The sequence below is a fragment of the Benincasa hispida genome, chromosome 11 (genome assembly GCF_009727055.1).
Source record: "Benincasa hispida cultivar B227 chromosome 11, ASM972705v1, whole genome shotgun sequence".
Classification (NCBI taxonomy): Eukaryota; Viridiplantae; Streptophyta; class Magnoliopsida; order Cucurbitales; family Cucurbitaceae; genus Benincasa; species Benincasa hispida.
In genome coordinates, this window is record NC_052359.1 from 45068961 (window position 1) to 45141049 (window position 72089).

Sequence of the window (72089 nt, forward strand, 5' to 3'; positions counted from 1 at the left end):
AATTTGAATGCTTGGAATTTTTCTGTTTGCAGGTGGGGTGGATTAGATTTGGGAATATTTTTTGAGTTAGATAGGTTGAATTTTGTGGAGTTTCTTGTTTCCTCTAGGTTTCCACTCATAGAGTTATGAGTTTATTTATTGGGATTTCCAATAGGTCCTAGGAAAGACAAAGGAAAAAATATGGCTAGTTCAAGTCATAGGCACCAAGATCTAGAACCTGAGTTCGAACACCCTAGTTTCGTATCCCAAGGTGCTTTAGATAGGTTCCACCATGTTGTATATATTAAGAAACTAGTCCCCGAAAGGGTGTTATTTTTATAGCCAGACTTCTACCCCCACATCACTGCTAAGATACAACAGCGTAGTTGGAAATCTCTTGCCAACCGTCCTAGTGAGGTGGTTGTTCCTCTTGTCGGAGAGTTTTATGCCAACATTAATGAGGACAGAGATTTTTTGTTGGTGAGAGGCATTTGAGTGCCCTTCTCCTCTCTTTGCACCAACGAAGTCTACGGATTAATTGACTTCAACGATGAATATGGTAGGTTCTGCTCACAGCAGTTCCCAAAACAGGAGGTTATTGAAGCCCTTTATGGGCCTAGAGTTGAGTGGGTCCGTTCACGCGGTGTTGCAGTCCAGTTTAAAGGGACAGGGATGTCCGTCTCCGGTCAGATTTGGCATGCATTTGTTTGCTCCAGACTGATTTTGGTGCTACACCTAACCGATGTCACTAGGGATAAAGAAAAACTTTTGTACTGCCTCGTTCAGGATATGTCCGTCAATGTGGGTTGGGTCATTAGAGCCTCCATCTGCCGTTGTGAATATTGTTCTATCACGGGTAGCCTAGGGCATCCTAGCTTGATTATCGAGCTTTGCCAGAGGTCAAGGGGTAGAAATCCCTGCTGAGGAGGAGGGGGTGAGACATTGCGTACCCATTTGCAGGTCTTCAGTAGCTTCGTTTCGTGGTTATGGTGCAGAGGAGCATGATGACAAGAAGATTCTTGGCGAGGAGCTTCCCCATGTTGATTCCCAGAATTAGTACGATGTGTCGGTTGAGGAGGAGTCAGTTAGTGAGTGCACCCTAAGGATGGCTACTGAAGCTTTGAGGGTTAGCCAGGACACTACTTGTCATGCTAGGTGAATAGAGAGGACGGTTAACTTCATGTGTAAAAAAAACCGCCTTTACTATACCATCATTGGTTTCCAGTGCGATTTGCAGATGGAGCCGGATTCACCAGACTCTAACTGATGACTAGCCATTCCCTTATTGCCTTCGATTGCATTTTTCTTTCCCTTTCTTTATTTTCGTAGTTTTTAGTTTTTCTCTTTCTTTTAGTTTTTTTTTTTACTAACTTCTTCTTTGTTTATTGTTCTTTCTCTGTTTTCCCCTTTTTCCCCATCTTTTGTAGGTCTTTCCAAAGTCCTAAACAGAAAGAGGCAAAAATGAAGAGAGCGGTAACCCAACCATCACCTTGTGTGCGATAATACTATCAGGGGAGGTTTTTTGCTCCCTTGTACCTTTTATTTTAGAGCTTTATTTAGGGATACATCAGGGACAATGTATCATTTTAAGTTCAGGGTGGGGTACCTATTGGGTAGTATATTTTAGCTTGGGGTCCTTGAGTGTTGTGCTCGGACAATGTTGTGTGCTTAATTGTTTTGTCTGCTCTGTTGCTTGGTTGTTATGATGATAGTTTATGATGCACTCATCCTATGATAAAACTTGCATGAAATAATGTTAGGAGAGCATGATCATGATTTTTAGCCCATTTTTAAAAATTTTCCTCATCTCTCATGCATCTTTAAGTCATTTTCTTGCAAAATCAAAGTCTTACATGCTTAGAATTAGGTTATCTAGGTTGTATTTCTATTGTCACCCCCGAAAGGTCCACCTTTGACTTAGGAGTAACCTCCCTTATTTTAGAGCAAAACTAGACAATATAGATAAAAAATGGCCTAGTGTATGAATTAAAAAAAAAAAGTAGCAAATTAGTTCTTTGAAAAAAAAATATAAAAATGAGGAAATTGTCGACTTGCCTGAAAAAAAAAAAGTATGTGTGCATGGATAGAGGTGAAAAGAGCTACCTCCGTCGTGTCTAGTTAGGGCCTTGCAAGAAAAGAGTGAATAGGTTCCCGGCGGTCGAGTGTGAAAGCTAGCCCTCTAGGTAAAATAAATGCCTTTTAAAATTTGTTTGCGTGAGTTTAGGCATCCTTGTCTTAGTGTTGCCTTTTGTTTGCAAGTTTGGTATGTCCAAGGTTGATAACTGAGACATAGTAGAGGAAAAACAGATTGAGGACCTTATAAAACCTTCCCAGGTCATGTAAGCTTAACTAGCAAGATTCTAGGCTCACTCATGTATGAATAGATTTAGAATTATTCTTAAAAATGTGGTTCATTGATTGATTGTAATCAAATTTGATTGTTGTTTGCAAATTTCATCCTTTTTGAATATTGAGACTAGAGTAATAACTAAGTATGATTTTAGGGCAAGCATGATATTTTTGAATAAATTTTTGTTTAAATGTGTGTTTCTACCTTGCTTAGGACGAGTAAGAATTAATTTAGGGTGTTTGATAGCTCCCAAAAAGAGCTATAATTTTTAGCTTAATCTAGGCTCGTTAATGGATATTACTTGTTAATTATCCTATTTTGTAGGCATCGACTAACCAAGAGATAGATTTGACCATTTGATGAGAAGCATGGTTAATTTGAAGTAATTTGGAGGTAGTTTGAGTATTTGGACTTCAAAGGAGAGAAAATGGCCAAACTGCCCTTGTTTGGAGCGTCGCAACGCTTATACATGTATAAATCCAATGCTCACGCAACGCTGAGAGGTAGAACCTAAAGATACAGGGCAGCGTCGCAACGCTGCAAAGATTAACGGAACACCAAGCGCTCGCCTGTCGCAAGTGAGCGTCACAACAATGTTGCAACGCTGTGCCAATGCTCGAGGGTTGCTATCGACAAGAGTGTTGCAACGCTAGCCCTAATTTCTATATAATCTCTCCTTGATTTTAGGTTAAAAACTATGCTGATTTTTATGGAGGCCAAAGAAAGGCCTAGTTTTCTTTCTTCCTCTTTATATTTTCAGTGTCATTAGGTTAGATTTATGTTTTATTTTGGATTGTAAGCATGGATTGGGTTGTATCTCATGGATTTGTCTATGGATTTTTTAGGTAATTTCTATCTAATTTCTTGGATCAAGTATTCTATGTTAGTTTCTTGAGTTTTCTACTCTTTATTGACGATTGCATACTAAATTATGTTTTTTAATCTCTTTAAATTCTAAAAGCATGTTTGTGTTGTCGACTTTTCACTCGTGAGCGTATTAAGGTTATGACTCTTAGTTTGTCACAATCTTGCATGAATATCTAGTAAATTTATTTTTGCATAAGAATGTCTAGCTAAGGTCACCTAAGTGGCAATAGTTAATTACGCATTTGATGGCTATTCCTAGAATGTGCTAATTTCTAGGTTCAAAGATAAAATTGGTTAATTGAATGTGGCTTTCCTAACAATTAATCGACATAATTGAATCCTAAATCATAATGCATGTGCTTTTAGTTCTATATGACTACTATCAAACCCAATAGAATTTAGAAGCGTGTAGATTAGTTAAGGTATGGCATTTTCGACCTTAAAAATAATTAAGACGCTTTCTTGGTTAGATTCATGCTAGTTGTCCGCCACTGTAGATGCTAGATAGATCGAATCGAGCGAGTAGTTATGCATGCATAATTCAATTGCATTATTAATTGGCAGAAAATGATGATAGAAATTGCATTGAATATCTACTCGATCTGAGAATTAGATGAACCAATTCTTGTCTACATTTATCCCTTACAATTTGATTTCTCGCATTTAGTTTTCTTCTTAATCAAACGAAATCCCCGTTTTTATTGCTTTCACAGTTAAATTTAGCTTAATCAAATCAAATCTCCGTCTTTTACGTCCTCAGTTTCTCCCTCTCTCTCATTTACTCATCTACAGTAAAATAGGGAAAAAAACATAAAAAGGAGTTTGTTTCAAAATCCCAATATGAAGTGAGAAAAAAAAGAAGTAAAGAGGTGTTCAAATTCACATGCGTTCATCTCCAAATCTCTGCAAAGAAGAAGAAACATAAAAAGGGGTTTGTTCCATGGAATTAATGAGTACTGTGAAGAATATGAATGAGAGTTTAAAAGGAAACATTAAGAAGAAGGAAGAAATAGCCAATTAGTCGTTGGGTGTGTGAACAATCAAACATCGCATGGTCGGCATTGATGGTGGCGAAGGAGTAAGTGCTTTCAATCATCTCTTTGCATTCCGGCTTCCGGCTGGATTGTGGAAGATTCTTGAACATTGAAACATTATAAATGGATTTAATTATGGAGATTCCATTCATAGTTAGAGACTACAAATTGAATTAAAACTATCAAATTATATGATGTTTCATGTATAAGTTTACCATATCTGAACATTCAATTTGTAGTTTCTTCGATTTGAACGAGTTATATTTGATTTTAGTCAAATAACAATTCAATTGAGTTAAATTTGACAAATATTTTAATTTTGTATTATTTTATTATTTCGGAGAGTTACTAGTTGTTGGCCTATAAATAAAACTTGTTTCTTCATTTGTAGTATCTCATTATAAATGGAAGAGTTCTCTTCTTTCTTTATTTTGATCTTGAGTTGAGTCAAGAGAAAATATTCAAGAGTTCTGCTAGATTCGAGTAGTTTGAGATTATAATTCTACTAGAATTAGTCATTATATCATATTGAGATGATCGATGTAGTCTGCTTGTAATCGTCTAGAGCAAATAATTGTCTTCCGGACAAGTTTATCAAAAGCATGTTTCAACTACCTTTTGAATCTCCACAAGTTTTTAGGTTTTTTTTTTTAATTTATAAGCCTTTTATATCATCTAGTTTACTTTTGAGTTTAAAGATTATTACTATATACAATGTGTGTACTAAATCAATTTGTTAATGCATTCATTTCTTATATATCAATTTTTCCAACAAACTTTTCCAAAGAAAGTTTAAAAGAATGTATTTTCCTTAGTATATGGATAAAATTGATTTATCTATATTCCTCATTGCCTCTCTCCCTCACTTCTATAACTCTTAATTCTCTTTTCTTCATTCCTCAGTCTCTAAAACCTTTTTTTCATTCTCCTATGTTTTCCCTCTTCTTAAATATCAGAATTTTAATGAACAGAAGAAATATTCTCATTTGTTTAGCAAGTCTAAACATAAATGTAATAAATCTCAACACAATCAATTTCCTTGAACTTATTTTGAATTAGAAAATAACCAATTTGAAAATACCTTAAATATATACCCTCATTTTTTCATTGATACTGTCTAAATTTGGTAACACATATATTTTCTTTCTTTTCACTCCCATAGATTGTTCTCAAAATTATGATTCAAATTATTTACATGGGTCTCTTTTTTTTTATTAAATTTAAGTATATTAACTCACATTCAACTACTAACAACCTTATTAAAACATTTAAATTCTAAAGTCCCTTTGGAGTTACGTTGTTCTCCTTTTTTCTTGTTCTAGCAATATACCATGATTGAATGTGGTAGTTTTAGAGATTGAGAAATGGAAGAAGAGGAATAAAAAAGTATGAAGAAAAAACCTAGTATAGAAATGATAGAATGAGAGTAGAGATATTCATTTAACCAGTGAGGTGAGGCTCGTGGGGTTCCACCCCGAATGGGGTAGAGAATCCCCAATTAGATGGAGAATGGAGGAGGGAGCCTGGAGATTTTTCTCCCTGATGTCTAGATGGGGATGGAGACGGGAATTATATTATCTTTTAAAAATTGTCATCAAAACATATTCTCATGTTTGTTTGCATATTTGGGAGTGATCCTAAAAGAGTTTTTTTTTTCAATTTCAAAATCACTCTGAAAGTATTTTTGATAATTTAAAATTAATTTTAGTAGCATGAAAATTGTGTTTAAAAGGTAAAATAAGCCATTAATTGATTTTGAGTAATTAAAAATGTGTTTACGAGTGATTTTGAACACGATAAAATAATTTTAACAAAATCACTTTAAAACATGTATTTTCTGCATAAGCATTTCTTTTCTCATATCATCTCCTTCACAAAGACAACTCCTAGATTGGTTAAACCTAACAATAACCAAGAAATTTGAGTTTTTTCTCCCTTTTCTAGACTTTGGAAGTTTGATTCTTTCGTTCTCATAGTGAAGAAAAGTTAAAAGGATTGCAAGAAATTTTTCAACAAATTGATATTGAGTTTTGTTCAAGTTTTGGAGGCTTTGAAAAGCCTACTTTAGGTGGATTTATATTCTACTATATGTAATGCAGTCAGTAGTGTAATAGAGATATTTTACACATTTGATACACTACTGGTATGCTTCATTTTAAGCCTATCATTCATCTAGTAAACAGATGAAGTATATCAATAATAAAAAAAAAAAACTTTTAAAAACAAAAGCTAATATATCGAAAATAAGCTATTAGACATGAGTATATCAGAAATTTATCAACAATAGTCTTTTATATTTTTTTAGTAAATTAACTATATATTGTATAGTACATCAGTAGCCTATAAGACATCAACCAGCAAACAGATTATACCTTTTAGTAAATCAACAAGCTATCAGACATCAGTTAACAAATGTATTGAAATTTTAACTCTATCAATAAATTGTTGATAGTACAAGCACTATGTTAATTAGACTATACTCATTCTAGCAATATATCAACATACTATTGAAGTATCATTCAATGAAAATTTTAAATTTCATCAATAACTAATAACTTGTAGAAATACAAGTTATTGTATCCTTTTATTGAGAATAATGAGGGTAGATATGCAAATATGCATTGATTATGCTAGGAATTCATGCTAAATATTATATCTAGGCTGAAGTGCACTTAGAGTTTCCCGATGACCGCATTTCATGAGCTTTATTGCGCCAAAGTGTCTATTTTTTAGTTGATCGCAAGATTTATCGCATGCGCTGATCTTCCACCCGATGAACAAATAGTTGATCGCATGCTTCGGGATCTCTGAGCTTGTGCCAGTGGATCTTCTGCTGAAAAATTCAGAATGTTGACCATGATTACAGTGTTGATATCTCACCTATTGCATCAGAGATGGCAATTTATCAAAAGTGAGAATCCCAAAATTGTCAGCGCATGACTCTATAAATAGAGTTGACACCCACAAAGAAGAAGGCCAGAGAATTGGTGATTTTTCTGAGAGCTTCCATTTCCAAACTTCACCTCGATTTCTCATCGGAACAAGAGTCTGAGAGAGACTTCTCCACTCCACACTTCCATTCATTCACCAGCTGCCTTAACTTCCATCTATTGAAAGCAAGAAATTGTTGACAACTGCCCCTTCCCTTTATTCTTTACTACTACTTATAGTTGTATTGCATTTTGACTAAAAGATCATTTGTTTTGTAATCAACTATTCTATTTTCTATTAATTTATCTAATCATGTCTACTTTCATAATTTTCTCTATCTTTACTTTCACTTTGTCAAGGGTAAGAGGGAAGATTAATGCTATGAACTAAGTTAAACCTTTAATGGGTAATCCTGTTTGCTTAGTGTATGGTGATTTAAATGCTTGCTTATAATCACTTATTGAGTCAAACAATTATAATTAACTGCCTGAGAGGGTAAGTGATTGTGGAACTCACTAAGCAAAGTAAAATCTGTTTCTACAGATAGAAATAACCCTATGCTCAAATGCAATACCACTCATGCGTCATAAAAATATGACAAGTGTGGTTGGCCACCAAGAGGTGTGCTATGAATGGATGATGCGAGCCAAGATTAACCTTAAAAGTTAAACTTAGAGATGCAATATTGATCTCCCCTAAACCCTGCCTTCTCCATATATTTTTCACATGTTTAAGTTGTTAATCTCAAGTTCCTCAGAACCAATCTTGAAGTATTCTCTACTTGTTTAGTTTCTTTCATCGCATAGCTTGTTTAATTGCATGATATTTGACGCCTTCAAATTATTTCAATCTTTGTAGCATTCACACACTCCAAACAGTTATAGTACAAATCCTTGTGTTTGATCTCGACTCACACTGAGATACTTATAGGTTGTTTATACTTAGCAATTTATAAGAAAACTTGTGACTAGCTCGCATGATTTACTACAACAGGACGCATAAATAGTTTAACGCATAGATACTGTAGTGTAGTTTATATCAATCGCATCTAGAAGCACAACAATAATCTATCAAACATCAATCAACATTCATTTTCAAGAATATAAAATTTTGAAGAAGAAAATTAGTCAGCTACCATAGATCAACCAACATTCATTTTTTAGAATATTAAATTTGGAAGTACATCAATAAGTTATCAGACATCTATGAGCATTCACTTTCAAGAGAGGTTAACTTTGATAAATCAGCTCTAATTGATAAACCAACATTAAAGTAGATCAAGCATAATGATATATACTAAAAATCAACATAACTCAGAAAACTCAAATACACATATTGTATCTTGTTTCAATACTTAAATGTTGTGTGTTTTTAATTTGAGGGCATTTACGACTTTTCAATTTTAATGTTTGGGTTGGGCCTGTTCTCTTTCCAATTTTGCGAACTAGCTTTGAATTTTAGGTAGTTTTTAATTTGAGGGCAATTATGACTTTTTGGGCTGGACTTTTCTTTCTTTTTCTTTTTGCTACTTTTGCAAACTTAAAAAATCAAATTATTGATAACATTTTTAAAGTTACACCATTAAAAGCTCAAACATGTATTAGAATATAATAAAAATATTCAGAAACTAAACTTGTAATTTAATATAGTAAAATTTAGTAATTTATTTAAGAGACTAAATTGCAATGGGTAGCATTTTTAGAGATAATAATCAAGTGTATAACAAAATTTTAAAAAAATTACAAATATCTATGATAGACTTCTATCGTTGATAGACTCTAATAAACAATATGTATATTATATTATATTTACTAATACTTTAGATTTAATTATTATATTAGAAAAAAGTTGGGCATATTGGAACATTTGAGAGAGTCAAGGCCTCCAAATTTGTTGATCTAAATGAAAGTCACCATCACAAAATAGTGAGGAGGCATGATATTAGTGGGCAGTTTAGGTATAATGGTGATTTTGATGTGGACAACCATGTGACTTGCTTGCTTTTCTGATCCTCAAAGCTAATATTATAATAATTTAGACTTTTATTTTATTTTATTTTTTTAATCTAAAAGGACATTGGATTGGACTCATAGCCACATGTTCTTTCCTAAGAGGCCAAACAGGTGTTTATTGTTTTCTTTCACTACAAAAGCTTTGAAAGAATTTGAAACTTTTGGTGTAACCATTTTTCTTGTTTTTGAGGTGGTGTCATAACTTTTAATATATTAAAAGTTTTTAATAATTAACTGATTTCATTTCATGTAAAATTCAAATTTATACTGACTTTAATTTGAATAGGAGATTTATTAAACATGATATTACAATAAGTATAAGGACGTATTGGACATTCTTGAAAAGATTAGACATTAAAAACAAATTATCGAATTTTAAGTTTAATCAAACTTTCAAAATATATATATAGGGCCTAAGATTATCCCGGGATCGGGCACATTAGGCATTTTGTGAGGCTCCAAGGCCGAGCATACTGACCCAAGCCAACCCTTTTTTAGGCCCATTTTGATCCTAAATTGTCGATTTCGTCCCCAAATCATGTTATCTTCTTGACTTGTTGTTTCTAATTTAGTTAGATATCAATTATGCCTTTTAGTCTAAAATCACCCATAACATTAAATATAATTGCATACCCAAAATGTGAAACACATTCTTTAATTATTTTCTTAATTATTTTGTAGTTGTTAACAACATTATTATTTAGACACCATATTAGTTAACAATGTTATTCTAGGTAGACCCTATAATGGTCGACATTTACATCGTCAACCTCACAATGGTCGACAACTATGAAAAGGTTGTTTTAGAAATATGACTTGTTAGAGTCATCTCTAAACATAGTCAAACGATCAATTACTTGTTTATGGCGAAATTTAACATAACCCTAATACAATAGGTGAAAATGTTGTAGGATTGAATCCACGGAATAACTACTTGAGCCATTTTGAAGTCAAGACATTGATTATTTTTCTCGTACATCTATCATGGTACAATATAAAAATGGGTTGAAGCAACATTTTCTCTTTAAATAGTAAGACAAATGCTTGTGTTAAAATGGTATAATCAAATAATAAAATGGAGAAGCAGCAGAAAATTATGGGAGATGAATTTTTCTTAAAAAAAGGGTGTGTGACATACCTTTGTTCTACACTATAAATAAAGTTTTAGTGATGGAAGTCCTATGATACCAATAAAACAAATACACAATGATTTATAGGGTGATTTCTGGCTTTGTTTTGTGTTGATTAAAATAGTAAAGATAAAAATTTGTAGCAAAACAATAGAAGATCAAAAATTTAAATAAAACCTTATCCACTAATTATAACAAAAAGTAATATAAAAATATTTCAAAACTCAAAACTCACTAATTTCAACACCAATTGAACTTTACAAAAAATGAAGCATGACTAATAAAGAAATTGGTAATTGAACAAAGCTTATTAAAAGCTCACACATTTCAAATAAAAGGCATATGTTTTACTCACCCTTTATTTATTTTTATTTTAAGTTTCATTGATTTCGTTCAAAACGTATGTTTTATGTTCATTTAATTCTTCACATAACACCATTTTGAATAAAAATCTATGCTACTATAGAAATTGCAATACTTACCAATATTTAAAGAGATAAAATTATAATATCAAATGAAAATATTAAAAAGGTATTTGGCCCAAAAAATTGGAATTGAAAGAGTAGAGTTATGAAATCCACTCCTAGGTGTTCGTAAGCTCTACGATTTAAAATATATGAATTTTATATTTTATTACCCCGTACACTATAATGTTGCAAAAATGGCTAGGTCTTTTCCTCTGGGATTTGGCTTCGTTCTGGTTTAGCCTTGTGGCATGAATAAATTCATGAGATTTCTACATATAAGACCTTTACTATGGGTCCATATTGCAATAATATCTTTTATTCTCTATTTATTTAAAAAATAACTTAATGAATTGATTATTTACACAAATATTATGCTCCATTTACAATTATGACTTTCTCCATTTAAAAAAAAAAAAAAAGACACAAAAAAGGAAAAATAAGAGAAGAAAATCCTTTACGCTTTCCAACACCCTTTATGCGTTCCAACATCCCTCACACTTTCTAAGTTCCTTTTTATCCTTTCCACAATTTTTTGAGATAAGATATCTGAAGTTCATATGTAGGTAGAGTTTATATATCTGTGAAGTTTATATGTTTGTGTTTGGGGTACAAAGTTATTTGATCTTAGTTCATATGTCTGTGTTTGGGGTGCAGCATTGAGTTCATATGTCTGGGTATATGATGCAGTTTTTTAAACTCTAAATAATATGCTTTTATGATTACTATTTTTATTTTGAAATTTTTTTATTCAATAATTCTATCCATCTTTGTTTGAATAAAATATGGATTGCAATTTTTTTTCTTTTAATCTTTAAAACTTTTCTTTCTTTCTTTTTTTCTTGGGCAATGAACAACAATTAACCCATTACATTTCTTGTAGAAATATGGTTAAATAAAATGAGAAACTAAAATAAAATCAAAACTTTTGATTCTAGTTAAATTTTCTCCATGAATTTCATTATCATCTTCTTCTTTTTCTTCTTCTTTCTATTGTTACTCTATATTTTTACTATATCATGATTTTTTTTAATTAAATCTCCCCCATCATCGTAACAACCAATGGATTTCTTCAATGGTTTCACTTTCATTTCCTCTAAATTTGGAAGATTATTAGAGAACAAATATCTATTTGTTCTCGCTAGAAAATGTTCCAATAAATTTTTTTTCATTTTATGTTTTTTTTGTTATATGTGACATACTTTTCAACTTATACATACTTTTCATCTAAATATTCTTAACACTCATTTGATATTTGAATTCATTACGTATAAATATTGCACTTCATGTAGACAAAATAATATTTTTTATATAATCAACAACTCTACATCATACTTTTACAGTCATCAGTCTTATAATAGTCGGAAGTGGTTGTCGAAGTCGATTATCGAAGATGATTTTTGCTGGAGTTTGTAGTCGGAGGTAGTTGTCGGAGCTTAAAATTGGTCGCATGAAGGTGTACTGGAGTTGGTTGTCGAAGTTTATCATCAGAGGTGATTTTTGAATCCTAGAGTTGGTCGGGTGAAAGTAATCGTTGAAGTTAATCATCGAAGATGATTTTCGTTGGAGATTGCAGTCAGAGGTGACTGTCAGAGCTAGAAGTTAGTCGCATGAAGGTGGTATTAGAGTTGGTTGTCGGAGTTTGTCATCGAAGGTGGTTGTCGAAGTTGCTCGCTCAAAGGTGATCATTGAAGGTGATTTTCATCGGAGTTTGTAGTCGAAGGTGGTTGTTGGAACCTACGAAGGTGGTTGTCAGAGTTGGTCATCGGTGTTTAATATCAGAGCCAATTAGTCATCAGAGTTGGTAATGCGAATGTGGTCGTCGGAGTTGGGACACCAGAGGTGGTTGTCGGAGTTGGTAGCGCAAAGGTTATTGGAACTTGGAGTTGGTCGTCAAAGCTGTCGTCGGAGGTGGTTGTTGGAGTCCAGATTTTCAAAATTGTCATCGAAGGTGATTATCGGAGCCTGGAGTTGTTCTTCGGAGTTGTCATCGAAGGTGGTTGTCGGAGCCCAAAGTTAGTTTTCAGGGTATGATAGTGGGTGATGGGTGGGAGAGTTTGGGGTGAGTTGGGTGAGTTGGTAAAATATACCAACTCAACTCCACCAACATTTAAAGTTGGTGGGCCAAACAATGAGTTGGTATATTATACCAACTCAACTGAACTCATGTTGGTGAGCCAAACACCTCCTTTATACTTTCCAAAACACTTTCACTTTCCAAAATCATTTATCCTCAAATATTCATCCCTTCTTCTTCCGTCTCCAATTTCTATTCCTTCACAAATTATCTTCAAGCATCCATCTTCGTTCGCCACTGTTGTGTGAAGGATTGACTGTTGAGCATTCGTTCAAGTATCCATCTTCGTTCGAGCATTCGTTCGCCATGGATCTTCGTTCAAGCATTCGTTCCAACTTCGTCGACCGCCGTGCACCACCGACCTTCATCAAGTGTTTTCCTTTGGTCCAGATCTAAGCTCTGTCAAGCGTTCGTCAACCGTTCAAGCTCTGTTCCAATTTTATCAATCTTCGTGTTCATGTTATTCACGTTGTTCGAGAAAGCTCTGATTCTAGATTTGAGCACCGTCAAAGCAGATCTCCTTCCGTGTTCACATTTTTCATTTCTTATCAGATATGTTCACGGATCTATTCATGAACTCTGTTCTAGCACCGTTAAAGCAGATTTGAGAGCTCCGTTCCAGCGATGTGTGCACGAGGTTCGTTCAAAGTTTGTCAAAGGCTCGTCGAAGCCGTTGTTTTTTGTGGGTTGTTCCGTTCTGAACATAATTAGTTATATTATTTAGATTTAGGGAGGCATACACTTGCGGTATATAATCGAAAATCTCAAAGTTTATTTCAAATAATTCATATATATCTGGTCGATCTGATCAACGAATCTGAGGTACCAGATGGATGGACGATGAATGTACGTGTATTATTATGTTTTGTTTTTAATATAAAATATATATGGGGTTTATTGCGGATGCAGTATTGTCTACCGCTGTTGTTTAAATATAGTTATTCTGTGATATTCATCTATACATTGCATGCATACATACACACACACACATATATATACATACATATAACTTAGGTGTGACCTTTTCCGAAATCCTTCAAATTTTCCAAATGTATGATTTTTAAACCTAAAATCTCAAAATTTTGATATAGTCGCAAGGAATATATAGGTTTATTTATTTATTTTTTTAAATCCTTATATACATATGAGTTTACTTTCAATAATCTCTCTCTCTATATATAGTCGATCTAGTCAATTGATTTGAGGTTGCGATGGATGAACGAAGAGTCTCAATGTATTTAGACATTTTGTTTTCAATTTTAATTTTAAATATATATGGATTTATTGCGACTACAATATTGTCTATCTCTATTGTTGAAATATATGTTGTTGTTTAAATATAGTTAATACGTGATATTCGATTGTATATTGTAAATTCATATAATTTTTCCCTATGATCTTATCAAATATACTATCGAATATTTGTATTGTAGGGGGAAAGAAGATTATTGACACATTTCATAGCACCAACTTAAGAATTTGAACTCGACGAATTTGGTTTGTTTTTTAAATAATTTGATGATGTCATCTATCTTAGTTTAGGAACTAATTTGTAACATATAATATCTGATATATATCTCAAAATAACTAAATATACCTGTGTACATATGAAAAAGAATGTGTAATATATAACTCAATAGAAATGATGCTAAAATTAAAATATGAAGTATATATCATATAACAACATATTCGTACTTCTTCTAATTATATTCGAAATAACCTCAAATATATTTGAAATACCATTATATATATTTGGAATAAGTATATACACATAAGAATGAAAAGGCAAATATTTGAAACTATAATTCTACCATAAATGTAGTCTACCTAATTTTAGGATTTTACGATAGATGCAGTCAACTGAAATTAATAAATGTCATTTTGGAGGAAAAAAATCTCATTAATCACATTTTAGGTAATTTATTATTAAACAACAAAAAGTTAAAAAAAAAAAAAAAGCTCATTAACAGTAACAAAAAACTGAAAATATTAAAATAATTGAAAGAAGGGTAGATTTGTCCAAAATTATGTCTATAAGCCTTCAAATGAAATAATTCAAAATTTATGACATTAATGGAGTATATATGTCTATATGAAGACCTTATTTGTAGAAATCCCTAAATTCATTTCTTTTCCTTAAAAAAAAAAAAAAACCCCTTACACCATAAGCCTCACAACTTCACTTTTTGCCTCAAATATTATCTAAAGATTTCAAATTTTCATTCATGCGAGTTGAAACTCATAAGGAAAAAAATGCTAAATTATACAAATTATCCTTAAATTTTGTATTTTGTGTAAAAAATACTCATAAACTTTCAAAACGTTCAAAAATATCTTTAAACTTTAAAAAAATTAAAAAAAAATATCCTTATTGTTAGTTTTAGATGAAAACTGTTCATGTTTTGTTTAAAAAATATATTTGAATTTTCAAAAGTTTAGAAAATATCCTTAAACTTAAAAAAAAAAAACTTCAAAAATACATTTACTGTTATTATATGACCACAAATAGTTAATGCTCATTTAAAAAATATTCTTGAATTTTCAAAAGTTGCATTAATACTCTTCATCTCACAAAAAAAAAAAAAAAAAAAAAAAAAAACTCCTACCACTAGTATAGTGATCAATTTGTTTGAATTTTTTTTGGAGTTAAAAAATAATCAATTTTAAAACAAAATAGATAAATAGTCTCATTTTTCTCTCATCTTTTCAATTATTATACAAATTTTCTCACAACAAAATATAGGCCAAAGTTTCAAGTTAAAGCATAAAATCCCATAAAATATCATAAAATTCCAAAATCGAAATCTCCCCTTAAATCTTAGCAAAATGAATAGCCAAATACAAAAATGACGTGTCTGACTATTAACACACTAACCTACCATCTTGTTAAAAAGATATAAATCTTAAGGTCATTTTGGTATTTTTATTAGTATCTTTCTTTTCGCATTATAATCTATATACCTTAATTAGAAATAAATTTTGTATGAGATAAATAAAGATCAAACGGTTAGTTAAAAAAAAAAAAGGAAAAATAGATAAAAGAAACAAGTGTTAGGTCGCAAAATAGGGGAGGGAGAAGAAATGGGAGAGGGAAATAATGAGATGTAGATAATCGATTAGAGTATTTTTAGCTTTTTTCCTTTTTTTTTTTAAAAAAAATGTACAACTTTATGAAAGTTTCTGCAATAAAGATTAATGATTCGTGTTTATATATTAACCGTAAAAACATTTTTAATCTCCTCTTTAAATTTAAGAATATTTTTGAAACAAAATATTAATAATTTTCATCTCAACCCTAGGATAAGAATATTTCTAAATTCTTTTGAAAGGTTTAAGAATATTTTTAAAACATGTTGAAAATTGAAAGAATATTATTCTCACGGATTGTAAAGTTTGGCATTTTTTTTTTTATAATTTAGAAAAAAGGGGTAAATTAAATTCAAATATTTTTATATGTTATGAAAAGAAGGGGAATATTTGTTGCGAATAGGCAATGGCTTCCAAAGGCGACGGTGACCTCCTTAACTGAAAGGAAAGAAAAGGGTGGGTCCCGCAATCTGTCGAATAAATCCACTACGGCCATTTTGTGCCACGTGGAAAGTGAAGTCCGATAGTTAAAGCAACGCACGTGCTAACTCTTTCCAGCTCGGCTTACACGTGCGGGCACTTTTACCTATAAATAGATTAAAAACAAAAATATCAATTTCTAGAAATAAAACAAAAACAAAAACATCATTTTAGTTCTGGATTTCTTTAGTACAATTTTCATTTGGTTCAATATTTTTTCCTTAAATTCTGACTCTCATTTTAATTATCCACATATTCTAAAATATAGTAACTCTACCGTTGAGGTTTAAATTTTATTTCAATTTAATCATTAATTTCAAAATTTACATTTTTTAATTTTGATTTTTAACTAAATACTCAATTTGGTTAGTTTTGACATTGATGTTTATTGATTAATTTAAAATAATTATTAATTAGAAATTTAAAATTAATGATGAAAAAGTAGTGTAAATTAAATATGACATAATTATTTTAACTCTTATAAATTAATTATTATATATTAACCTTAGAAAATCAATTGAAACCTAACTCAAACTTCAAAAATAAATTTGTGTCATTCTGAAATTTAGGGTTAAATTAAAATTAAACTCAAAATTTAGAAACTAAAAGTATAGCATTATAAAACTTAGAGGCCATATAAAAATTAGACCTAAAACTTAAGGATTAAAAAGTATTTTTCCGTAGATTAAATTATAAATGTAGTCTTAAATTTTGAAATTTATGTCTATTTGGTTAGTAAATTTTAGAAGTGTCTGATAAGTTTTAAGACTTTCACTTTTATATCTATACATGAACTTCGAATTTTATATTTAATAGATATAAACTTGAGATTTGTTAGAACCAATTAACCTATTAAATATAGAATTAAACTTTACCTCTAATAAAACTAAGTTTTAAATTCTTTTATGCAATAAATTAATGAGTTTTAAAAATTTTGAACTTGTAGAAGATAATTGTACAATTAAATCAAATTTGGGTCCAAAATAAAATTTATCAAACTTTTTAAAACTTAAGTTTTTTTTTTTTTCCATTTACTTGTATCATCATCAACAAAAATTATTGAAACAACTATATTCGGCATGCGTACTCGCTCTCGACTCTTGTTATTCTCGTTTCTTGCTCTCGTTATTATAGAAAGATAAAAATGAGAGTGAAAACAGAGACAACAAAAGTATAAAAAATACACTTTAATAAAATTATGTCAGATTTTATTTGAATTTTCTAAAATAATTCACTGTAGGAAAAAAAAGGAAAAAATATATTTTTAATCTCTAAATTTTAAGAAATGTGCGTATTTGTTCTCTAAAATTTCAGAGGGATCATTTTAATCCCAAAATTTAATAAATAAGTGAAAAAAAAAGTCTCAATTAGAGTACTTAGACATTTTTTTAATATTATCTTTAATAATAATATATCATTTTGAAAATTAAAAAAAAGAAATGTTTTTCTCTCACCTCTCTCTTCCCTGGTCCTTCTTCCCTCTTCATCTCCAATGTATATATACCGTCGTTGTAGCTCAAGAGACAACAGAAGAAAGCCGATTAGCAGCAACAACGGATTGAGTCAAAGACAGCATAACGCTAGGCTTTACGTCGTCCAAATTTCAGGTGATCCTTCTCTCCTTCTAAATTAATCAAGTTTTCTTCTTTCAATGTTTGATTCAAATATGTAACGGATTTTTACTTTTGAATTCCACGATTCCTGTGAAAACCTACTCTTCTTTGTGAAATTTATTCAACTAACATGCTTGATGCATCAAATTCCCATTTGAATCACGATTCATCGAGCTGCTTAATGTTAAATTTCAGTTTGGCCGAAGCCTATGAGCTCACTGATATAATAATGTCCTCTCCTCTCTCTCACGACTTTATACAACCATACAGAGGAACAATGTCGAATAAGTTCTTTTATGCTATGGTTTACCTGTTAAAATATTGTATACCGAACCCATTTTGGTGTTTATTGTTAATTTTGAATTGGAATTGAAGTGGTCTGGAGGTAGTATCATGCATATAGTTAAAGCTTAATTGAAGGCAAGGAGTGAAACTAATGGGGTTTCACTTGTGTTTGCAGAAACATTGTTTATTAGGCGTTTGTGACATCTGTTATTGATTTATTGTCATGCCTGACCTTGTGCGTGAGAGGCTCTTCATTGGAAATATTGGTGATGCAGCAGAAGTTCTACAAAATGGTGGCTCAGAGATCACACATATGCTATCGGTTCTTAGTTCTGCGTCGATTTCATTTTTTTCTGAATGGCGCAGTGGATTGACAATCCCCACCAAAGAAATTAAGAAGGTATATGTAGGTGGGACGGGCTGTGATTCACCTTCTGAGAGTGACTATGTTGATGGGTCGAAGAGTTCTTTATCACCTGAGAAGCTCTTGTACTCGTTGGAATATGCTGGAAAGGATTTGAAGGTGGTGAGGATGGCAGTGCCACTGAGAGATATGGAAAATGAGGATCTGTTGGATTATTTGAACGTGTGCTACGATTTCATTGAGCGGGGTAGAAATGAGGGATCTGTTCTGGTGCATTGCTTTGCTGGAGTATCTAGAAGGTATGCCCAACTATCATGTTGTTTTGCTTTGGATATGTGATATGCTATTTCTGCTAGGTTATTGTGAGGGTACTGTGATTTTTCCATCGTTAATTATGAATAAACTCTGTTACTATTAGTTATTTTGTTCTACTGGATATGGATGTTATGATGGCTTCCATCATAAGGAGGTACTACAATCATATAAATAAAGTTTGTGCAGAACAAGTAAATTATCTCAAATTTTGTACACGAATTGTTAGAAAACTAGCTGAATGTGAGATATGGAACATTCTAAGATATCTGGCGCAGTTGCCTCCCACAATTTTGAGAACGAAAATTGATAAAACTACAAAATAGAAAGATATACAGCGGCTTTGGTCAAATATCATGAAGGGAAAAGATCTGTTTTCAGCTTTCTGGAGTTTGCCTTGGGGAACGGTAGAAGAATTAAAATGTGGGAACACAATTGGTGTGAGGACTGGGATGGAATCCTTGGCTATCAAATACCCAAATATTTATTCAATTACCTTGAAGAATGGGGCCTCCATTGCTGCTGATTGTTGGGACCGTGAGCAGCAAACTTGGGACTTGGGGATTAGAAGACATCTCTTTGATAGAGAATTAGAGAGTTTGGTTAATTTGATTGAGTTCCTAATTGGTTGGGTTGTGAGCAATGATCAAGATAGAATGAGATGAAAGATTGACTCATTTGGCTTGTATATTGCTAAATCCACCTTTTTGATGCTAACCAATAGGGAAACGACATTGTCCTACCCTTTGGTGAACGGAAATTCAAGATCCCAAAAAAAGTCAGTTTTTATTTGGTTGTTGGATTATAGGAATTTGAACACCCACATGAACTCCAAAGGAAACTTGGAAATTGGGTGAGGCCTCCTTCTGTGTGCTGTTTGTGTTTACATGAGGAAGAGAATCTTGATCACATATTTCTCCACTGCCATTTTGCGGCTAATGGGTGGAATATGTTATTTAAGGAGTTTGGGATTGCTTTTTTCCCTCCAAAGAAAATTGATGATTGGCTTTTGGAGGTGCTTGACAGTAGCTTCGTTGGTGGTAGGGGAAGAGTCCTTTGCTGTTGTGCAACACACTCTCTTCTTTGGGGCCTTTGAAAGGAAGGAACAACCAAGTGTTTAAAGATAAGCTTTCGGTGCAATACAATGTCTTTTGGTGGTGTATAAATCATACAAAATTCTTTTGTAACTTTTTTTTTAAACAGGTGGCAGACTTTTCTTTGATAGTTTTGACGGGGAGGTGCAACCTCTACCCCATGCCTTAGGCTGTACTTATTTCTCCTTTTGAATATGAGTTTCTGTTTCTTATTTTTTAAAAAAAAAGAATAGAGGAAAGAGGAACTGAGTGAGACACGCAAACATTGGATAAAAGATTGTGGGACAGATGATACTCTCAAAATGTTTTCACCCTATTGTTATTATCTTTCCATCTAGTAAAATTTTGTGGTTCATATCGAAAAGACATGAGGAGATATCCCAAAATTATGCTGGAGGTCACTAAAGGAATTCTCTTCAATTGGCCATGATGAAGAGAGACTAATCAACAAAAACTGTTTTCAAGGAAGTTGTAAGCATTCCCCTAATGTTTCATTAAAATATAAGGAGAAAAAAACAACACAAAACCGAGGAAACACAGAGAAATCCTCAAGTTCAATAGATCAATCCAAAGTTCAAGATAACAGAAAATAGCCAACTACCTAGCTTATTTTGAGAGGGCTGGTAACCTCTTCTACCAACTTAACTACCTTAAATTCCTAATAAGACTACTGCCCTCTCGTGTAGACATGTAACATATTCCCACCGCTGACCATCAGTGCCTTTACTACCCTTGCTTGCATATGTCTTCAATATAGGGGCCTCACAGGAGTTGGGTTTCACGCTTGCTTGTTAGAGGGTTATTACCGCTGTGTTGACTCTCTTGAGTTTCACCAGTAATTATGGCGTCTTTCATCTCATTAATCTCTCTTTCTGTTTCTCCTACCCTCTCTTCAAGTTTTTTTCTAGCCATGTTTCCTAACCTCTTCAAGATTGGATGTGCTCTAATACCACTTTGTAAGCATTTCTAGGAACAAGTCAACATATGTTCTTTTAAGAATATACTTACTGTTCGATTGAATTATAAGGAGAAAACAACACAAAACGGAGGATATCATGGAGCAATCTCCAAGTTCAGTTCGTCAACATGAACTTCAAGATAACAGAAAATAGCCCAAAGCCAGCTTATTTTGAGAGAGCTGATAACCTCTCTTGCCCATATCACTACCCACACCCTCAAAAACACATTCTTTCCCTACTGATACTACTGCCTACCCGTACAGACACTTCCCACTACTATTCATCAGTAGGTGAATTTCCTTTACTACCCTTTTTTGCACGTGTCTTCAATATAGAGGGCCTTTTAGAAGTCTGTACGAAGTAGCATGAAGAAATTCTTAATTCCATCTTTTGAAAAAATGTGCCTATTCTTCTCCAACCACAAACTGTAGAGAATGACTCTAAAGACATTGAACTATAGAGAACTAAATTTTAAAGGAGAAATGCTTAGAACTTGATACAATAGTTCATCATCTCCAAGGAAGCGCTAAAGATTTTTGAATGTGTTGAATTTCGTCAACCAACATGCCTGAGATTTGAGAATATTGGCAAAGGACAAAAGCATCCTGTGGTCTTTTCTTGATTATCTTTAATGACCTGGTACTCTGATACTAGAGTTTTCTTTACTAAAATGTAAAGGCTTCTAGGAACGAATCAACTTATGCTTTTGAAGCAGACAAGATTCTCCCCATTCAAGAGCAGCATACCAAATTCTTTGAAGTTAAAATCTAGGAATGATTAATGTACTTCATGCTCTAGCATAGATTAATCCAGCCCTATTTGATGATTTTTCAATTTTCTTATTATCAAGTATTTATATAATTTATTTTCATTTATTCGTTGCAGTGCTGCCATCATCACAGCATATCTTATGAGAAAGGAACAGCTATCTCTAGAAGGTGTGACTAAGCATCATTTGCTTGAACTACTATGAACCAGTGTATAAGTAGTTGCTTATGGTCCCAACCAATTGCTAGTTTTCTTTCTTGACTATCCGTTAATGCAGATGCCCTTGGTTCCTTACGACAAAGCAGTGAATTTGTCAGCCCCAATGATGGATTTATGGAGCAGGTGCTCTTGGAAATATTGTTAATTCATAAGATACTGAAAGGTCTTGTGCAAAATCATGGCAGTAGTTAAGCCATTCTAATTTGCTAATTACTAATCTATATCCTTTCCAGTTAAAACTGTTCGAGGAAATGGGTTTCAAGGTTGATTATGCCAGCCCTATATACAAGCGTTTTCGCCTGAAAGTATTGGGTATGTAGTGCTTGTTTTACTGCCCCCTGCTGAATTGTTTCAATCTAGTTCATTTGTTTGAATGCATACTGCTGTTATACAATTCATTTATTTTCCTTAAAAATCTTGGTTTTACACATTCTTTGTTTGATCTATTTTCTCTCTTCCCCTCCAGATTTAACATTCAATTTTATATTTTTTATTTATCTTGTAACGGACTTGGATAGAATCCTAGAATTTCTTGATGTTTGTATGTTGTAGGATTCTATAGTTCGTCCGTGATTAGTCCAGGGATATATATACACACACAGACACATTTATTTGGTTCGGATGTTATTTTAGATTCTGAGTTTTAGTTGTCTTGAGTCCAGCAACATATGACCGAGTCTATGAATTTAGGCCATAGAAAGAGCAATACCATTGCCGCTGGTGTTGCCACTCACAGATCTCAATATACCACAACCGCTATGGATCACAACAGCAAGGGACACCTGTTTTGGCGAAGATAGGGAGCCATGGATCACAGATTTTTGCCTGCGAAAAAATTGCATATTCAATGTCATATTCAATGTCTAACATTCATTTACAAATCACAAGAACTGTAAATAAAAATGAAATGATCCTTTACATGTCAAAGGACTTGCAAATAATTATGCATCGTCATCAACAGAGGAGTGTTGAGCCATCATAGTATTTAATCCTGGACCTGGCCAGGCCAGGTCAATGTCTCTCCTGATCCCGGAAGATTATATTATTCCTCTCCATCCAAATACTCCAAAAAACCGTGAAGATGCCAGCCCCTATCACGGAAAGGCGGGTGTTCAAGAATCTTCTCTACTATAGAGCTATAACCTTAGCTCCTAGTCGAACAAACATTGAAAAGCTGAAAGGAGTCTTAGATAGATTGAGCAAACTCAGACTCTCCAAATCGCTCATACGTCCCAATGTGGTCCCACCACAAATGAGGAATGTCTCAAATGTGATCTGGAGTGTTCACCCTTCTAAGCAAAATCTGTCACAAACAAACTTGACCTTCTTTGACAATTTCACCTTCCACAACAATGAAAAAGAACGGCGCTCATTTGACAGATTCACACAGGACACTGCAAAAAGAACCATAAGAAAAGGCTTCGGAAGGATGAGAACTTTAGAAATGAACATCCTTACCCATAGGCTTAACAAAGTAACATTTTAGTAGAAACTATAGGGATCAACGGAGGTGATGGCTCATCACTCCCTGAGGCATCCCATATCAGGGAGTGATGAGCCATCACCTCCATTGATCCTTGTAGTTTCTACTAAAATGTTACTTTGTTAATGATTTTTCCAATTAATATGAATAGGAATGTATGTTTGAGCGCACTTGTGTTAGGCTTTTGCTTTGAGAGGCTGACCTCCTTTTGTCTCATGCTTCTGGACCTCTAGTGGGTGATATTTTTCTTCCTCTTTCTGAATTTATTTTGATGACGTTTTATAGGTGCATTTCCTTGTTGCTTATTCCTTTGCATTATTGCCTTTCCATACTTTCAGGTGAGTCCTATAACCGTGGGGAAAAAATCAACATTTCTAAACTTGGAGCAGATCCAGGATTGTCCCGTGAAGTTGTTTCCGAGGTACAGTCATCCCAACAGGTAGATCGTTCCATTGCATGTGCATACCGCTGCAAGAAATGTCGAAGACTGGTTGCCTTGATGGAAAATGTGGTGGATCACATTCCTGGGGAAGGTGAGACGTCCTTTGACTGGTATAAGAGAAAAAGTGGAAACCCTTTTCACAAGTCAGAGGAACCTGAGTGTTCATCCATTTTTGTCGAGCCCCTTCGGTGGATGACAGGAGGTAAACCTTTTCTTTTGCAATCTCTTCCTTATCTTGTAATATCTGATAATTCAGACGTGCTCATTGAAAAGCTGGATCAAATTAACAGCCTTGTTGAAGCACACAATAGATTACTTGGACTGTTAGTTTGTTGAACCTTCAACATAGAATTTTAACGAAATCATCATCTGATATTTGTTTTTGGATAGACTGGTTTGTCGTGTTAAAAAAAAGGCTGTTAAGATCTAGGAAACACTCCACATGATGGTAGAGCCAATTTTCTAGGACCTCCAAGTATGAAAAACCCAATGCTGAATAAACTTCTATTATCCAGTTGAAGAAGGTGCATTGGAAGGAAAACTATCTTGTGCTCATTGCGAAGCTCGTCTTGGTTACTTTAATTGGTCAGGCATCCAATGTAGTTGTGGAAGTTGGATCACCCCAGCATTTCAACTTCATAAAAGCCGAGTCGACATCTCAACTGTCTAGTACTTTCTCGGGACAGAGGTTTCGTAATGCCAAACAAGGATGACTATAATCTCTCTGTTCTCATATGCGTAATGCAGATAGTAGATTGATACTATATGCCTCCTGCCATTAGGGAAAGAAACTACATACGGGTTTTGGCAATTCTGCTTCATGTATATTCTCTGCCACTCGCAATGAGATGGAAGATCAAATGGGGGAGATATCTTGTTCACTTTATTATGCCTCTCATGTGATTCCAAGTTTCTATGTCACTAGTTTGAGTTGATATTATTTTATGTATGAGTTTCAAACACATCCAGAGAAAGGGTTCAAATGTGCGTGTTGTCGACTTCTTGAGTAACATTTTTTTTCTTTTCTGTTTGTCATTTTAAACATATAGCATTCGATTGCCATCCAGGTTTTGTGATCTTATTCAGAAATGTTAGATTGTTGCGAGTTATTAATTTGCAGGCCCTGTAAGCATAACTTTCAGCCCTGAAGCTGGGCAATAATGTGTTCTTATTTATTTATTTATGATTGCTTCTTCACTTCAAACTAAACATGTAGAATGAGTATATTTTGTGGAACCATTCAATATTTTCATTTAAAGTCGCAAAGGTCTTATCTAGGAAGACTTGATTGAAGCATCAATTTTATGCTTCACTAACTTTTTACATTATTAGCTCCAAAAGTTTACGACTCCACTCTTTTTTTAGTTTATGAAATTGAAAGATAAGCATCAAGGTTATTGGAGATTTTGTGATGAGGAGTATTATAGGATAATTTGTATATTTTAGTTAATATTTAGTTTACTTGTTAATTTAGATTAATGTGTGTTTTAATTAGTATTTTAGAATTAATTAGTTAATTATCTGATTTCCTTGTAAGACTATAAATAGTCACTTTAAAGTTGTAAATGAGAGCTTTTGATCATCATTTGAATTAAAATATTGTTCTTTTGCACAGAGTTCTCTCAACCTAGGGGATGAACTTCTCTTGTTTGGCCATAGATTTGATCCAATACCTTCACCCCTTTTAGAAAAAAGGAACAACTCGTCCTCAAGTTCAAGGAAGCTTCTTTCTCTCGACTAATTGAGTGGAGTAGACCGACTGAAATCCTTTTAGCCAAATCGTTTGTGATGCATGCTTAGGTTTTAGTCGACACATGCTTAGATTTTCATGCATTAAGTTAGATTTTCCTACTGATTAATCGTCTTGACAATTTGCTTTTTTAAACAAGCAGGTCAAGTGCTTGCATGTTGGGATATTACTCTTGTTTTTCTATGATCACTTAAGCAATTGGTCATTTGAACGTTCAACACCCCATTTAATCTCCCCGACATTTGAAATCTATGCTTTCATTATTTTCATTTAATTCCCTTAAATTCCTTACAATAAAAACCCGTTCTTGTTACTGTGGGATTTGATGGATGATTTAGAGAGAGTAGTTTGATTTTGTGTAATCAACCCGTCCTACTTTTACTACAATTAGTTTTAGCTTGTCTCAATATAATTTGATCAAGGACTAGACAAGGACCCTTCGATCATTAAACCATTTATTCAATGTACCTCTAAGAAGTCACCTTCCACAAAAATCAAAACCATCTTTTCTTGTTTTGATAGTACATGTACATGCACTAAAATAACCTTAATTAATTTTCCTAGTGTCATTTATAATTAGCCAGTTATTTTTAATTAATCACTTGAAAATTAACTCAAAGTCTTAAAAGTGAACATTAGGTAATAAAAACTTAAAACTTTAGTATATATAAAATGAAGGGTAAATATGTAATTTTGTCAAACACTAAGGAGGAAATGAGAGAAGTAAATTGAAAAGTAATAATGGTTTGTTCTTTGTTGGCATAATTAAGAGAGAGGGTCAATGTGAACGTAGCTCAATTGACATAGTGCTCGTACTATCGATCTCGAGGTTAGAGGTTCGATTTCTCCACTACATTTTAATTACAATATCTTTGAAAAAAAAAAAATAGGGGGGGGTGTAAAATTCTAAGGGCATTTGGGGCCTCCTCTTTTAGTCTTCCATTCATTGTAGCAAGGACAAGTTTGCTTGTTGCCATAAGTCCCATAAGGCACACATAAGCATTTGGCACAGCACTTTTGACAAAAGAACATGCATGGCTTCTTGAATGCTGTCTTTAAGCATCTTTCTGTGCATCGAGGTCCACATTCTGCAACCTCCCTCAACTCAGTTCAAACTAATTAATCATAAACACCATTTAATAATCATTTAGTTTTTTAATATCAAATCCGTTTTTTCTTAACTATTTACTGTGGTTTATGTATTTTTTAAGTAAAAAAAAGGGTGAATTCTTAACTCAATTCCAAAAACAAAAAATGGGTTTGTAAAAACTATCTTTTTTGAGTTCTGCAAACAAGTTAAAACTTTAATCCCAGTTTAATAATCATTATTTGATCTTCATTTCGGCCTTCTCCCTATCCCTTCTAGATTTTTTTGTTTTGTATTTGCTTCTTTTGTGATCTTTCGAGATTTCCTCTGTACTAGATTGATTATTAATGAAATTTGGGGCAAAGATATGATAAAGGCATGTGTTATAAATATGTCAATCTAGTTGAGATATTCTAGTACACCTACTAATCCACAACTCCTATAATATCTTTCTCTAAAAAAAACACCCCTTCCACCTCTAAATTTTTTTTAATTTTATTATCTACTTTAATTTTTACTAGTATTTTTAAAAACCCAAGTCAAGTTTTGAAAACTAAAAAAAGTAGTTTTCAAAAATTTAAAATTTGGCAAAGTATTAAACTCTTTTACTTAAAAAAGATATAAACAAGAGGTTCGATTCCTTCAACCAATATATTGTAAAAAAAAAAAAATAAAATAAAAAGAAAAGAAAGAAAGAAACAAAAATACAAATCATTGTAAGAACTTAGAAGGAAAGTGACTTAATATTTAAAAATAAAAAATCAAATAGTTATCCAACAAAGCATTAGAGGTGGAAAGAAGGTTTATAAGCTTAGTTTTTTTAAAAAAACTAAATAATTAACCATCAAGATAGAATCAATTTACCATGAAAACATGAAAAAAAAATTCCTTTGATTGGTTTTTACCTTGAGGTTGAAGGCTGCCTTCAGTGACTCCATGCTGAAATTTTAAAAAGGGTAAAAAAAAAAAGAAAAGAAAAATTGCATACCTTAGTTTCCAAATTAAAAAAAATAAAGAAAATGACAGTAAACTGATGGCTTAAGCATTACCATGGGACTGGAAGAATAATTCCCACTGCTTTGGGGCTGTGGTGTTGGAGCCTCACTGATAGCCTAAAAACACCAACCAAAACCATTCATTTACATAAAAAATTTAGCTACAAGCCCAAAAAAACTTGGTAGTAAGAAACGTGGGTTTGGAGAAAATTACATGATTGTGTACTAAGAGAACACAATTGAGCAACATTACTAGAAACAACATCACCATTACTTGCTTCCTTGCCATTGCAAAACTACAATATAATATAGCTGCACAAGAGATAAGAGAAAAGAGAGTGAGAGAGAGAGATTGTATTGATGATTCATTGAGAGTGTTCATTATATGTGTATATATAGATATAGATATATGCACACATTGGATGGGAGAAAGGAAGGCCATAAAATATTGTGCGGTTCATAATTTTCAAAGGATCATCGTTTGTGTTATGCTTGTGAGTTGGAATGTGTACAAAATAAATTGTGTCATCTCTCTCTTTTTTTTAATTTTTTTTTAGAATAATCATGGTGGGGATGAGAAATCGAATGTCTGACTTCTTACATTTAGATGAGTGCAGCTCTGGATGCATCAAAGTATTTTTTTGTAGTCTTGTAGTATAAAAAATTTGTTAATAATTATAATGTGTTATTTGCAAACCCTATGGAATCTAGTTTTGGTTTTTGGTTTTTTATACTTGAGATATACAAAATATAAATGATTATCAAACGAGATCGGATTAAGAGGTGGGATTTCGTGTGAAAATGATGGGAGAGAATGACCCCACATTACTAATGCATGTGAACTCACATGTTTGTTTTTGGTGTTTTTAGTTCCCAACCCTAAGAAAAAAAAAAAGAGAAGAAAAATGATCCAAAGAGAAAGGGACAGAGAAAGGTGATATGCATGGGGGTTAAGGATTTGTTTTGAAATCTGCCCTTTCCAACAAAACTTAGGCAAAATAAGAGAATAGAGTTAAGAGAGGGAGTTTTTATTTATATTAATTGAGAGGGCATTTTGATGGATCTCGTGATCAGTTTTTGTCTCTTCCTTCAATCTATTTATCTTCTATGTTTTGGCAATATTTCCCAAAGCAAATAGCCGCACACCTCAACCACTCAAAACCCTACACAATGTCACTTCATATAACCCTTTACAAAATTATTTTTTATATTTAGGGGCGTTTGTGGCTTCAATTCCCAAACTTTCTCATATCAATTGTTGAATGAAAAAGGTTATCGAAGCTTCATGCATAAAGACATCAAATATAGGGGAGCCTAAATCTAACAACTCTGTTGAAGGAGAAGTGTCGAGTTTAGAGGGAACCTAAATAGTTCATTAGAAGAAAGCTATTAGTCTATCAAGATAGCTTGTCTATCAAATAAGTATTTCCTTGTTATCACTTACCTATTCTAATGAAACCTTTTCATTTATGCACAAGTGCCTCTCAGACGTAGGTGTGGTCACATCGAATTGGGTTACCAACTCTTTATGTCCATTGTCTCTAATCTCTCTTTTTCCTTAATCTTGTTTTTAGACATGCTTATGACTTTATGTTCGACTTGTGAGTAGAGGCTATTGCATCACTCTTTTTTATACAATATATAGTAAAATGTGTTGAACCTAATGGTGGCTGAAGGGTTAATAATGAATGAATGTTGTCTCTCTGATGAATCATATGTACTACGAAAAAAAAGATGTCTATTGCAATAGTTTTTTTTTTGCAACTGTTTGGTAAATATTACCAGGATTTATGAAACTACAACAGTTTCTTTCTAGCAACACATTACCAAATTATTGCTATTTCTACTTATTGTGACAATTTGTTTACAACATTTTTTAAATTGATATATATATTCAATTACATTTGGTCACGAACGACATATGTACAAACTATAACAAATATGTCTCTTGCAACACTTAAGTTGCAACATTTATGGTAAGTCTTGCAATAATAGAATTGATTACAATAGTTACTTCGAAGTGTTGATTCATTGCTTCCAAGATAGCTTAGTCGGTTCGACCTCACGCTGGTATATACACTTGGATGGTTCACAAGTGCATAAGTGGAAGGATCTCATTGATTCATTCCTAAAGCAATACAAATATAAGATTGATATGGCACTAGACCGTTTAGACCTCCAAAAATGGAGAAGAGTGTTGAAATATTTAAAGAGTATGCGCAACGATGGAGAGGCACAAGTATAACCCCCCTTTGACCAATAGAGAATTGACAGCTATGTTCATAAATACCCTTCGAACCTCGTACTATGACAGGATGATTGGGAGTCCCTCGACCAACTTCGACATCATAACAATTGGAGAAAATATCGGGTTTGGGGTGAAAACGGATGAATTACTGATTTTGCTTCAGAATAAAAAAAAATGACGACCCCAAAAAAGAAAAAAGGAGAGGTGCATGAGTTGAGCTCGACCTAAAGAACAACAACACATAAATCCTCACCAATTGCTGGATAAGCAAATTATTCTTCTAGCCATGGGAATGGAGGATAGAATCAGTTTGTTCAATCAAATTAGAGAAATACAAAGAATAATTGGAAGCAAACTTGCTTTGATCCTATACTCATATCATATACTGAACTCTTGCCACAATTATTAAAGATGAAGGAACTCGTATGAGAAGAACCTTGAGCGAAAATGGATCGACCAAATTCCATTAATTATCGAATATAAAGTTTACAGTAAACATACAACAGATATGCATTTAAAATCAAATTACATAATGCTTTTACAAGAAAAGGGTTCAAGATACAATACCTTTGAAGAACCTTTTTCTTCACGAATTCTCCTTCGAACAGAATCAACAACTTCTTGAAGACCTTTTTCAAGATTTTCTCGAACCAAAATCCGGGCACAACCACAAAGGAGTCCTTGGTATTCTCGGGGTGAAAACCCAAGAGTGGTGGACTCTGACTATTTTGGTTTGAGGGAAAGTTTTGGGTGGAGGAGGTGGATTGAGAAAACTCTCAAGAACACAAAACATAAAATGCTTCTGTAAGTTTCTCAATCGTCCAACAACATCAACCTACGTAAAGTGGAAGGGAAAGAAAAACTATTTTTCTTTTTAATCCTCTTGCCATAAAAAACATAACCACCCACTAAAATAGGTGGAGAGAAAAGATGGGGAAAAGAGTTATAACTCCCTTCTTTATTATTAAAATAATAATAATATATTATAAATAAATATGATAACTAACTTATCATATTATATTTATATTAAATTATATATTATATCAAATATAACATATAACCTATAGTTTTAATATTGTATCACACACAATATAAATTGTAGTTTTTTTTTATGGCATTTAATATAAATCTCATTTATATTAAATTTAACAACTATGAATCATATTCATAGAAAATATATTCAAATATTTATTTCCTCCCATTAAGCTATAATGTATCAAATACATTATGACAATTATATCATATACAATCGAAACAATTTAATTATATCATATATAATTAAATCTCTCTATTAATTTGAACAATTCAAATTAACCAAAAAACTGCTTTTCAACTAAATTCTTTTGAACTACCAAAGGGACCTCATGAACCTGTAGCTTGAAACTCCAAAGGTACATGAATAATTAATTAAACTCTTTAATTACATTATTCACCACTCGTTAATTGTCGGATACTCCATTAAAGACCGACAGCTGCACTCTTCGCACAACAAATATATTTTCGTGTCCATTGGATATAACCAATCAATAGTATGATGACCTTTCACAAATTGTTCGTAGTACAGTTGGGCCAAATTACCGTTTTGCCCCTATAGTTACATCTAACTCCTTAAGTACCATTAATCCTTCTAATGAACAATAGATCATAGTCCCAATATGACTAAACCCCTATCGGGCCAGAAAAGGGTGTGGTGCCACATTGTTCAAGACCTAGAATCAACCCTTAAGGGAGCAATTTATCTACTTACCTTTGCTTCAGAGAAGGAGTGAATTCCATCTTGTGTAGCTATGTTCTCAACTCCCCAATCAGACGAATCCCCAAAATGGAAGGCTTGTTAAGTCGGAGATTTGACCACTCACACCCATACAAATTAAAGGGCCGCCCTCATAGGCAGGAGTTCACAACTCACTCAGGATTCATGTCATGTTACCTATGGTCATCTTGGTGAAATGTAAGTCTCTATTATGAATGGTGTTATATAATGAGACCAAACATTTCGTGGTCTGGTCTTAAACAATCTCCTTTATATAGAATATCCTCGCTCGCATGTCTAATACATGAATGATCAGGATCATATCATTTGTAGCACTTTACAACAATTGTAACACTTACGAAGCATACCATATTCGTAGTGTCACAGAATAAGGTACCCAACCTTATCCATCTACTATAGACCATTCAGGTTATCACTTAAACATGATCCACCCATATGTCTGCACATACATGTTTAAGTTACAATGATAACCTTGGATGTTAGTTTATTGGTTCGTAGTTAATGCAACTAAAATATCACATATTTTTTAGACAAAGTGAATAAAATATCATATATTTTATTAATCATATAAAGAGTTTGTTCATACAATGTTTACAAACTATAGGACCCTACTGTTGGGATTAGTGTCCTAATTCTCCCAGAGTCTTGTAGTTTGTAAACTGTACACATTGTTATGAATAAAATAAGAGTTATTTTATTTGGCATTTACTCATATCCAATAAACAAAGCTCCATGGTTATTGTATGTAAACTTAAGCATGTATATGAGATATATAAGTGAATCATGCCTTAAGTGATAACCTAAAAATGTATATAGTATAAGGATTAAGGAGGAATATCTGATCTTGATGATACTACGGATACAACCTGCTTTATAGAGGTTTACAAGTATTGTGAACTACTACAGATAGTAGATCTTGACCATTCATGTGGAGACATGTGAACAGGGGTGTCCTATACAAAGAATTTGTATAAGACTGGACCACGAGATGACTAGTCTCTTTATATAACGTTGTTGATACTTGAGACTTACATCTCACCTAAACGACCATAGGTGACATGACTTCAATCCTGAGTGTTTTGGGAACTTCTGCCTTTGATTAGTATGGGTGAGAGTGGCCAAATTGCCAACTCAACGTGCTTACTTTATTTCGCTTTAAGGAGCGGGGCTTCTGGGGATTTATCTGATTTGGGAGCTGGAAACTCAGTTACACAAGATGAAATTCACTCCTTCCCCGAAGCAAGGGTAAGTAGATAGATTGCTCCTTTAAGGGCTGATTCTGGATCTTGAACATAGTGGCCAGAGCTTCTCTTTGGAAGAGAGGACTCAGTCATAGTAGAACTATGACTTATGTTCATTAGAAGGATCAATGGTACTTAAGGAGTTAGATGTAACTACAGGGGCATAACGGTTATTGGCCCAACTGTACTTACGAGTGATCTGTGAAAAGTTATTGCATTGTTGATTAGTTGATATGGACACAAAATATATCTGTAGTAAGAAGAGTGCAACTGTTGGTCTTTAGTGGAGTTCCTGGCAGTTAACGGATGGTGGATCCCGTGACTAAAGAGTTTATTTAGCTATTCACATACCATTGATGTTTCAAGCTACAGGTTCATAAGGTCCCCTTGGTAGCTCAATGGATTCAAGTTGAGAATCAGTTCTTGGTGTTGATATGAAATGTTCAAATTGACAAGAGGAAATTCGATTATATATGATATGACCGGTGTGATGTATGAGATGCATCAAGTGGAGGATTAATGTAAATATGATATCCATTAAGTGCCATAAAATAGAAAAAGAACTATAATTTATATGTTTCATGAGATGAAATATTAAAACTATAGGTTATAAATATAATATGGTAAGTTGGTTATCACATATATATTTATAATAATATTAATTATTGGATAATTATATATTTTTCTCTAATAACTAATTGAGTGTGAGATTATTGGTGGTTTCATGGTAACCGTGAGATAAAAGAAAAAATGTTTTCCTAAATTAGTAAGATTTTGAGATTTGCAAGAGCTGCTATTCTCGAAAAAACTCAAGAAGTTGCTGTCAAGTGACTTGGATTCACTAAGCGATAGTTGAAGAGAGACTAAACGATTGTGGAGTGACACTACACGATTGTTCACTCAGCTGTTCGTAGCTAAACGATCGTGGAACATTTGCTGTACGATCGCGAAGCATTTGCTAAATGATTGGGCATTCTTCTATACGATAGATTTTTGTCATCTCCCATTTGCTCAATCGTTTACACGATTGTTATTCCTCCGGTCTCCCATTGTGGTGGTGTCTTACTCAACTCGACTTAAGTTGAGGTTTTGGAGGCCGTTTGTTGGGTTCGTGATCTGAGAGATTGTTCAGCTCGTGTTCGCTATGATCGTGTTATATTGCGGTCACTGTGTTTGAGCATTCATGTGTTGCAGTTTTGGAGATTGAAGGAGCATTCGTGATCGAGGGAGTTTGAAGATGAGTCTTCAAAGGTATGTATAATATTTCCTTTGATCTTTGTGAAGCATGCTGTAATTTCGTATTATGTATGACCTGTAAGTTTCCTTTTCTTGACTGTATTTGTGTTTGTTCAATTTCGAATGAAATTTGGAACGATCATTTCGTTGCTCATGGAAATCCTTATGTCTGATTTCCTTCACCTACGAGATTTAGGGTATCAACCCCAATAATCTCCCACTTGACCTAAAGTTAGTAGGGTGTACAATATAATAAAATACAAAGTACACAAACAATAAACTAGAGCATAACATGCCCAGTACGATATCTCCCACTTACCCTAGTCCAGACGTGGTCTGTCCCATAGACCCATACTCTGCAGGTGACCTTCAAACACTGTAGCCGTAAGGGCCTTCATAAACGGATCAACAACGTTGTGCTCTGAAGCTATCTTTATGACAATCACGTCTCCTCGATGCACAATCTCTCAGATGAGATGATACTTCCGCTCTATGTGCTTGTCATGACTCATAGACTCTCGGAAATTAGCCATAACACACTATTATCACAATAAAGTGTGATGGGCTTTGACATGTCTGGAACAACTTCCAGATCAGTTAAGAATTTTTTGAGCAAAAAATCAGAGTTCGTGTATCCCGTAAGGATCAAATTCTTAGAACCATACACAAGCATGTAGTCCCTCATTCTCCATAGATACTTGAAGATGTTCTTAACGGCTGTCTAGTGATCTAATCTTAGATTAGATTGATATCTACTGACTATCCTCACTGTATAGCAGATGTTAGGTCTAGTACATAACATCACATACATCAAACTGCCTACGGTAGATACATAGGGGACCCGTCTCATCTTCTCAACCTCTTGAGATGTCTTAGGACACTGTTCCTTAAACAAGGTAACTCTGTGCCCAAAAGGTAATAAACCCCTCTTGAAGTTCTGCATCGAATATTTGACAAGCATCTTATCAATATACGACGTCTAAGACAGTGCTAGCATTTTGTTCTTTCAATCTCGAAAGATTTGAATACCTAGAATAATCTGAGCCTTTCCCAAATCTTTCATTTGGAATTGGGTCACTAGCCAGTTCACCATTGTGCCTCAAGAGCCTTTACAACCACCATATCCCAAGTGATATGACCCAAAGTGTGAGATGTGAATATCATACTGGGGTAGTGGGACACTCTATTGAGAATTGTTATCCTTTGAAAGCTAAAGTGCAAAGTTTAGTCAAGGCTGGCTGGTTGAAATTTAAGAAGACAGAGGAAGAGCCAGATGTCAACCAAAACACGCTCCTAAATCATGAAAATCCTATCATAAATGCTGTTGATACATCTTTGGAATGCTGTAAAGATAATGTTCATGATTTGGCCACATTGATGAAGACTCTTTTCCCAATTCTTCGTGATTTGGCCAAGAGTTGACAGTAATGGCGCCAATGGAATAGAATGCATTGGTAAGAAGGAATGTTTGCTTCACCCTGAGATAGATGGAAATTCTATAGAGAATTGCATTGAGTTCCAGAGAGAAATATAGAAATTGATGGGTGCAAAAATTTTGATGGTAAGTTAAGCGGACATGTAGAAAATTGAGGTTGATATGATTTTTGGTGTTTCATCTTTGGAAAAAACTGCAAAAAAAGCATCATCTATGCAAGAACCATTAATCATTCATTATAAGGAGAAGTCGAGTATAACTCTTTGGATCCAGATATCAAAGGCAATGATCGTTGAAGTATGATGTCCTTTTTCTTACAAGGACAATTGAGCTGTACCATGGAGGTATGAATGCCAATTCATTACAAATAGTAATAATTATGCAGCAGTTGGAGAATGACTCGTAGTGAGAGATGTTATACACCAGATAGTCTAAAAAATGGCTCAAAATAAGATGAGGCTCATCAATGTAAGGGTAAAGCTGTTGAGACGATGAATGAGGATGATCTAAATGATTTGAGCAAAGTTTTTGCAGAAAAAGCCACACTAGCTAGGAAGAAGACAAATCTCGAGCCCGTCCCTGAAAAAGAAGTGCGCGAGTTTCTGAAGTTGATTAAACAAAGTGAGTACAAAGTAATAGAGTGGTTACATCATAATCCAACTCGTATATCAATTTCTTCATTATTCATGCACTCTGAATCATACTGCAAGGTTCTGCTTGATATCTTGAATCAAACGCAGGTGGGTCATGATATTTCGGTGAATGCACTTAGTGAAATTGTGGAGAATATAACTGCTACAAATTGTATCTCCTTTACAGATGAAGAGATCCCCCAGAAGGTATGGGGCACACGTAAGCTTTGAACATATCGGTGAAATGTAAGGATCACCATGTAGCCAGTGTCCTTATTGATAATGGATCATCCTTGAATATAATGTCGAGACCACTTTGATGACACTCCAGGTAGACCCCTCCTACTTTAAGCCAAGTTCCATGGTGGTTAGAGCCTTTGACAGTGCTCGTAGGGAGGTGATTGAAGATATAGAAATCACACTAAAAATTGGATCCACAACTTTCAATGTGTCGTTTTAGGTTATGGATGTTAACTCTTCTTATAGTTGTTTGCTCGAACGATTGTGGATCCATTTAGCAGGGATAGTCTCATCTTCATTTCATCAAAGGGTGAAGTTCGTGTGGAGGGTGGTCATAGGCCATTGTTTATGGAGAGGAAGACATGTTTGTCACAAAGACATCAGTACTTCCATATGTCAAAGCAGCAGAAGAAGCTTTTGAATGCTTGTACAGGTCATTTGAAGTTGCGAATGCTACTATATTTTCGATGGAAGGTTTGGATATTGGTCATTATATGACAACATTCATAATGGTTGCAAAGACAATGATAAGGAGTGGTTATTAGATATATAGAGGTTTGAGAAAGAACAATTAAGGAAACCCAGAAGTGATCTCTCTTCTTAAGGCCAAGAAAAGGTTTGAATTGAGGTATAAACCAACAACTTCTGAATGGAAGAAGGTTCGAACGGAGATGAAGAAAAATGTTGGAGTTAATGTCCTAAATCGAGTGTATCTTGTAGTTTGTAAAGACAAATTATATATCTAATAAAATAAGAAGTATTTTATTAATGTTTAGATTGCATTAGATCAATCAAATAAACAAAGATCCAAGGTTATTTTATGAAACTCAAACATGTATATGGAGACATACATGTAGATCACGTTTAAGTGATAACTTAAACGTTCTGTAGTAGATGGATAAGACTGAGTACCTTATCCTGGTGACACTACGAATACGGTCTGCTTTGTAGATGTTATAACTGTTGTAAAGTGCTACAAATGATCTGATCCTGATCGTTCATGTAGAGAAAAACAAGCGGAGATATTTTATATAAAGAGTTTGTATAAGATCGGACCATGAAATGAATAGTCTATCTATATAACATCGTTGCTAAAAGAGTATTACATTTTACTAGGATGACCATAGGTGACTTGACCTTAATTCTAAGTGAGTTGTGAACTTCTATCTATGAGGGCAATCCTTTGATTTGTATGGGTGAGAATGGCCTTGTTAACCGACTCAACAAGCCAACCATTTTGGGGATTTATCCGAGTAGGGAGCTGGGAACACAAGTACACAAGATGGAATTCACTCCTTTCTCGATCTTAGGGAAAGTAGATAAATTGCTTCCTTAATAGCTGATTCCAGGTCTTGAACATTGAGACCTTAACCTCTCACTAGCCTGAGAGGTATTAGTTTATAGTTGGACTATAAACTGTTTGTTCATTAGAGGGATTAATGGTATTTAAGGAGTTAGATGTAACTATAAGAGTAAGACGGTATTTTGGCCCAACTATGTTATGAGCAATCTGTGAAGGGTCGATTCACTATTGATTGGTTATATTCATGGACACAAAAATAAATCTACAATGCGAAGAATGTAGCTATCGGTCTTTAGTGGAGTGATCGGTAGTTAATGAAAATTGATTACTTTAATTAAAAAGTTTAGTTAATTAATCTTATATCATTGGAGCTTCTAATCTATAGGTCCATAAGGTCCGTTTGCTAGCTCACTAAAGAATATATAAGAGGAATGATTTTAATTGTTTAAATCAATTACATATTAACGAGATTAATATAATATGATTAATTATAGATGTGATCTATAATTAAGAGAGAAAAATATTTGAATAATATTCAAATGTTAAAGAGATGTATATATATAAATATGTGATAATTAGATTTTGATTAATTCTATATTAAATATGATTTAATATAGTCGTTTAATTGATTAATTGATTTTTGAGAAGTAGAGATAAATAAACACGTGATGTTTATTAATTAATTAATTAATTATATATATTAAATTGGATTTAATATATATGGTTATTTAGTTATTGGAATAATTAATTAAATAAAATTTATTTAATTAAATTAGAACTAGAGTAAGAATAGGAAAGGAGAAGGAGGTCATCCATCCTCTATATAAATAGGTCTTCATGGGTCATGTTTGTGACACAGTTGAATTGAGAATTTTGAATCCTAATCTCCTACTACTTCTCTCAAAATCTCTTTTTTTTTCCTCTACTACTTCTTCTTCCTCTTCCAAGTCTTGGAGACCACACATCTAATTCTTGAGATCCTAGATCATTGAAGAGACGTTTTGGAGAAGTCGTGGAGGGAATTGTGAAGAATTTGGGAATCTACAAAGGTAAGGTTTAACTTTTTTCTCTTTTCTTCTCTTAAATACATGCTAATCTTGACTGTTTATCCATTATGTTATTATTTTTATATCGTGTTTATGTAAAATCGAAAACAAAATTGTAAGGCGATCACACGCTTTCACTTGAGATTTGATCCCTTTAGTAAGGAACTTCCTTAACCAAACAACTTTTTTAACAGTTTCACAAGTAGCTATGTATTTAGCTTCCACAGTGGAATCTATGATACATCCTTACTTGATGTTTTGTTAGACCATAGGTATAGTTTAATACCTTATAGGCATGATCAAATACATTATAGTTTAAACTATAGGCATAGTTTAATACATTAATAGCCCATAATTTTGTTTGTATAAGACTTTTATCAAATACCTTATAGGCATTTGTTGGGCTTAAACCTAAAACTTCAAAGCCCAAGTGAACATCTTGATTGGTCCAAAATTTTCCACGTAGCTATTTCTCAAGCTCACACGTTGATCACACGTTACTCTCATCTTCCAATGATCACCATTTTTCTAGACATGGTAAAGTACTCCCATTTTACCAAAACGCCACCCCAATTTGAAAATTTCAGTATACTAACATTTTAATTAATCCGTCGATTAATCAAGGCAGTAGAAAACGATGGCTTCTGCATTGACGGGCAACGGCGTGGCGGCTTTCATGTTGGCATTTTGGGAAGAACAAAAATAAGCACGCCAAATGGAACAAGATTTGTGACAAATTTTCTGCCTGTTGCGACCATGGTGCCAATATGCTCATTGCTTCCTTCGTTGGCCTCTACCTTCTTTCTCATCAATGTCATGTTCATTATCAATTTGCTACACAAGCCTAGTAGTTCATTTGCGTCGCCATGATCCTTGTTCGATGAATTTCCCATTCTTGATCACCGCAATAATGTTCGCCTTCTGAATCGTCGATAATCAGTGAGCTACGATTATGCAAGTTCTGCCAACCATCATCTTCTCCGGGGCTTCCAACACCAAGTTCTCTGATACGCTGTCCAGTGAGCTTGTTGCCTCTTCTAGCAGTAGGATTGATGGGTTCTTCGATCAAGATTGCTTGAGCTAGTGCGATTCTTTGCTTTTGCCCTCCTGATAGTTGAGCTCCTCTCTCTCCACAGTATGTATCGTATTCATCTTAATTTTAATTGAAGGTAATTTTGGAATAAAGAAAATTAAAATCAGGTTCCCTTCCTATAATAAGTAACGTGATTTCAGTTTCCACTGTATTGCCATATTTCTAAAATTTGAAACATTGATAACATGGTTGCTAAATCATATATTTAATTTGATACCTAATGCAGTTTCTCTTTTTTAATTGTATTATAAAGGAAAGAATACTATTTTTTTTTAAATAGATAATATTATTATACAACAATAAGAGGATCTTACCGTCCGAAATCAAGGCACCACAACAAACAAAGCAACGATAAAGATCGAGCTCTTAATAGAACCAGAGATCAAAAGTCATAGTAAAAGAAAACAAAATAACCGTCCAGAGAAACAGTCACAAATCAAAACAAACCCCACAAACCAAGGACAAGACTCAAAGAAAACAAAAGATCGAACACAATAAGGAAGAAATAACATTAATAAAAATTAGAGAAGACCAAGAAGATCAACCTGCCAGAAAATAGCACGAGCACGAACCATAGAGACAATAAGATGGAATAAAGAAGACGTCGTCCTTGGACAACCTCCATGCAGTCGACGATTCCTCTCCTACTTGATATAATTAATAGAAGCACACTAGAAGACTCGAAACAACTTACTACGTACCCTTTTACCCACCTCCACTCGACAAACCCAACTTAGCTCGACATCCCACCCAGCCACCCGATGAGACGACCCCGACAGACACAACATACCCAACCATACCTTTCTCCTAAACCACACTCGAAGAATAAATGATCCTGAGAATCCCAACCCCCTATACACAAGAGACACGCACCATCAGACGAAACATCCCACCTCTTAACCCAATCCTAAGTACCTAACCTATCCCTCACAGCCAGCCAGACACAAAAAGAGTGTCGAGGAATACCACCCCCAGACCACAGAAGTTGCGCCTAAGACACCCTAGGGTGACGATGACGCAAACTCTCCCACCCATTCACAATAAAAAACCGACCATTAGCACTCGACACGCACACCCAATAATCCTCATCACTCACCCTAGGCCCTGTTGCCTGAATCAAACCCTAAATCTCATGCAACTCCCGTGAAACAGAAGGTCACCTCCAGCCCCCCTCTCCATCTAGAAAATCCGATGACCGTGCCTCCCTACTACTCGCTACATCAAACACCACCCTAGGACCATACGTATCCAAAATCGCGCCCCCAGGCAACCACAAATCCCACCATACAAAACATCTCCTCCCATCACCCACCTAAAAATGAACCAATTGCTTGAATTTATCCCGACAATGAAAGATAACCCTCAAGCATTAGGATCTCCCAGCCTCACATTGAATCGCCCACAAAGATCGCCCCCTCAAAACATACTCATCCATCCATGCCATCCACAAAGAGCCAGACTTAACCAACAGAAGCCAAAGAAGCTTCATAATAGCCGTTTGGTTCCACGACACCACATGCTTAATGCCCAACCCCTCTCACCCTTTGGTAAGAAAACCTCATCCTAAGCAACCCACGCACCACCACGACCTTGAACCCTGCCTCTCCACAAATAAGCCCACTGAAGACTATCAACCTCATTAGAGACACAAGTAGACAAAACAAAGATGCTGGACCAGAACACCTGAAAGAATTGAAGGACAGACTTCATTAATTGCAACTTCCCAGCAAACGAAAGCGAACGGGCCATCCAACTCCTAATACGAGTAGTCATCCTCTGGATCAATAGAGCATAATCCACAGCCTTAAGACGACTAGCCAACAATGGTAATCCCAGATACCTGATAGGTAGAGAACCAATAGCAAATCCCATAAAGGTAGTAAGCTCCTCATCCTCAACAGAATCCACTCCCGCAACAAGCATAGAGCTCTTCCTCATATTTGCAACTAACCCAGATAACTCCGCAAAATCCGCCATAACCTTTCCCACAAAATCCAAAGAACCCTGATCAGCCTCACAAAAAATCATGAGATCATCAGCAAAAGCCAAATGAATCAGACCAACATGCTCACAACTGTTATGGAACCTAAACCACACAGAAGGCTTATTCAGCAACTGATAACGGGTAGAAATGCACATTATTACAGTGCTAAGTTATAAAACAATGCAGGTTTGCGTTGATAAAAATATACAAGATTGCGTCCAAAAGCATTAAGTTCACAATATTGTGGTCGCATGCGTCAATCGCACTAAAATAGTTAACTTATGTATTTTTGTGCAGAATATGCGTTGACACAAGGCAGAAAATGAGATCCAAAGAAATCAATGGCCGAGCGCATCAAGAAATTGTGTTAACGCAAGGCGCATCAAAAGATTGCATCACCGCAAGGCTATGCGGTGATTTGCGCTCGCAAATATCTGCTCAAAAAGGTTGCCGCATAGAGCCGGCGCAACTTGGTGGGCGCATCCGGATGAAAAGCGTAATAAATCACGATGTGACAGAAAGCTGATGACGGTCGATTCCGAATTAAGTTAACAAGCCTTTAACGAATTACTGTAGCAAGTACACTCAACTTTTCGGTGACAAATATTCGGCGTATTAGAAAGAGAATTAATGCCATCCCATCAGTGCAATCATAAGAGAGAAGAAGCCTTTCACCCGAAGCTCTATAAATACCAGAGGCCACCTTCAGTGAAGAAGTTCGGCTAGTTCGACAGTTCGTCTAGTTAGAGAGTTCGACAGTTAGATAATTTTCTCTTAGATAGAATGTAACAACCCAAATTTGTACGCATACACTACAGGAAATTAAATGTCAAATGTTAAGCAGGACGAAATTTTATTTAAAGGGGTGGTAAATGTAATACCCTAACCCTATTAAGAATGAAAAATATATAAACTTAATAGGAAAGTCGGGTGGAAATTTAGAATTGGAAAAAAATAAGAAATTTATTAATTATCCAAAAATAATGAATAAGGGGGCAGAATCAGAGAGGATTAATTAGAAGTTGGACACTAGCTAATTCAGGAGACAAAGGGCAGTAGATAACTTTTTGTTTGGGCACTGCTCAATGGAAGAATTGGAGGTGAATTAATTGCCCATATACTCTTAAAATTTGAAAGAGTTAAAAAGGGGAAGTGGAATCCACAAGCAGTGAAGGCAACCACGCGTGAAAACTAGCGAGAGTAGAGAGAGCGAGATTGGAGAGAGCGAGAGTAAAGAGAGCGAGATTCTTAACGAGACAATGGGAGAGAGCGGGAGCGGGAGCGAGCGCGGAAGCGAGAGCGAGCGCAGGAGCGAGAGCGAGAGCGAGAGCGAGAGTCACGAGAGCCAAACCAGCGAGAAAGCTGGAGAGAGCGAGATTCTGAGAACAAAGAGAGCGAGATTTGGATAGAAGCGTAGATTATGCGTTGAATTTGGCCACGATCTTATAAATTATACATGGAGAACCCTAAAATTGAATACAAACAAAGGTTGAAGACGTAAGAGCAAACGTTAGCCAAAATTAAGTGTCTTATTAAGAGAAATTCTTAAACCTAAGTAATTTTAAAGAAGACATTTGTAGGATGAGTTGTCACACTGAGAAGAGCTGAAAACCACTATAAATAGGACCCTTTGCCTGAAGATTTAACCCATTCTCAAACAAATCTCAGTAACAAAGAATCGTGTGAAAGAGTAAGTGTGAGTGAGGAAGTTCTTGAGGTTAGAAGAGATAAAGCTCGGGTGAGGTGCTGCCCAAATTTCCTTCTAGTTTAAGAGGGAAAGCTCTACTGATCAAACCATAAGGAATAATAAAGAATAATTAGGATCGTAGTCAAGGTAAGTAGTCATCTCACTAGTGTTTCATGGTAGTGTACCTTTAATATGTTGCATAATTATGTTATTGTTATGTTGCATTACATGTTTAAAATACGTTTATCGACAAGAGACCCCATGCATTATGTTTGTTCATAAGATTAAATTTTAATTAGATAAAGGTTATGCTTTTAGGGCTAGCAGGGCATGTATGGTTGCACCCCTTTAGACCCAATTCTATGTCAAGATTATTCTAGGGCTAGTAGGGTATGTATGGTTGCACCCCTCTAGACCCAATTCTATGTCACGATTATGCTAGGGACTAACAGGGTATGTATGGTTGCACCCCTCCAGTCCAATCTTACGTTTATGTTAATGGTTGATGTTGGATGCGACTCTGGCCCTACTGACTACATAACCCGCTAATCATCAGATGGGCTAGTTTCCGCCTAAGTCCTCATCTTTCTATCAAGACGGAGAAATTTACGTTAGAAGCATAACCGACCACCACATGTTATTATATCAGTCAAGGTAAGTAGTCATCTCACCAGTGTTTTATGGTAGTGTACCTTTAATATGTTGCATAATTATGTTATTGTTATGTTGCATTACATGTTTAAAATACGTTTATTGACAAGGGACCCCATGCATTATGTTTGTTCATAAGATTAAATTTTAATTAGATAAAGGTTATGCTTCTAGGGCTAGCAGGGCATGTATGGTTGCACCCCTCTAGACCCAATTNTTTGTTCATAAGATTAAATTTTAATTAGATAAAGGTTATGCTTCTAGGGCTAGCAGGGCATGTATGGTTGCACCCCTCTAGACCCAATTCTATGTCAAGATTATTCTAGGGCTAGCAGGGCATGTATGGTTGCACCCCTCTAGACCCAATTCTATGTCACGATTATGTTAGGGACTAACAGGGTATGTATGGTTGCACCCCTCTAGTCCAATCTTACATTTATGTTAATGGTTGATATTGGATGCGACTCTGGCCCTACTGACTGCATAACCCGCTAATCATCAGATGTGCTAGTTTCCGCCTAAGTTCTCATCTTCCTATCAAGGCGGAGAAATTTACGTTAGAAGCATAACCGACCACCACATGTTATTATATGTTTTCGTTCCCGATCATATGTTTTTCAAAACATGTTGCATGTGATTGTGCATTTGGTCACTACCCTATGTGAGAACTACTTACTGGGTATATTATATACTCATCCTATTTTTACAGACTTTGTAGGTAAGGACACAACGTAGGTGGCAGAACTGGATGTCGCTCAAATAGCCAACCATCAAACTCACTATTATAGGCATATGCATTTTTGTATGACTATGCTAGTGTTTTATGGATCCTGGCGTTTTGTAAAATAAACTTTTTTTTATAGTTTTCTATCTAATTAATAAAATCTTAGATATGTTCTTTTGAGATTTTTACCAAAACTCATCTCATAATAGAAAAGTCTAAATATGTATGTCGTAGCGATCAGACCATAGTATGCAAGAATCCGATCGTTGCAAGTTGGTATCAGAGCATTTGAGCCAATTAGGCTCTACTAATTAGAAGAGTCGTGGTGTTTGATGGTTCAGCTTGTTAAGTGATGCCCATAGTTATGCCAAATACGCTGGTAAGTAGAATTTTCAAACGAGTAATTTAGTAAACATAAGGTATGAGTTAAAAAAAAAAAATTAAAATTAGATTACTTCCTTATTATGAAAATAAAATGTGTGTACCAGATGCCACCACAAAGGGCTCCAACATGACGAGGCAGACCTCGAAGTGAATCCACAAGGGATCAAAATGAAGGACATGGGCAGACACCTTACGTGTTACTTACACTAGAGGCGCTACAAATACTAATACAAAATATGAGTAATGGAAACACAACCTCGTCCACCACACCAACAACCAACGATACAAATGACTCGAAGATCATTCGAGAATTCAGGAAGTTCAATCCTTCAACATTTGATGGATCATATGTGGATCCAATTATAGTAGAGAATTGGATAACAGAAGTAGAAACTATTTTCTGCCATATGAACATCCCAGAAGAATGGAAAGTAAATTGTGCCACCTTCATGTTAAGAGGCGATACAAAGTTCTGGTGGGAATCCACGCAAAGAACAATCAAAGGTACAGTCTCATGACAGCAATTCAATCAGGTTTTTTACAACAAGTATTTCCCTTTGACAGTGAGATGTCAAAAAGAAGTGGAATTTCTTAATCTTCGTCAAGAGAACATGTCAGTGGCAGAGTATGAACGAAAATTTGATCGCTTGTCCCACTTTGTCCCTCGACTAGTTGACATAAAAGAGAAGAAATTGGAAAGGTTTATTTGGGGATTAAGAGAAGGCATTCGAGGCATTGTTACTGCTTTCCGACACAAAGAGTATGCCCTTGCCCTCAAGTCGGCCTTACTCATGGAAGTAGATCTTGCTGCCAAAACCTCAACTTCTGAACGAGGATTCATGCCAAATCAAAAGAGGAAATTCGCCCAACAGGGCTTCCAACGTTCACAACAGCAAGCAAAAATTTCCCAAAGCACTCAGGGCGTACAGTCACAACAGAAGAGTCAAACATTCACATATCCTAAGTACAGAAATTGTGGAAAACACCATCAGGGGTAATGTCTTCGGAACTTAGGGGTGTGTTTCAACTGCGGCCAGACAGGTCACTATGCAAAGGCTTGCCGAAAGCTCATCAACCAAGTATCAATTGCCCAGACCACCCAGCCTACTAGTAATAAGGTTACCCAGCAACAGAAAGGACGGGTGTTTGCTGTTACACGTCAAGAGGCAAAGGATCAAGATGCAGTTTTTACAGGTACATTACCGATCCTTGGGTATTATGCCTTCACTTTATTTGATTCGGGCTCTATTCATTCATTCATCTCTACAACATTTGCACAACATGCTCAATTAACATCAAAGCCCTTAGGCTACATTCTATCCGTAGCTACTCCTGCCGAAGTATCTATGTTGGCCCACTCAGTAGTAGAAAACTGTGAATTGTCAGTATCAAGACATAAACTAGGGGTGACCCTTATCATCCTAGACATAAGTGATTTCGACATAATACTAGGTATGGACTGGTTAGCAGTAAACTATGCAAGCATAGATTGCCATAATAAAGAGGTCATATTCATCTTTCCAACAGGAACCAAGTTTAAGTTTAAGAGTTCTAATGCACAATCAGACCCAAGAATAATTTCAGCCTTAAAAACTAAACATTTGCTCAACCATGGGGCTTGGGCATATTTAGCAAGTGTAGTGGATTTACGAGACCAAAAGGATGAAATTAAGGCCATTCCTGTAATAAGGGAATTTGAAGATGTATTCCCAGAAGAGTTACCAGGTTTACCGCCTAGTCGAGAAATAGAATTTTGTATAGATCTAATTCCCGGAGCTGAATCAATATCTAAAGCACCATATAGAATAGCACCTGCGGAATTAAAAGAACTCAAACTACAATTACAAGAATTGTTAGATAAGGGATTTATACGCCCTAGCGTGTCTCCATGGGGAGCACCTGTCTTATTTGTTAAGAAAAAGGATGGATCCATGTGTTTATATATAGATTATCGAGAGTTGAATAAGTTGAAAATAAAGAATAAGTACCCACTCCCACGCATTGATGACCTATTTGACCAATTACAAGGAGCCTCAATATTCTTCAAAATAGACTTACGATCTGGTTATCATCAACTACGAATCAAGGAGTCTGATATACTCAAGACTGCTTTCCGAACAAGATATGAGCATTATGAATTCGTTGTGATGCCTTTTGGATTAACAAATGCCTCAGCAGCCTTCATGGACTTGATGAATAGAATTTTTAAGGACTATCTTGATAACTTCGTGATCGTATTTATAGATGATATTTTAGTCTATTCCAAGTCTGAGGTAGAACATGAAAAACATCTTAGGGACGTCTTTTCCATACTAAGGAATGAAAAGTTATATGCCAAATTCTCCAAGTGTGAGTTTTGGACGCTACAAGTCGCCTACCTAGGGCATATTGTAAAGTAAGAAGGAATCTCAATAGATCCTGGTAAGATGGAAATAGTTAGCAAGTGGCCTCGCCTAACAACAGTCAGCGAAGTGCGAAGCTTCCTTGGATTAACAGGATATTATTGATGATTTGTGAAGAATTTCTCAAGTATAACATTACCCTTAACTAACCTCACCGAGAAGAATAATCCTTTTGTTTGGAACCAAGCATGTGAGCAAAGCTTCCAGGAACTAAAAGAAAAGTTGACCACAACCCCTATTCTCACTATACCTGACGGATCAGGGAGTTTAACTGTGTATAGTGACACATTGAAGAAGGGGTTCTGTTTGTGTATTGATGCAACACGGAAAGGTAATAGCATATGCTTCAAGACAACTAAAACCTTATGAACAAAATTATCCCGTTCATGACTTGGAGTTAGCTGCCGTAGTCTTTGCTTTAAAGATATGGAGACATTACTTATAGGGGGAAAGATCCAAATTTATAAAGATTATAAAAGCCTTAAGTACTTCTTTACCCAGAAAGAGTTAAATATGAGACAACGAAGATGGTTAGAATTAGTCAAAGACTATGACTGTGAGATCCTCTATCATCAAGGAAAAGCTAACATTGTTGCTGATGCTCTTAGTAGAAAGTCAGCTCATACAGCAGCCCTAAGTACCATTTACAACCACATAATGGATGACCTTGAAAGAGCTGAGATCTCACTAATACCCGAAACCTTCACAACTCGAATAGCACAGTTAATTGCAAGACCTGCATTAAGGCAAACTTAGCCCCCTTTATTGGACCCTTTGAAATATTAGAACGTATTGGCCAAGTAGCTTATCGATTAGCATTACCACCCACCCTTTCTACAATACATAATGTATTTCATGTATCGATGCTTCGGAAATACGTATTTTACCCATCACATGTAGTAAATTATGAACCTTTACAAATAAGTGAAAACTTGGAATATGAAGAGACTCCAGTTTGCATCCTAGCAAGAGAAAAAAAGTCGCTTCGTAATCGGGAAATAAGTTTAGTGAAGGTTCTCTGGAGAAATCAGAAAGTAAAAGAAGCTACATGGGAACGAGAAGAAGAGTTGAAAGTCAAATACCCTTATCTGTTTAAGAACCAAGAAACTTTCAAGGACGAAAGTTCTTAAGGGGGGAAGATTGTAACAACCCAAATTTGTACGCATACACTACAGAAAATTAAATGTCAAATGTTAAGCAGGACGAAATTTTATTTAAAGGGGTGGTAATTGTAATACCCTAACCCTATTAAGAATGAAAAATATATAAACTTAATAGAAAAGTCGGGATGGAAATTTAGAATTGGAAAAAAATAAGAAATTTATTAATTATCCAAAAATAATGAATAAGGGGGCAGAATCAGGGAGGATTGATTAGAAGTTGGACTTTAGCTAATTCAGGAGACAAAGGGCAGTAGATAACTTTTTGTTTGGGCACTGCTCAATGGAAGAATTGGAGGTGAATTAATTGCCTATATACACTTAAAATTTGAAAGAGTTAAAAAGGGGAAGTGGAATCCACAAGCAGTGAAGGCAAACACACGTGAAAACTAGCGAGAGTGAAGAGAGCGAGATTGGAGAGAAAATTGGAGAGAGCAAGAGTAAAGAGAGCGAGATTCTCAGCAAGAAAATGGGAGAGAGCGGGTGCAGGAGCGAGAGCGAGACCAGTCTAAGCATGTATAATAGAAAAGTCTAAGCATGCATGTCGTAGCGGTCAGACCATAGTATGTAAGGATTCAGTCGTTGCATAGAAGTAGCCTTGTTCATAGTTTTTTTTTTCTTTTACTTAGAAGGCGGAGCGAGAGAAGGGAAGAGACGCCGAAAGATCGCTCTGGTCAGCTCGAGAAGACGTGGAAAAGCAAAGAGAGGGCCGATTCTTGCGAGAGCGAGATTATCTTTTGAGCAGAGTAGAGAAGAATGTAAAAGCCTTGGGAAGCAAGAGATTGCTACCAGACTCTTTATTCTTATTCCGCATTGTTATTTTGTATTTCAATTACATATCTATAAAATGGAACTTGCTTATCTACATCTGTTCACTCTCTTAAAAGCATGCATGAGTAGCTAAATCTATCGAATGGGTTGAAGAAGAACTTAGCTAACATGACCTAGGATTTTCATTGCATGCGATCATCTTGTCTTATGTTGTGCCCGACACCCCTTTAGAGCTACTCGAGAGAGAGTCTAAAGAAAGAACCTAAGACTTGAGAGAGCTAGGTTAGAATCTAGACTCGAGAGAACAAGATTAGATCTGCATAAGCAAGAGATAGAGACTTAGAGATAAGCTCTGTTTGCCAACATGCATCGCATGCACCCTAGAGATAGGTTATGGTATATTATGCGATTGCCTTGTATGTGTGTGTGCAATTTGTCATTGCATAGACAAGAAGAGGCAATGTGTAGGCCCTATAGACTTATCGCATATTTGCATGTGTTCTAAAACTAGAAGTCGTAGCATTTGCGTTGAGAGATGATTTTGCTATTGTATGTGTGTAGCATGATCGCATAACCTGAGTGCAATCCTAGGAAGTGTTAGCTGAACCCCTTCTCAACCCGTTCCCCGCATATTCATCGCATCTTCTGTAGTGTTAACTCTTTTCTTAACTCTGTTGCATCCACTTTTCTTTTACCACAAACAACAACCCAACAACTCTTTGATTTATTGGTTACTGCAAAGTCATCTTAATAATTATCACCACATATTGTTCTCCTTAGTCTCTGAGTTCGACCCTGGACTTATCAGGAAACTCAGCAGGATTTATACTTGAGTTTTGCTGAGAAAACTTGTTGCACAATGCATTTTCTATCACCGCGATTTTATTTCATTTTATCATCGCATAAAATAACGCATCAAGTTTTTGGCGCCGTTGCCGGGGACTTCAGAAATTTAGTGTGCTAACGGTAATTTTTCTGATTTCTTTACAGCTTTCAATCTTTGGCGAATTACGACCCAGAGATTGAAAGAACGTTCCGACGAAGATTGAGAGATAGTCGCCAACAACAAGAGAAAGATAATATGACGAAATAACTTGGAAATGGAGCACTAAACGAAAACAATGTCATGGCGAATCCCATCCTATTGGCGAATGACCGCAATAGGCCCATTCGGGACTATGCGTTGCCCAACCTCTACGATTTCTCCCCAGGAATCATGAGGCCCGCACTTGATGGATCGAGATTCGAAATGAAACCGGTGATGCTGCAGATGATCCAGACTGCTGAACAGTTTGGAAGAAGGCGTGGCGAAGATCCGCAACACTTTTGTGTTCCCGAATATCTCCACCGAGGAAGTTCGACTAACTTTGTTTCCATTTTCTTTGTGTGATCAGACACGAAAATGGGCACACTTTCTCGAACCAGGGGAGATTACTTTTTGGGAACAAGTAGTAGAGAAGTTTATGAAGAAATATTTCCGACCAACTGAGAATGCCAGGAGAAGGAAATTAATAAGCAATTTTGAACAGGACATGGACGAATCCCTCAGCGATGGTTGGGTGAGGTTTAAGCTGGTAAGAGACTGCCCGTACAACGAATTACTAGATTGCTTATAAATGGAGATTTTTTTATCACGGATTAAACCCTGCTCCGCAGACCGCTACCAATGTGACAGCCGCTGGAGGTCTGCTAGATAAAATGTATGATGAGGCTAAGAACATCCTTGATCGCATCTCTAAAAATCACGAAGACTGGAGAGAGAGAGCAATCAAAGATTGAGAATAAAGGATATTGACGCAAACAATGGTGCTATCGCATCACTTCAGAGTCAGATGACTGCGATGATGAACTTGATACAGGGAATCACAATTAATAGCCCAAAAAACGCATAGTGGGCAAGTGAACGCACAACCAGACTACCGCAAGGTGTGCTATTTGCGGTGAAGGACATGCGATAGAGGAATGTCTGCAAAACTGACAGTTCATCTACTTTGTGAAGAATAACCCATTTTCTAACACGTACAACCTTGGGTGGAGAAACCACCCCAACTTTGCTGGAAAAATCAGCAGCAAAATTTCCAATAAGTAACGCAAAAAGAAGGGCCACCCAAAATTTTCCTGCGAAGTAATGATCAGACGAGTAATCAAGCCAGCAGTTCGCAGACGCCACAATCTTCTTCTTTGAAAAGTTTGTTGGAGCAATATATTGAAAAAAACGAAACTGTGCTTCAAAACCAAGCGACGTCTATCCGCAACCTGGAACTACAGATGGGCCAGATTGGGAGCGAACTTAAGAACAGACCGTACGGGGCCCTGCCAAGTTCAACGAAACTCCCACGCAACCCAGGGGGTACGGGTAAAGAGCAATGTCAAGTCGTGACATTGCGAAGTGGCAAGACTGTGGTAGGGGAAAAGAAAGAGCCAAGCAGGACTGCTCCAATTGCACTGAAACCAGAGATTGCGGTGACTGGAGAAGAAGAAGGAGAAAAAGAAGCGATAAAGCCAGAGATAAAATGTTCCAGTTTCTGTTTACAGGAAATCAGTCACCGCATGCGTTCATGGCTCAAAGATAAAGTGAACAACGCATCTACGTCACATTGCGTCCATCAATCAAGAACGAAGAAACGATCAACGCAATGACGGCGTATGCGACAATCGATCAAGAGCTCTAGTGATCAACGCAATTTCAACCGCATGCGGTAATAAAAAATAACACCGCATACGGCGATCGACTGAAGATGTAAAGAGTAACGCATTTGCGGAGGACTCTGACAAGTGTACAGCTTTCAGTTGTGCATTTCTGACGGGTTGATTGCGTAACAGAAGGAATTTTCCATTCTGCAATTTCAGGAACTACCATAACTATACAGTGAGGACACAAATTCAAATAGCCAAGGCCTTGCCTATAAATAGCTCCTTCAAATTCGCTGAAAAGATATACACATACAGATACAGATACTGATATACATGTATACATAGAGGCGTGCATATACTAATTCTGAGAGAGAGAGACTGGTCTGAAGCGATTGTCCAGAGTAGATCTGGGAGAACCACGAGACAAGGTCGAGAGATGAGTATCCGAGCAGAGAATTATTCCGATCCCCGTAGCTGAAGCTCTATGCGAAGGTAAATTCTACCGGGAAAGCATGCATGAGAGAGAAACTTTCATCTCCACTACTTCCACACGCCGGCAAGCACAACCTCCGTTTAGGATTTGTGTTAAGACGTTGACACTCTTTCTGTATTCGTTTTAATCTCTATTCCATCATTTGTATTAATCTTCTTTACTTTTTCTTCACAACATGTATCAAATGCTTAATCTTAGAATTAAATGTTATGATAATTTTCATGGTCATTTCTTTGTCTCTTTCTGTACATCCATAATCCATTTTCTCTATGATGTGTTCTTAATCCCCTAGGTAAATGGCAAGAATTAAGTGAGTAAGTTAATTGGTGTTAAGGAAATAATTAAGTTTAGCTAAAGCATGGTCGACAACATCTTCACCTGTGAGAGCAGAAGTGAAGATGTTATTACGCTTATCGAGAGAAGGTGGAAGAATGCGTTAACTAAAGCAAGAAGTATTTCTAGAGATGGGAAACCTTGCGTTCATCACATTCATCCCTATTTTACCATAGAGATATGGGAACGCGGCCAATCACTGAGAGGTGTACGCCAAGGGAAAGCGGAACCTTAGTTGCATCTTTAACACAATTGATAAACTTGCGTTGTTTTTACTATTTACTCTTCCTCTTTCTGCTTCATTCATAAAGACTTGCCATCGCATACATCGAATCTTTGTACAACTTCACAGTCAGTTCTCGACCTCAGTATTGTGTATCATGTATCTTGTATCGTGTATCATATTAGTTTATGATTTATTTTATTAACGCAATTTTTACTTTCACCGCAATTTACATTTCTGTATAAATCAACATTCTTTATTCATCATTAAAAACTGGTCGCATATATCACAATAGTAGCGCATTAACGAAAACAATCTCTGTGTTCGACCTCGGATTATTCTGAGAAACTTGCGTTGGAATTATACTTAGTTTCAGCGCAAGGAAACTTGTGACAAGCACTACTACATCGCATACTACGAATATATCATTAACAATGCATATACTTAGACGTAGTATCGCATAGAAACTCTCTTTATCGCAAAAGAACTTTAACGTATATTTAGCACATCATTCGTTTCATTCATCAACCATACGTTTGAGTAGATAAAGAGATTAAATTTCGTGTTACAAGTTTATGGCGCCGTTGCCAGAGACATGAGCTTGTACGATTCATTCTTTCATCAGTAATGTGCATAAACGATAACACAGCATAACATTCCATTTTTAACGTTACAAGTTTATGGCTCTGTTGCCGGGGATTGGTAACGGTTAGTGTTGAATACTTTTGTGGTATTTTGTAGGACAGATCTCTTTGTACTGGCTGTTTATCGCGAAGAACAGTCTGATGGTTTGTGAGTACTGGAATTGATCCAGAAATTCTAAACTAACCAGAGATCAAGTGTATTTTTCGTGCAGGAACACATCAGAACCAAATTAAACGCTGGAATTTCAAGACCTAGGGTTGCGGAGAATGCAAGGTTTGAGATAAGGCTGGTCGTGCTTCAAATGATCTAAAATGGGGGATAACTCGGATACAAGGAGAAGACCTGCATGCTCATTTGACCAGCTTTGTAGATATGTGCAACGCATTCTCCATACCTGGTGTGACTTCCGAAGAATTTAGATTGTATCTCTTCCTGTACACACTGCGGGATGAGGCAATGAGGTGAACAATGTCGTTAATGACATTGCGCAGGCAAGCTTGATCGCCTGCAAAGGTGTGGATTGCGGTAATCATGAGAAAATTGTCTTTCAATCCATATCTCTAAAATCTATGTTTAATTGCTTTCCTTTATTGCTTTATGCATTGCGTTATTTATTGTTTTCTTAAACTAGCATTTATTGCCTTATGAATTTACTTTTCATTTCATTCAATTACGTTAAATTCCGTGCGTTATTTCAATTTCCTTACTTGCTGCATCAAGTGCATTATTTTAAATTCTCTGTGAATGATTGTGTAAGAGAAAATGATTACCGCAAAGTCCTAGCGACTTGCATTGAAGAAAAAAAAAAAAACAAAAAAAAACATAATAATAACAATCAACATCCGGTATGCATTGCGATGATGGGGGCATCTTGTGATAACAAGATACACTTTGTGTTCATCTTTCAAAAATGCATTGCGCTGAGGGGTGTGATGCGCTCGTATGTATTTTTCGCCCGTCCTTAGCGAAAACGCACTATGTCGAGGTAATGTTGTGCCAGTAGAAATACAGTGGGCCCGTCCTCCAGAAATGCATTGAGTTGGGGGGTGTGTTGCGCTGATACATGCGTTGTTACTCGTCCTCTGCAAATATGCATTTGCGTTAATAGATGCATTGCGTTAATCTTAACCTTGCGCTCAACCGAATAAAACACCGAAGACAATTTTTTTTTTGCAAATAGAGTAGTCCAATCGTTTAGGCTTCCAAGGAAATGATGATTTCGTGGATGAAAGGATGTACTTCTCTGTTAACTCATAAATGTGAGGAGCGTGGCGACAGACTTTTTGAGTACCTCGAGGCCTGCCATCGCAGAATTTGCATTGGGCCCATCAAGGCCCAACCTATAAATTCCGTCCTCCCTTTTCTTAGGTCGTCTATTTGAGTTTTTTGCTAAAACGAAAACCTAAGCGCAGCTTTGCATACCCAGACTTCAAACTTCCTTCCTAAAACCCTAAGAACCTTCCCAATTCGTTCACTCAGTACAGCCATGGCCGACCAATCTTCCCATTCATCCTCTTTACCCTCATCACCCTCACCAGCCCAAATCATTGCAAGAGAGGCGACATTCTTAGCAGCAAGCCNCCGACCAATCTTCCCATTCATCCTCTTTACCCTCATCACCCTCACCAGCCCAAATCATTGCAAGAGAGGCGACATTCTTAGCAGCAAGCCGCCGTCTCGCCGCCCAACCAAAACCCATCCCTCGAGTCGCCGAAAAATCTCGACGAAAGCCTTTAGCAGCCAGACCACTTCAAATCAGAGAGGGGCAGAGCACGGAGAGTGCCCCATTCCCAACACTGTCTTCTGAAAGTGAAAAGAAGAGAAGAGACGATAGAGTGGTGTTTGGGAGCATACTTGGTAATATGGAGAAGGAAGGGGGGCTGCCCGAAGCTGAGGTTGTTAATCAGCCACTACCTTCGGACGAAGAGATGGAGGAAGCTTCAAGAATGAGCGCCCTGGCCGTTTCGGATCCTAAGGAAACTATTCAAACAGAATTCTATGAGGGACCCATCAGGGTTGCTTTGGAGGAAGTGGTGGTGGAGAAGCAGCCTAAAATGGTTGAGGAGAAGAAGAAGAAGAAGATCAAGGAGAAGAGGGCGGAAGGTGATGTAAAAGCCCAGCCAGGGAAGGAGAAGAAAGAAAGAAAAAGAAGTGAGAGGAGGGAACGCAGGTAGGAGGAGAAGCACCTGAAGAAGAAGGAAGAAAAGAGAAAGAGGGCTGAGAGCCCAGAAGTCAATGGAAAATCAACCACCGTAAGGGTGGATGAGGGGCTGTTAGCGCAACAAAGAGAATCAGCACAACCTGAAGAGAAATCAACGCAAATAAAAACGGTTGCGACTGACGATGGAGAGAATCCAGACATCACCCCTCCTTTGTTGCGTCGCAAGGAGAATGTGCTGTAAGGGTCAACAGTTGACCCACATTTTTTACAAAGTGTAGTAGAAGAGAAGGAGAGGAGAAGAAAAGAGGAAGAAGAAAAATAAGAGAAGGTGTTGCGGGCACAACAAATCATCACAGAAGGCGATTTAAGAAGAAAATTACACAATGAAGAAGTGCACCGCAACAACGCAATATCGGCAGAAGAAGAGAGAATAAGGCTCGAGGAAGAACATCACATATTGTTGACCTCAGAGCAATTCGAAAGAGAAATGAGAGAAGAAGAAGAGGAAGAAAAGAAGAAGAAGGAAGAGAAGGAGAAGAGGCGCAAAGCAAATGTTCAGCGCATAAGAGAAAAGAAGAGTAAATAAATTGCGGAATGAAAAAAGGAGGAACAACGCAAGGAATTGGAAAATAGACAAAAACAAAGATCCTGCCTTACGTTGACAAAAGAGAAGGGCAAAGCAAAAACGGAAAGTAGTGAGCCTGCATTGGCCAAAGGACGGCCATCCAAGAAGAAAGAGAATGACGACAGATGATGAAAATGGGGTTCTTCCCTGCGCCAACGCCACTACCAGACTTATCACAAGTGTTGTATTGGAACATGGATGGGAAGCATTTTGCCAGTGCCCATCCATTGTAATCCTAATGGTAGTGCGAGCTTTCTATAATGGACGACTTCATGGCACTAAAGATGCAGTGATCATGAAATGAGAGGTAGTGCCTTTCAGTGCAAAGGACATTAATGAGTTATATCAAACGAAGGACATCCCAGATGTGCCGGATAATAAAATCATTGATGATCCCACAGAAGAACAGATGGAAAATGCGCTGAAGATATTAACACAACTGGGCACTCAGTGGTTAGTATCTATGAAAGGCATCAGAACCCTTGCGTCTAATAAACTGCTTCCAGAAGCGCGACTTTGGGTTATTTGGTGAAAGGCGACTTATCCCGACTTCTCATGACAAAACAGTTTTGAGGGATAGAGTCATGGCCGCATACTGCATCGCACACGACATTCCAATAGATGTGGGCCAGTTGATCACAAGACAGATTCGAGGTTTTGTGGGGCATATAAGAGGCTAGTATTTCTTCCCTTGGACAGTTTCAATCTTATGCCTCTCATTGGGTGTAGGTATTAAGGAAGAATGAATGCCAGAAGTCCATGGCCTCATCAACATCAAGATTTTGAGAATGCTTCTTAAAGATTCCCCTCATTGTCCCGAGCTTCCACTGAAAAGGCCCATCATTGATTTAAATGCGCCGCAGCAGCCAAAGCCCAAGAAACAGCGCAAGGTTGACAAAGGCAAGGAAAAAGTCCAAGAGCCATCACCGCAAGATCAAGAACCCTTGGAACCTTTACCTTTGATCATTTGCCCTCCAAGCCCTCCTACAGAACCCTTTCCCCACTCCCTGTACATTTTACTAACCTCTTTCTCGCTCCTGCTTCACCCAACGCATATCCAGCAGCTCCCTCTTCCCCTTCTTCTTCACTGCAATTTTCTCCTCCACCACCGCATGTTAATGACCTACATGATTTGGGTGAAGGCACTTCTGCCCAACCCCAAAACATTGATGGTGAAACATCGCAGGCGTAACCCACCATTGCCACCCTAGCTGTTGACCTTGCTGATATGCGTTCTCCTCTCTCATCAACATGACTTTTTCTGCCAGCGAATAACGCAGTTACACGAGCGACAAGCAGAGTTGCAACGCAATGTTGCAATGACAAGGCAGGTGCTGATCAACATTCAACGCAATGTCTACACGATCCACTTGAACAAAAGACAAATGACAAAGCGCAACCATGAGTACTTCAACTTTTTGACAGCCTATCTACATGGTCCCATGGTGCCTCCGCATTTACAACAACATCTGTACTTTGAAGAAGCTCCTCGTGTTCCTCCACAAAATCCTCCTCCTAGACCTCCTCTTCAATAATGCTACAAATTTTTTTGTTGCGGTCATTCTTTCTTTTTAATTCATTCATTATTTTTGTGTATAGAAGCTATTTCTTGATTCTTTGTACATGCTGAAATTTTGTATTGCATTATTTGTAATTCTTTGTATGCTTGGTTAATTTTAATACAACTAAGTAACAATCCTTTCCGTATGCGTTAGCCTCTTATTTATCATCATTTGTCAATTATTGCGATGTTCTTGATATTTTATTTTGCGTTATTCATTGCGCTGCCATGATGAGTTATGTGCATACCCTTAGCAACATTTCCCACACTTTGTATTTTCTGACTAACACTTAGATAATTCGTAGCAATAGCACTGCTTTACCTTTTATCCTTCAAGACTCTGCTCAAACCTTCTTTTCAAACTTTTGACCAAGTGTTTATCTATTCTGTCCAAAACAACGCAATGAGAACCTTGCACATCTCTAAATTTGGGGGGTGGGGAAGGTCTGAGCAGATGCGATCATTAGAAAAAATGCGTCCATTTTCAATTTTTTTTTCATACAAACTCCAATGTTAGTGCAAGGGAAAATCAAAATCCCAATCTGATAAGAGTTAAGTTGTGAAAAGAACCTGCTCGTATTTGGATGTTCGCATGACACCCATGGGAGCAAGCCAAAACAAAGGTGGGTTTCCAAGATCGACGCAATATGAAAGGAAAAAAATGAGAAGAAAAAATAAGAATATATGGGACAACTCCTCTGATAAGAAAAAGTTGAACTTAGTTGAAAATCAAGAGTTGAAGTTGAGATTGGCACACAGCCGTAGTTGGATGTTCGCATGACACCTGTGGGAACAAGCAAAAACGAAGGGTGTAACCATGATCAACAATCTCTAATAGAATGACGCAAACTAGACCACCGCATACAGACGCACCAAGTTGTTTTTGCATGAAGAGGTAAACATTCTTTTCAAAACAAGAAGGGAATTTTTGAATAGAGATTTGTTGTATAAAAGAATAAAGTAGGGCATGTTTATGAATTATTAAAGAATGGAAGGAAAATTGCGTTGTTAAGTAATGTTGTGTAGGAGGAGCATTCGGAGCAACCAATCAACGCAAAGTAAGGATAAGAATTGAACGATATTGCCTTAGTTGAAGATATGCTTGAGGACAAGCATATATCTAAATTTGGGGGTGTGATAACTTGTAGAAATACAAGTTATTTATACTGTTTTATTTAGATATTGCGGCTAAAAGAAAGGAAAGTTGCGTCGATAGTATAGAAATTGGCTAAGAAATGCAAAAATTATAAATGTCATCAATACACCCACTAACACCATTGCGATGGTAGAATAGAATGTTTTAGTTTATGTTTGCAGGAAATCAGTCATCGCATGCGTTCATGGCTGAAAGATAAAGTGAACAATGCATCTACATCGCATGGCGCCCATAAATCAAGAACGAAGAAACGATCAACATAATGACGGCGCATGCGACAATCGATCAAGAGCTCTAGTGATCAACGCAATTTCAACTGCATGCGGTAATAAAAAATAACACCGCATGCGGCGATCGATCGATGATGTAAAGAGCAACATATTTGCGGAGGATTCTTACAAGTGTACAGCTTTCAATTGTGCATTTCTGACGGGTTGATTGCATAATAGAAGGAATTTTCCATTTCACCATTTCAGGAACTACCATAACTATACAGTGAGGACCAAAAATTCAAAGAGCCAAGGCCTTGCCTATAAATAGCATCTTCAAATTCGCTGAAAAGATATACACATACAGATACAGATACTGATATACATGTATACATAGAGGCGTGCATATACTGATTCTGAGAGAGAGAGACTGGTCTGAAGCGACTGTCCAGAGTAGATCTGGTAGAACCATGAGACAAGGCCGAGAGGTGAGTCTCCGGGTAGATAATTATTCCGATCCCCGTAGCTGAAGCTTTGTGCGAAGGTCAATTCTACCAGGAAAGCAAGCCTGAGAGGGAGTCTTTCCTTTCCACTACTTCCATACGCCGGCAAGCACAACCTCCATTCAGGATTTGTGTCAAGACGTTGATACTCTTTCTGTATTCATTTCTAATCTCTATTTCATCATCTGTATTCATCTTCTTTACTCTTTTATTTACAACATGTATCAAATGCTTAATCTTAGAATTAAATGTTATGATAATTTCCATTGTCATTTCTTTGTCTCTTTTCGTACATCTATAATTCATTTTCTCCATGATGTGTTATTAATCCCATGGGTAAATGGCAAGAATTAAACAAGTAAGTTAATTGGTGTTAAGGAAATAATTAAGTTTAGCTAAAGCATGCTCGACGACATCTTCACTTGTGAGAGCAGATGTGAAGATGTTATTCCGCCTATCGAGAGAAGGCTGGAAGAATGCGTTAACTAAAGCAAGAAGTATTTCCAGAGATGGAAACAACCTTGCATTCATCACGTTCATCCCTGTTTCACTATAGAGATATGGGAACGCGGCCGATCACCGAGAGGTGTACGCCAAGGGAAAGCGAAACCTTAGTTGCATCTTTAACACAATTGACAAACTTGCGTTGTTTTTACTATTTACTCTTCCTCTTTCTGCTTCATTCATAAAGACTTGCCATCGCATACATCGAATCTTTGTACAACTTCACAGTCAGTTCTCGACCTCAGTATCGTGTATCATGTATCTTGTATTGTGTATCATATTAGTTTAGGATTTATTTTATTAACACAATTTTTACTTTCACCGCAATTTACATTTCTGTATAAATCAACATTCTTTATTCATTATTAAAAATCGGTCGCATATATCACAATAGTAGCGCATTAACGAAAACAATCTCTGTGTTCGACCTCAGATTATTCTGAGAAACTTGCGTTGGAATTATACTTGATTTCCGCGCAAGGAAACTTGTGACAAGCACTACTACATAGCATACTACGAATATATCATTAACAACGCATATATTTAGACGTAGTATCGCATATAAACTCTTTTTATCGCAAAAAAACTTTAGCGCATATTTAGCACATCATTCGTTTCATTCATCAGCCATGCATTTAAGTAGATAAAGAGATTAAATTTCGCGTTACAAGTTTATGGTGCCGTTGTCGGGGACATGAGCTTGTACGATTCATTCTTTCATCAGTAATGTGCATAAACGATAACACAACATAACATTCCATTTTTAGCGTTACAGTGGGCCAGCCTAGTGCAGTGCGTGCCGAAGAATGGATGGATGATGGTAGTCCCTAATGCAAATAACGAACTGATACCACAAAGAACCGTCACCGGGTGGCGAATTTGTATGGACTACCGCAAACTCAATGCGGCAACAAAGAAAGATCATTTCCCTTTACCTTTTATTGACCAAATGTTAAATCGTCTAGCTGAGGCATAAGGTATCTAGGGATGGGTTGGAGGTGGACAAGGCAAAAATTGAAGCAATTGAAAAGCTTCCACCCCTAACAAGTGTAAAGGCTGTTAGGAGCTTCTTAGGACATGACGGATTTTACAGACGTTTTGTCAAGGACTTTTCAAAGATAGCACAACCACTGAGTGCGAAATGGAGGCAATAGAAAATTTGACTTTGATGACAATTGCCTCAATGCATTTGTGATTTTCAAGAACGCGTTAACGACTGCGCCCGTGTTGATCGCACCAGATTGGACTCTTCCCTTTGAATTAATGTGCGACATGAGCGGGTATGCAATGAGAGCAGTATTGGTGCAGAAGAGAAAAACAATGCTTCATCCCATCGCATATGCGAGTAAGACTTTGAATCCTACTCAGACTAACTACACCACTACAGAAAAAGAGTTGCTTGCGATAATATTTGCGTTGAAGAAATTCAGAGCATATTTGCTGGGAACAAAAGTACTCATCCATACTTACCACTCGGTGATAAAATATCTGATGACAAAGAAGGACGCGAAGCCGAGATTGATTAAATGGGTTCTCCTCCTTCAGGAATTCGATATGGAAATAATTGATCGAAAGGGGATGGAGAACCAAGTTGCGGATCATTTATCCAGATTGGAAAATCCTGAGGTTGACCGCAATCAGTCAGATGTGAGCACAATGTTCCCAGACGAGCAACTATTTCAGATTGAAGAATTTCCATGGTATGCAGACGTGGAAAATTATCTGGTTTACAACCAATTTCTTGAAGATTATACCAACCAACAAAAGAGACGGCTCAGGCATGAATGCAGATATTATTATTGGGATGAGCCCAATCTGTATAAGAGGGGGGCAGGCCAGATTTTGCGACTGTGTGTCCCGGATGCTGCTCAACAATGCATATTATTGCAATGTCATGATTCACCATATGGGGGGCACTTTAGAGGCCATCGCACCGCAGCTAAAATCTTACAAAGTGGATACTATTGGCTAACACTATTTAAGGATGCAAATGACTACGCGATGAAATGTGACCGGTGCCAGCGCACAGGTAATATTTCATGGAAACATGCGATGCCCATGAACACCATTTTGGAACTAGAGTTGCTCGACGTCTGGGGCATTGATTTCATGGGACCATTCCCACCATTGACTGGTCAAAACTATATTTTGTTAGCCGTCGACTACGTGTCCAAGTGGGTAGAAGTAGTGGCATGCGCCGCAAGCGATGCGACGGTAGTCTCTAAATTCCTAAAGAAAAACATTTTCACTCGTTTTGGCACTCCACGTGCCATAATAAGTGACGAAGGGTCCCACTTTGTCAATCACACTGTCAAAGAATTTCTGTGCAAATATAATATCCTCCATAAAGTGGCCACCGCATACCATCCATAGACGAATGGTCAGGCTGAAGTGTCCAACCGAGAGATCAAGCTGATACTGGAGAAGGTGGTAAGGCCTTCGCAAAAGGATTGGGTAACAAAGCTGGACGATGCATTGTGGGCATACCAAACTGCCTATAAGACACCCATAGGCATGTCCCCGTATGTGTTGGTATTTGGTAAAGCATGTCATTTACTACTGGAGCTGGATCACAAAGCGTTGTGGGTGGTGAAAAAGCTAAACTTTGACTTAAGGACAGCAAAAGAAGCGAGAAAACTTCAATTGGTCGAGTTGGAGGAATGGAGAATTAACGCATACGAGAAAGCAAAGATCTACAAGGAGCGCGCAAAGCACTGGCACGACAAAAAAATATGCGGCAAGAACCTCCAAGTCTGTCTCTTATACACATCTAGATGTGTATAAGAGACAGGTGCTAAACAATTTTGTTAACTTTGTTTTTTATTTTGACCCTCTCGATGTTTTCTTTGCAACGATCGTGGTGAATGACTGTCTCTTATACACATCTAGATGTGTATAAGAGACAGGTATATCGCGGAGAAGACTGGCATCGCAAGGTCGCCTCCGTGGACTTAAGAAACTCTGAATGAGAAAGAAGTGGGTGGTCCCTGCGCTATCAGGCGATTTAAATTCATCAGGGACGCAAGATTTGTGAAGTATCCGTTGAAATCCTGAATTCTTAAACTTATCTTTACTCCCTCTTAGTATTATCATTTTGCTATCTAATTTCTAAAAAAAAAAAAAAAAAAAAAAAAATTATGCGATTGTGTTGAACGATCGTGGTAAACAATTTTGTTAACTTTGTGTTTTTGTTGTTATCATTTGACCCTCTCGATGTGCTTCTTTGCAAACGATCGAGGTAAACGATTGTGGAGGCGCTACACGAAGACGCAACTACTTTATTCCATCACCGCAATCCAAAGAAAGTAGATTGCCGCAAAGCAGGATACGTCAACAAATAATGCGGGCGACAACGCAAATTTGAGGGTTGTATCATTCCTTGACTTTATTCCAAATTTCGTTATCGCATCGCATTTTAGTTTTGAAAATTTTATCACCGCATCCTCTTTGGTTACCACAATCATTTAACAGTGATCAATTTAATAAGTCACCGCATGATTTCTCTTTGCCAATTATGATTTCAATGATGAAACACATACTTCTATTTTTCCATATACATTAGAGTCATCTTAGTTTTAGGACAGTCACCTCATGAAATATTTCTAGAAGTTAGTGGTCTGCTAGCTTTCTTTGAAATTGGCCCTTTACGAACTTCCTAAGAACATCGCATGACTTTTTTCAATCTTTTGGCAATGAGGACATTGCCGCATTTTAAATTTGGGGGTGCAGTATTCATTTTCGACCTTGCTATTTTTAGCCTTGCTTAAAAAAAAAAAAATCATAAGGTTACAATTGGATCCTACTCGTAGTTGGATGTCCACATGACACACGTGGGGGCAAGCCAAAAAGAAGGTAGGAATTGTGATCAACGCATAAATAAATGACCGCAACTCCGCTGCCAAATGGGCATGAGTTTAATCTGAGAAAGAGCGCCTTGCTCGTAGTTGGATGTCTGCATGACACACGTGGGGGCAAGCCAAAACGAAGGCGAGGTCAGAAAAAAAACAATGTCTAAAATACGCAAGGATAAAAAATCATTTAACACCCCAGTGAAAAAGTTTTTTTGAAATAAATCATGCGATGTCCTGGAATCCAGTAAAGTCTTTTTGAAGGTTAAACTTGCGGTCCCTAAATTTTAGAAATATTTTACGAAGAGACCTGGATGAGAATTAAGGAAATTTTGGTGTATAGGATTTGAATAAGGCATCCTTGAGAAATCTAGGAAAAGAGATTGTGGTCGACTTTCTAAAGGAAATCTTTAGCTTATGCTTGAGGATAAGCATTGTTTAAAATTGGAGGTGTGATAATGGGCAGAAATGCACGTTATTACAGTGCTGAGTTATAAAACAATGCAGGTTTGCATTGATAAAAATATACAAGATTGTGTCCAAAAGCATTAAGTTCACAATATTGCGGTCGCATGCGTCAATCGCATTAAAACAGTTAACTTATATATTTTTGTGCAAAATATGCGTTGACGCATGGCGAAAAATGCGTTCCAAAAAAATCAACGGCCAAGCGCATCAAGAAATTGCGTTAACATAAGGCGCATCAAAAGATTGCATCACCGCAAGGCTATGCGGTGATTTGTGCTCGCAAATATCTACTCAAGAAGGTTGCCGCATAGAGCCGACGCAACTTGGTGTGCGCATCCGGGTGAAAAGCATAGTAAATCACGATGGGACAGAAAGCTGATGACGGTCGATTCCGAATTAAGTTGACAAGCCGTTAACGAATTACTGTAGCAATTACACTCAAATTTTCGGTGACAAATATTCGGCGCATCAGACAGAGAATTAATACCCCATCAGTGCAATCATAAGAGAGAAGAAACCTTTCACCCCGAAGCTCTATAAATACCAGAGGCCACCTTTAGTGAAGGAGTTCCGCTAGTTCATCGAGTTCGGCTAGTTCGATAGTTTGTCTAGTTAGAGAGTTCGACAGTTAGATAATTTTCTCTTAGATAGAAGTAGCCTTGTTCATAGTTTTTTTTCTTTTACTTAGAAGGCAGAGCGAGAGAAGGGAAGAGACGCCAGAAGATCGCTCTTGTCAGCTCGAGAGAGAACCCAGAAGGCGTGGAAAGCAGAGAGAGGGCCGATTCTCGCGAGAGCGAGATTATCTTTTGAGCAGAGTAGAGAAGAACAGTGTAAAAGCCTTGGGAAGCAAGAGATTGCTACTATGCTCTTTATTCTTATTCCGCATTGTTATTCTGTATTTCAATTACATATCTATAAAATGGAACTTGTTTATCTACATTTGTTCACTCTCTTAAAAGCACGCATGAGTAGCTAAATCTATCGAATGAGTTGAGAAGAACTTAGCTAACATGACGTAGGATTTTCAGTACATACGATCATCTTGTCTTATGTTGCGCTCGACACCCCTTAAGAGCTACTCGAGAGAGAGTCTAAAGAAAGAACCTAAGACTTGAGAGAGCTAGGTTAGAATCTAGACTCGAGAGAGCAAGATTAGATCTGCATAAGCAAGAGATAGGGACTTAGAGATAAGCTCTGTTTGCCAACATGTATCGCATGCACCGTAGAGATAGGTTATGGTATTATGCAGTCGCCTTGTATCTGTGTGTGTCATTCGTCATCGCATAGACAAGAATAGAGGCTTATGTGTAGGCCCTATAGACTTATCGCATATATTGCATGCGTTCTAAAACTAGAATCCGTAGCATTTGCGTTGAGAGATGATTTCCTATTGTATGTGTGTAGCATGATCGCATAACATGAACGCAATCCTAGGAAGTGTTAGCTGAACCCCTTCTCAACCCATTCCCCGCATATTCATCGCATCTTCTGTAGTGTTAACTCTTTTCTTAACTCCGTCGCATCCACTTTTTTTTTACCGCAAACAACAACCTAACAACTCTTTGATTTATTGGTTACCACAAAGTCATCTTAAAAATTATCACCACATATTGTTTTCCTTAGTCCCTGAGTTCGACCCTGGACTTACCAGGAAACTCAGCAGGATTTATACTTGGGTTTTGCTAAGAAAACTTGTTGCACAACGCATTTTCCATCACCACGATTTCCTTTCATTTTATCACCGCATAAAATAACGCATCACTTCCATTATCATCACAAAAAGAAAAGGAGATAATGGATCACACTATCTCAGTCCCTTTCTACCTAGGAAAAAACTCTCAAGAGATCCATTGATCTTCACAGAGAAAGAAGGAGACGTGACACAAGCCCGCAACCAACTAACAAACTGGACAGGAGTACCAATAGCCAGAAGCACTCCAAACAGAAAATCCCAATTCACTGAATCATAAGCCTTTTGAGATCCACCTTCAACACACACCGTGGTTTTCTCCTGCTTAACCGATAACCCCCACAAGCTTCTGACACAAAAGAATGTTATCAGTAATAGACTTTCTAGGCACAAAAGCAGACTGGTTACCACTAATGAAAGTAGGAAGCCACACCCGCAACCTCTCAGCCAGAACTTTTGAAATACACTTATACACCACTTATACACCACATTACAACAGGAGATAGGACGAAAGTGCTCCATATGCTCAATATCAGCTCGCTTAGGAATAAGCATGATAGCAGTGGCATTAACTCCACAAGGTAGGTAACACGACTCAAAAAAACTCATAACTGCATCACAAAAGTCATCACAAATTTAATAATTTTATTTCATATACCATTTATATCTTATGTTTTAAAAATCAATAATTTTAATTAAATTTTGTGCTAGAATAATGTTTAATATTTAAAATTATAATTTAGTTATTATAACTTTTAATAGTAAAAAAACTAAGTTTTAATTTCAATAGATAGAAAAGAAAAAATAACTTGTATTTTGTTTCATAAAAGGCCCTTTTGCATTGTTTGAGAATCAAACCTAATCACTAAAGGTTGATAGTCAATTCCCTTACGACCGCACCGAAGTATCAAGTATTTTAAAATTTTGTAGATGTCGTGATATGGCCAGGGATAGTACCATGTTACCTTCAAGACCAATCACATATGGTAAAATATTTAGGTCTTAATTTATGTATTATGCATATATTTAGGCTATAATTAGGTTATCGTCCTTTCTATAAATTTCCTATGTAAATCTCAAGTTAATATACAAAAATTATTAATTCAAATATTGTTTCCATATGGTATTAGAGCCCAATTACTAGGGTTTTCTACTTTTTAGATTCTTCCGATCTCTGCCTTTGTTGACGACTGATCGACGAAGGAAGATCCACACATAGATCCGTTCGTTGCCACAAGTCTCGATCCGTCTTGCCCAGACAGCTCTAACGAATAGCCCAAATCGCTGCACCAATGTAGATCTACCCAGAAATACCTGCGAATAGCCCAACGAATAGCATAGAGAACCCAGAAATACCCGTGTGCACAACCACTTCCCCACTTGATGCTTGCCCAGATCTGTTGCAAAACAAACCCTCTCCCCCACTCGATGCTCGCCCAAACCTGCCACAAAACAAACCCTCTCCCCCACCTGATGCTCGTCTAGATCTGCCGCAAAACAAAACCCATTCGATGCTCCCCACTTGATGCTCGCCCAGATCTGCTGCAAAACAAAACCCTCTCTCCCACTCGATGCTTGTCCAGATCTGCCACAAAAAAAAGTCCACTTGATGCTCCCCCACTTGATGCTCTCTCACTCGATGCTCGCCTCTGCTCCAATCCATGATACTCGTCGTGCAAGATTTGTTCGATCCGTTCCACATCCACCTTGCCCAGATAGCTCCGACGAAGACCTACCATGGGTTCAGATGAGTTGCTCCTTTGCCACTCGTCTGTCGAGATTTTCGTCGTCCAAAACCTCTCCCCTCCCTATGTCTTTCATACATTAGTTTTTAAATCGGTCCAGCTTCAATTAGACCGGTTCAGTTCAGATGGACTGATCGGGTTCAATCAACTTGGTTTGGTTTCATTTATCAACCCAGTTAGTTTAATTTAGTTAGCCAATTTTGGTTCTTAGTTGATTCTTTTATTTATTTAAGTCTTTGTTTAGTTTTAAGATTTTCCAAAGGCTCTGTTTTGTTTTATCTTTGGATATTTTCGTAGATCTCTATTTTCAGCTCAGAAGTTCGTGAGTTTTGTTTTAGATCTTTATGAACGTCTTTGTTTCCAACCTAGAAGTTCGTGAGTTTCTTTTTCCAGCCTAGAAGTTCTCTGTGTTCTAATTCTTCATGGATTTTTGCTTCCCTCCCAGATCTACCGTGTGTTGATTCAGAATTGCTTCTTCAGTTTCTGCTATCCAGTCGCTTTAGTTTATTTGCTCACAAACTTAAGGTTGATTCTATCACCTTGAGTTTGAGGGAGAGTGTTGAGATATTTAGGCCTTAATTTATGTATTATGCATATATTTAGGCTATAATTAGATTATCGTCCTTTCTATAAATTCCCTATGTAAATCTCAAGTTAATATACATAAATTATTCATTCAAATATTGTTTCCACAACATATTCAAAAGTTTAGAAATCACCGTTAGCATTGAATTATTTTTTTACATACAAATAGAAATGAACTCAATTGGGAGGATATACTTAAACAACAACTGATCAGAAGTTCTATAATTGGTTTCATTTGATGTTAGAAGATGAAATTGATTAAGCATTGTTAAATTTCATTAGGCTTATTGTTGTCCCAGATGACAAGATCTTCACGTTAACAATCACAAAACACTCAGATATAATGATCGATAACAATTCAAGAGTCAGGGGAGATAGAATGTTGAAGCTTGAAAATCCTTCTATCGTTTACTAAATGGCTGCACGATCATGTAGATGATGCACTAAGAACTAAACGATAATTCAATTAAGTAAACGATTGGATGAAGCATTAGACTATCATGTAGACAATAGTTGACTGAAGCTAGATGATCGCGTAGATGATAGTTGAGGAGGTAAATGATCGTATAGACGATTGTACACGAAGCTAAACGATCGAGTACATGATGCGATAGGAACTACACGATCGTGTAAATGTTACTTTAGCAAAATCTAAATAATCATAGTGGAAAGAAGAAAAGACACAGGAGTTTAAGTGGTTCGGCCAAAGGCCTACGCCCACTGTGCAAATTGAGAGGTTCTCTTTTATTACTCTTCAAAGTATTATAGAATGAATGCCTTGCTCTCTCGATTTCTTATGTTGGGTGTTATATCCTAAAACTCTTTTTTTTTGTAAACAATGGAACTTATTCTAAAAATTCAATAAGGTATTATTGGATAGATGTTTTGCTTGACAGCAATCCAATAAACCTAAAAGTCCCTTGACTATTAGATGAGTACTTGAACCTTATGTGGAGACATAAAGGTGGATTAGGTTCGAGTAAATAGTTAAAATGATCTATAGTATATGAATAAGATTGGGTACCTTATTCCAGTAACACTATTGGATGCAGCCTGCTCTGTAGTTGTTATAAGGAGTTGTAAAGTGTTAACAAACGAAGTGATTCTAATTCATTCATGTTGGGACATGAGGAGTGGGGGTGTCCTTGTGCAAAAGAGTTAGTACAAGATGACCACAAAATCAGTCACTCTTACTTATGTTTACTGTTTAAGATTGACTATTTGAAAGTGATGACCTAGGTAACCTCACCTTAATCCTGAACTAACTATGAACTCTTGTTTATTTGGAATTATCCTTAGATTTGCATAGGTGAGGGTAGGCTCAATAGCGCCGGCTCAATAAACCTCCCATTTCAGGGGTAAGATTGGATAGATAGCTAGGGACATAGGGTGCAAGATGAAATTCACTCCTACCCACTTTTAGGGATAGTAGAGAGGTTGTTCCCTTAATTGCTGATTCTGGGACTTGAACAAGGGGCCTCGCCCTCTCACTGGCCTGAGAGGGGCTCGATTTTGTTGATTGGATCACAAAACAATTGTTCATTAGGGGATCAGTGGGGACTTAAGGAACAAGAGATAATTTCAGGGGTAAAACAGAGATTTGACCCAACCATTATTACGAACAACATGTGAAGGGTTGACTTATTAATCATGGTTATATTGGGTGGACATAATATATCTACAGTGAGGGGAGTTCCACTATGGGCTTTAGTGGAGTGACCCATTAGTTAACGAATAAGGGTTAGATCAGTCTAATGAGTTTAGCCAATTAATCTCGGATCATTGAAGCCCATGATCTGTAGGTCCACGAGGTTCTTCTACTAGCTTGGAAATGGATTAGTTATAGAGTAGTGTGATAAGTTAATTTGAAATGTTCAAATTAGAATCAAATGGAATTGAGGAATATATATTTAAATATGATTTAAATATATGAAAATGGATTTGTGTAAAATTAATTTAATATTGGATATTAAATTAATTAGAATTATTTAAATTGTTTAAATAATTATTTATTAATTTTATTAGAAAATTAATTTATGAAATTAATTTATAAAATTAATAAACTTTGGTTTTAGAAATCAAATATGATTTTAAAATCAATTTTGGATTTTGGAAATAGAAAAACACAAAAATGAAAAATTGGATTTTTCAACTTCATCTTCAAAGTAGCTCACAAACCACCCATTATCTTCAACCTTCAATTACTCCAAACATGAGCTGCATCCCATGCAACAAATCTCTTTGCATGATAGTCTGCAATATAATGAAGAGATTGGAGTGATTTTAGAGGGTTGCAATCGAAAGAATTTTAGCTAAAAATTCATGAGAATAATGTGTTCTTCATTTTGGGCTGTTGCAGTGAGTATTCTCCAAGTTCCCTTTGATTCTAGCTTATTTTGAGTCTCACAACTCAATCTAGAGCACCTAGAGGGAAGATGTTGTGGTGGTCTACACAAAGATTTGGAGGAATTAGCAGCTGAAAATCGAGATTTCAACGGTTCTTCAAAGGTTTGTTTTGAAACCCATTAAATTCTATTTAAGAATGCTTTCGTTTCTATTAAAATTAATCAATTAGAGTACTTATCGATCCTCATCACTTCCATTGCATGCTGGTACCATCCCAACATCTTATTCACTCTTACATTAATCTCACATTCTTTTTCCTTTATATATGTGCAAGTGATTCAGTCAACGATGAAGCTTTGGTGGTTATAACACTTAATAAAAAGAGGTCGACAACGATTCAACTGCCCGAAGTGATGTCCTTCTTGATTTCGAGTCTTTCTGTAGCAATCTCCACCTTTGTAAGCATCCAGACTTCCTTCCCTCTTTGCGTCACTGAGCTGACATGAGCTAACCTTATTCAGGTAACTCAAACCTGAGAAGGTCCAAGCATCTACCAAGCTTGTTTAA

The 72089-nt window shown here is 36.3% G+C and overlaps 2 protein-coding genes across 2 annotated transcripts; one reads left to right on the top strand and one right to left on the bottom strand.

Moving 5' to 3' along the window:
- The first annotated feature begins 17860 nt into the window (after positions 1–17860).
- LOC120091764 (dual specificity protein phosphatase 12-like) lies at positions 17861–25133 on the top strand. Its single transcript, XM_039049885.1, has 7 exons — positions 17861–18018; positions 18485–18972; positions 21924–21976; positions 22084–22148; positions 22259–22337; positions 23847–24152; positions 24466–25133. Exons 2-7 carry the CDS (start codon positions 18533–18535, stop codon positions 24618–24620), a joined length of 1098 nt encoding a protein of 365 aa, XP_038905813.1. The 5' UTR covers positions 17861–18018; positions 18485–18532; the 3' UTR covers positions 24621–25133.
- Positions 25134–26427: 1294 nt separating this feature from the next.
- LOC120090163 (protein GAST1) lies at positions 26428–28182 on the bottom strand. The gene is made up of 4 exons (XM_039047686.1): positions 27997–28182; positions 27837–27899; positions 27693–27726; positions 26428–26788 (listed from the first exon to the last, which is right to left on the bottom strand). Exons 1-4 carry the CDS (start codon positions 28162–28164, stop codon positions 26607–26609), a joined length of 447 nt encoding a protein of 148 aa, XP_038903614.1. The 5' UTR covers positions 28165–28182; the 3' UTR covers positions 26428–26606.
- Between the last annotated feature and the right edge of the window lie 43907 nt (positions 28183–72089).

Bases quoted from the DNA above. Each gene is read 5' to 3' on its own strand.
- LOC120091764 (XM_039049885.1), top strand. From the start codon at position 18,533: ATGCCTGACCTTGTGCGTGAGAGGCTCTTCATTGGAAATATTGGTGAT. The intron at 22,149-22,258 runs GTGCTCTTGGAA...TATCCTTTCCAG, and splicing joins ATGATGGATTTATGGAGCAG to TTAAAACTGTTCGAGGAAAT. The intron at 22,338-23,846 runs GTATGTAGTGCT...CCATACTTTCAG, and splicing joins TTTTCGCCTGAAAGTATTGG to GTGAGTCCTATAACCGTGGG.
- LOC120090163 (XM_039047686.1), bottom strand. From the start codon at position 28,164: ATGAACACTCTCAATGAATCATCAATACAATCTCTCTCTCTCACTCTC. The intron at 27,727-27,836 runs GTAATGCTTAAG...TTAAAATTTCAG, and splicing joins ATTATTCTTCCAGTCCCATG to CATGGAGTCACTGAAGGCAG. The intron at 26,789-27,692 runs GTAAAAACCAAT...GGGAGGTTGCAG, and splicing joins AGGCAGCCTTCAACCTCAAG to AATGTGGACCTCGATGCACA.